General features: G+C 36.2%; 2 protein-coding genes and 1 pseudogene across 3 annotated transcripts; 2 read left to right on the top strand and 1 right to left on the bottom strand.

Moving 5' to 3' along the window:
* Positions 1 to 22,582: 22,582 nt before the first annotated feature.
* LOC132142589 (regulator of G-protein signaling 12-like) lies at positions 22,583 to 35,682 on the top strand. 2 transcript variants are annotated; one of them, XM_059552563.1, is made up of 13 exons: positions 22,583 to 22,750; positions 26,643 to 26,812; positions 27,204 to 27,296; positions 27,555 to 27,698; positions 29,164 to 29,343; positions 30,019 to 30,163; positions 30,389 to 30,483; positions 30,793 to 30,987; positions 31,259 to 31,332; positions 31,526 to 31,652; positions 32,074 to 32,920; positions 33,569 to 33,665; positions 33,937 to 35,682. In XM_059552563.1, the coding sequence occupies exons 1-11, from the start codon at positions 22,633 to 22,635 to the stop codon at positions 32,230 to 32,232; spliced, it is 1,500 nt and encodes a 499-aa protein (XP_059408546.1). In that variant the 5' UTR covers positions 22,583 to 22,632; the 3' UTR covers positions 32,233 to 32,920; positions 33,569 to 33,665; positions 33,937 to 35,682. The 2 variants fall into 2 exon arrangements, with proteins under 2 accessions (XP_059408546.1, XP_059408547.1); XM_059552564.1 differs by lacking the exon at positions 33,569 to 33,665.
* Positions 33,539 to 60,131, top strand: LOC132141684 (uncharacterized; annotated as a pseudogene).
* A 3,884-nt stretch (positions 60,132 to 64,015) lies between these two features.
* Positions 64,016 to 67,150, bottom strand: LOC132141961 (alpha-2-macroglobulin receptor-associated protein-like). The gene is made up of 8 exons (XM_059551606.1): positions 66,885 to 67,150; positions 66,556 to 66,700; positions 66,220 to 66,350; positions 65,998 to 66,118; positions 64,921 to 65,076; positions 64,742 to 64,824; positions 64,406 to 64,582; positions 64,016 to 64,224 (listed from the first exon to the last, which is right to left on the bottom strand). The coding sequence occupies exons 1-8, from the start codon at positions 67,044 to 67,046 to the stop codon at positions 64,156 to 64,158; spliced, it is 1,044 nt and encodes a 347-aa protein (XP_059407589.1). The 5' UTR covers positions 67,047 to 67,150; the 3' UTR covers positions 64,016 to 64,155.
* Positions 67,151 to 72,089: the final 4,939 nt, after the last annotated feature.

Here is a 72,089-nt window from a genome sequence, read left to right as displayed (position 1 = left end):
TTACAGGAGTCTTAAAACAAAATGTGAATTGTGTCATAGGCATATGTGTCAATTGTGTCATCAACATTTAACAAAAAAAAAAAACTTTAACAATTGTACTCTGAATTCTATATGCGTTGTAAACGTTAGTTTTCTCGCTATACTGTCTTTCTTAGTGATTTGGTCGCTCGAATACACGAAAGGTTATGGATAAAAAATGTATCTCAACAAGAGTGTGGAAACTTTAACACGCTCAAACTTAAACGAGTGTACCGTTTGATTTGTTTAGGTTGTAATAGTTTTAAGTGTAAAACAGCTAGACTTCATTTTTGCGTCGATGCTTCATGCGATCACACTTTTTGGACAGACACAAAGTTGCACTAAAAGAAATATCTCGAAGAGAAAAACTAACTTAATTTCTTAATTTTCATTTATTTCTATTACGATGACGGCGCACAAAGATCGCCTAAAAACGTACGGCCATCGAAAATCTTGATACGGCTCAATCTTGAGGTGTAAGAAAAATGTCATTTACAAAACATTGTGATTCTTAGATGTGAAACACCCTTGACATGATCTGCTGGCCTGCAAAATAGTCATAAATGTTTTAGCACGGCTATTTACACCAATAGTCATAAATGTTTAGCACGGCTATTTACACCAATAGTCATACATTTTTAGCACGGCTATTTACACCAATAGTCATAAATGTTTAGCACGGCTATTTACACCAATAGTCATAAATGTTTAGCACGGCTATTTACACCAATAGTCATAAATGTTTAGCACAGCTATTTACACCAATAGTCATAAATGTTTAGCACGGCTATTTACACCAATAGTCATAAATGTTTAGCACGGCTATTTACACCAATAGTCATAAATGTTTAGCACGGCTATTTACACCAATAGTCATACATTTTTAGCACGGCTATTTACACCAATAGTCATACATTTTTAGCACGGCTATTTACACATATAGTATGAGAACTGTATATTGTGTCACTCGCATAGAAAATTAATTACCGGTTTATCCGGGCTCAAAAGGAAATGATGATAATAGTTGACACATCCTTAGCTCATACATTTCTTTCATTTTGAAAATTACAGCTGCCGGCGCTTTAATTTTTTTAGTAAACCATTTAACATTACACGATGCCTACAAAATAATCAAAGCGTATGCTTTCTGCTCTAGGTAAGAACATTTCTGTCGAATGAGAAAAGTTCAGTCGTACATTAAAAAAATGTTTCTGATGTAGAAATTATGTTTCTGCCAAACACATCCAAAGAAACAAAGTTTTCTACTCGTGTGAGAAAAGCACTCGGGTGCATAAATTATATGAAGAGATGATGCCGGTCATCAGGTTATTTAAAAAATAAGACGATAGACGGTGTGCCTTGCTTTAGTGACACACAATGTGTTTAAACTCGTTTCAAATTGTAGGTGTAATTATTTTACTGACTTTAAGCAAAATGTATATTTGTTATTTTACAGTACACATACAATCTACAGGATAGAAGGATGCGGATACAGTAAAATACAACTATAAACTTTAAGAAAAGTTAACTTTCATTACACTAGTGTAAAGCGATCTTACAGTAACTGAAAAGCACTACGTAAAAAGCCCCGAAGGTCATTTTTATATTTTAATTTAGCTTTTAAATGGAGGTATTTAGTGATTAATGCATAACGCATCTAATATATATATATATAATCATATATATCATATATATAATCATATATATATATATATATATATATGTATATATATATATATATATATATATATATATATATATATATATATATGATATGATATAAATAATTATAATATAAAAATATAAATATTTTAGGTAATATATATCATCATTTTGTTGAATTAAGAAACATTTAAACAGATGTAATGAATTACATCAGATGTAGTGAGGGTACGGATTATTCAAACATTACATTAATGTTAGCTTTGAAATAATGTACCCATTGACTTAGATCATACGGTCTGGAACTCCACCCTCGCCGCGCGGGGTGTGTGTGAAGCACCACTTCATGTCTCACATACAGAAGAATACCCGGACTAGGACCTGTGAGATCCTGTTTTAACTTTAAACATTTTATTGTATTTTTTTAAGTCGTATTATTTTACTTTGGGGATATTTCATTCATGTTTGGACATCTCTTACCGGTCTAAAAAAAATGGAAGGGATATTTTTTTTATATGTATCATCAGAAATGTTTATTTTATATACTATGCTATATATAAAATCAGATTTAAAATAAGAAAAATGCTCTTCTTCTTTTTTTAAAAGAAGAGAATGGTGTGTTTTATAAGTTTGATTAACTTAAATGTTGAATACTTTTTTTTGTTGTTTAATGAATTGCTTTAGTAGCCTGATGTCATTATATAATTATTTATTTCCATATTCTTTAACCCCTGGAGTCTGAGTGGGTTTTGGGGTGACTGGAGGTATTTTGGCCTCCCCCAGACATTGGTGTTATAAGTATATGTTGAATACATGATTAAAAATGTATGATAAATGATTTGGTTTGGTTTAGTAACATGTCTGTTACTGCGATGTGTTTTATAAACATGATGAATACTTGTTTAAAACGTGTGTTCTGGTTTAGTAACACGTTGTCATATATAATTTTATTTATTTATTTTTTCATATTTTTTAAAATAGAGATAAGTCTCTTTTTAACTTGATATGTTCATGCGTATGTCCGCTTGTTTATATGGTTTATCAGAATACAAAATTGTATAGTGGAGTGGATATTATAGTGATATAGTGTACGTGTGGTTTATGATTAAATGTATAGGGTAGTCATAATTCAGATCGCTTAGAAACTAAATTTAATTAAAAATGTACGTGCATGCAGCATTTTAGTGTGTGGTGGTACTGTAGGTGTACGGTTAAAATAAATAATTAAACAGCTTTTTGAAAAAGATATGATATAAAGATGGATATAAAAGGTTTTAAATATAATATAGAAAATGTTTTGCAACGATTAATGTGAAATGAATTTAACTGAATTGTGTCAATGACACATCCGGGTTCCTCAATAGACCATATTCTTCATTGTGTTCAATTATAGATTTTTTCCCCGATCCTGGTAAAATGTATATTTTTAGTGATGACTAAAACTAATGTAAATGTTTTGTTTTATATTGTTTGCGAATGTATAATGTGTTTATATTCATTAAAAGAAGAAAATAAGACTTGGAGACGAATGAATGTATGAGAGGGAGAGAGAGAGAGAGAGAGAGAGAGAGAGAGAGAGGGGTACAAGAGATGCTAGCCGCGCACCAACCGTAATTCATAGGTGAACCGTCAGAAAACTGTCAAAACACGGTACTCCTGCGTGAGATACGTTAGTTTTAATTGGCAATGGCTTTGAAGATATTGTGATTTTGTAGTAAATTCGGACGAGTGTGCACTGTAGCGTGTAGACGTAGACAGTGGGACACAGAGGGTCAGGATCAAAGCTGATGTGAAAACAGCTTCTTCTGCCCCCTAAAAAATGGATCTTGTTTTATCTGAAACAGTCGGTTTTAGTATATTTTTTATAAACGTTTCATTTATAACCTTTTTAAAAGAACACAATGTTTTTCAACCTTAGTTAAATTGCTTTTAGATTATGTATATTATATAAAAGATAGAATATAAAGAACGGCATGTTTTTCAACTTTAGCATGATAATTAATTATATTATATAAATTATATAAATATTATATAAATTATAGAATGTTTTATATATAAATGTGAAATAACTAAAATGTTTTCAACTTTAGCATGATAATTATTATATTATATAAATTATAGGCTGTTTTATATATAAATGTGAGATAACTGAATGTCACATATATGAAATAACTCAAATGTTTTTTAAACCTTTAATTAATTATATTCTATAAATTATAGAATGTTTTATATATAAATGTGAAATAACTGAATGTCTCATATATGAAATAACTAAAATGTGTTTTAAACCTTTAATTGTTTTAGTAAATTATATAATGTTTTATATATATATATTTTTTATATATATTATTTATATATATAAATAACTAAAATGTTTTCAACTTTAGCATGATAATTACTATATTATATAAATGATATAAATTATATAACTGAAATGTTTTTAAACCTTTAATTGTTTTAGATTAAATAAATTCTAGGATGTTTTATATATAAACGTTGAACACACCGATCCCATTTATACACCGCTCAGGAATGTAATGGGGGTGGGAGACACACACACACACACATACACACACACACACACACACACACACACACATACACACACACATAACCGTATAACTGGGATAAAGTTCAAACAAGCTAACTGACACAAAGTTCAAACAGCGTAGGGGAGGGTTTCCTAAAACCATGATTTAGAACTAACTAGGTCAATAGGGTAAAAGCTTCTGTCAAAACCACATGATCGATGAGTGGAAAGGGTCATAGGTTAACCCCTGAACTCATTACGGAAGTTCAGCCCATCCATCATAAGGTCACCGGAAGTTCAACCTGTCAAAAGGTCCAAGGTCAAAGTCATAAATCATCTTGACACAAAGTATATCATAATTACTACTGACAGGTGTTCGTACATAACTTTCGACATTTATTGCACGTCAACAGACAGCAAGAGTTTTTTTATCCTGCACTCTTTGTAAGAAAAGTGTTTTTGGCCACTAGCTTTGTAGATGTGTGTGTCACACATTACATGTACACATTACTTGCACGTTCTTGCCTTTGACTACAATGAATTTGAAGTAGTGCTTATATCTCCACCTTGAAAATGCCAACTTTTCATCGGATTGCTCCTGACTTGCCATTTCTGCTGCTGCTGCGAATCTCTGTGTAACGTTAGCTGTTGCGTGTGTGACTGTGTGTGTGTTTGGCGCCGCTGGCGCGTGTGTGTAAAAACACTGGCTCTGATTGGCTACCATGAAACACATGACTCTGCCTTAGCCAATCATAATCGCTTATCTCGTTATTAACCCACCTGCTCACTCGCTGTGTGAGCCAGGGGTGCGTTCGGATTGCATATTAAATCAATGCATAGTAACGCACCGCATTTAACGTTCAGTAACGTTAACGGCGTTGTAACGACGGGAAAAGTAATTAGTTAGATTACCCCGTTACTGAGTATGTGTAGAGACACTGAGGAGACGGTTGACAAAGGAATTGTTGAATAAAGTTGTTATTTTTTATTTATTTGCGTACAAAAAGTATTCTCGTTGCTTCATAACATTACGGTTGATCCACTGATGACAGATGGACTATTCTGAAGATGCTGTTCATACTTTTCTGGACCTTGACAGTGTATTGTACTTGGCAGTCAATGGGACAGTCTCAAGCCTCCCAGTTTTGATCCAAAATATCTTAAATTTTGTTCTGAAGATGAACAAAGCTTTTTTGGGTTTGGAACAACATGGGGGTAAGTGATTAATGACAAAATTTTCGTTCTGGGGTGGAGTATCCCTAGAATAAGAAAATTCAATCGGTTCACTCCGAGCAGAATCGATATTTTAACATTTCTGTTCTGCGTTTCTCTGATATTATTACCGTTCCGAAACCGGTTCGGGTGGAAGAAAAACCATTTAATAACGTTATTTAAAAAAAAAAAACTATAACGATAAAGGCATAGAGAAACGGTATCGTTGGAATCATTTTCAGAATGATTTTTTTCCAGCTGATGAACGATATAAACATTGACATCCAATCAGAATCCATCCTGCTGTAACGAGCTCGAGGATTTAAAGCAGCAGACGCACGTGCACTCAGAATAAACAGACGATATCGTTCGCTGGTGTGGACGCTAATATCGCTATCTTTATAGTTATCTTTATAGTTATCGTTCTTGGTGTGAACGGGGCTTAAGATTGCGTTTTGAGAGTGAAAAAAAAAAACTTAAGTCACGGCTCACATCGCATTTTATTAGCCCTATTACTTCCGAAATAATGAAGACTAAAATGCCTGTAACTACAACCCGAATTCCGGAAAAGTTGGGACGTTTTTTAAATTTTAATAAAATGAAAACTAAAGGAATTTCAAATCACATGAGCCAATATTTTATTCACAATAGAACATAGATAACGTAGCAAATGTTTAAACTGAGAAATTTTACACTTTTATCCACTTAACTAGCTCATTTAAAATTTAATGCCTGCTACAGGTCTCAAAAAAGTTGGCACGGGGCAACAAATAGCTAAAAAAGCAAGCAGTTTTGAAAAGATTCAGCTGGGAGAACATCTAGTGATTAATTAAGTTAATTGATATCAGGTCTGTAACATGATTAGCTATAAAAGCTTTGTCTTAGAGAAGCAGAGTCTCTCAGAAGTAAAGATGGGCAGAGGCTCTCCAATCTGTGAAAGACTGCGTAAAAATTTTTTGGAAAACTTTAAAAACAATGTTCCTCAACGTCAAATTGCAAAGGCTTTGCAAATCTCATCATCTACAGTGCATAACATCATCAAAAGATTCAGAGAAACTGGAGAAATCTCTGTGCGTAAGGGACAAGGCCGGAGACCTTTATTGGATGCCCGTGGTCTTCGGGCTCTCAGACGACACTGCATCACTCATCGGCATGATTGTGTCAATGACATTACTAAATGGGCCCAGGAATACTTTCAGAAACCACTGTTGGTAAACACAATCCGCCGTGCCATCAGCAGATGCCAACTAAAGCTCTATCATGCAAAAAGGAAGCCATATGTGAACATGGTCCAGAAGCGCCGTCGTGTCCTGTGGGCCAAGGCTCATTTAAAATGGACTTTTTCAAAGTGGAATAGTGTTTTATGGTCAGACGAATCCAAATTTGACATTCTTGTTGGAAATCACGGATGCCGTGTCCTCCGGGCTAAAGAGGAGGGAGACCTTCCAGCATGTTATCAGCGTTCAGTTCAAAAGCCAGCATCTCTGATGGTATGGGGGTGCATAAGTGCATACGGTATGGGCAGCTTGCATGTTTTGGAAGGCTCTGTGAATGCTGAAAGGTATATAAAGGTTTCAGAGCAACATATGCTTCCCTCCAAACAATGTCTATTTCAGGGAAGGCCTTGTTTATTTCAGCAGGACAATGCAAAACCACATACTGCAGCTATAACAACAGCATGGCTTCGTCGTAGAAGAGTCTGGGTGCTAACCTGGCCTGCCTGCAGTCCAGATCTTTCACCTATAGAGAACATTTGGCGCATCATTAAACGAAAAATACGTCAAAGACGACCACGAACTCTTCAGCAGCTGGAAATCTATATAAGGCAAGAATGGGACCAAATTCCAACAGCAAAACTCCAGCAACTCATAGCCTCAATGCCCAGACGTCTTCAAACTGTTTTGAAAAGAAAAGGAGATGCTACACCATGGTAAACATGCCCCGTCCCAACTATTTTGAGACCTGTAGCAGAAATCAAAATTGAAATGAGCTCATTTTGTGCATAAAATTGTAAACTTTCTCAGTTTAAACATTTGCTATGTTATCTATGTTCTATTGTGAATAAAATATTGGCTCATGTGATTTGAAAGTCTTTTAGTTTTTATTTTATTCAAATTTAAAAAACGTCCCAACTTTTCCGGGATTCGGGTTGTAGTCTAAACTAAAATGTTTAAAACATTATAAAAAGTTATTAGTTTATCTCCAAAGCAAATCCTCTAAAGTTATAGGCTATAAAAACGTCAATCCAAAAACAAATTAAAGGTGAAGCTGATGCCTACCTCTCTCATTCGGCAGGAATCCAAATGTTTCCATGTTCCCGACATATCTGGATGCTAAAATGTTATTTATTATATAGCGTTTGTACTTTCAGTTATTATTATTTAACGGTTGTTGGTTAGGAAAAATAACGAAATTAACATCCCTAGTCAGTAATGTCACAGTGCAAAGAATATAGAATTATAGTTACTGTATAATATGTAACGCTGTATTTGCGTCCGAAAGACGGACTCCAAATTTAATTCTAAGAATTACTTTGAGGTTAATACAGCAAATGAAAATTGTTCAGCTTACGGTAAATTTGAGAAGCTCCGCTAGGCTATTTTCCCCTCACTCCACAACAAATCATTTCAATTAACCGTATTTAGAAAAGAACAGGAATTAAAATTATAAGAAGCTATAGCATATTAACGACAAACCAAAATTAATTAATTTATGCCAAAACGAAACTCAAACCAACATTGGGTCTCATTCAACACAAAATCAAATGTTTCAGTATTTGCGATGTATTTGAATGCCAAATGATTATAAAAAATAGCCTATAACAGTGTTTATTATAGTTTGTTAATTTTAAATTAATAGTTTGTAATGTTTGTAAACATTTTGTGTCTGCATTAACTCTATTTCTGAATGAAATAATATTTTTTTAAGTATATATATATATATATATACTTTTTTTATTAAACTTATACTTTTAAAGTATATATATATATATATATATATATATATATATATATATATATATATATATATATATATATATATATATATATATATATATATAAACTTATACCTTTTTTAGAGAGAAAAAAAGATTATTTAATTCAGAAATAGACATTATATATATATATATACATACGCGTAGCGTATATTAACCATGCAGCAAACCTTTTTAAATATTTTGATAATTTACTGAAAATAAATAAATGACATTTAAACCGTTTAACTGATTATTAATCGGTCAAAATTAGCTGATACAGTTTTCCGCATTCATGCACTCAGAAACCGGTGACTGTGAATGAATCAGCAGAGCTTGTACAAGCTTTTGTCATCGTTAAATCTTTCTCGGACGTTTCGAAATGTTGAAATTGGGTTGCGCATCTATCTGTGCATGATGATGTCCAATGCCATCGGCGAGCAGAGCTTCTCAGAGTTGGGAATAATCAGATGTGAGCCGCGGTCCTCAGTTGGGCAGGAAGGTTAAGCATGCTGGTGCTTGAGTGTCGAATGCACATGCACCAACGTCGAGAAAAAATAGGCCGTTTTTGCGCTGCGTCATCAGGCCTAATTTGGTCTTAATCCGGCCCTGAAGGCAGTGCATTGCCATTGTGATTTACCTATGATGAGTTGACAGCTGAGCATACATTTCACTCGTTGGCTTCAGCACATTTGCGTATGCTGTACTGCTGGAATTGGTGAATTGGTTGACAGCAAATTTTAAATATTAAATGGAATGATAAAATAACGTTATTAACTGGTTAATGGCCATTTCAATTTTTCGATTCTGTTCGAAACTATCAAATTAGATTTTGTTTCTGTTTCTGGTTCTGTTCCTGTCAAAATTTAGTTCGTTTCCAGTTTCCGAATATAAATAAAAAAAAACGTCCAAAATCGTAGAAAACTTAGATAAATGGTAAAAGTCTATAGGCTTTTCAAAATCAAAAATATTACCAAATTGGCACTTTTGCATTTCGTTTCGAAGCTAAATCTTCCGCCATCGTTTTGTGTTGCGACTGTCCTTCAGCATGCTGCGTTTAGCGGATGCGTTCAGTTTTTAATTGTTGTGTCTGTTGTCTAACTGAACTAAATAATTTTTTTATTTAATTTTTTTATTGCCGCGGTGGGAAAGTGATGTAAGTGGTGTTGCAACTTAACACCGGTATCTCCATCAACACCGACTATCACAGCAAGCCTACTTTCTATCCATAAAGTTGTTGTTGGAACCATGAGTTTAACCCCTAAGTATTTTACTTATTTCACTCCACTCCTAAATCATGGAGGTTGATGTGTAGAAATGGCCAACAATAAAACAGCCAAAACAAAACACATTGACTTAAACAATTTAGGAGGGGCCATTTCTATGTCATTGCCTAAATCCTGGGTTCAGTTTCCATGAAAAGATACATGCACCTTTATGCAATTGCAAGATGCTTTTGTGCAAAACCACTGATATTGCATTCAAAATTATATTTAATTAGTTAATGTATTCCCTGGGAAATATACCCATGAATCATGTCATTGCCAACTCTTTTTAAATACTAGGTTTAATGTGGCCCCTCCTACTCTTATACCTTTGTCCATTATTATAAATGATCAGTCAATAATAAGTAACTGATCCCAGAAATCTTTTACTCTTTTGGACTTGTTTTGTGTTCATTTCATGATCAAAACTTTGCTCTTTTAAAGAGCAGGAATCCCTCAGCTGAGTTACATAGCATGAAAATGAGCCTCCGTGCCTCTCTGACGGGACGGTCACACTGTGATCAGGCATGATAAGATAAAAGAATGAAATGTTTCCTCTAGTTAGTGGCTAAAACAAACACTCGTCTACTTGCATGAAGTGGGTTGTTTTGAGTGAAGAAGAAAGAAAACAACTGTCTTAAGCAAATAGAAGCAGGAAGTTAGTCATCTGCGTTGCACAAATGCTAAGAAAAGCCTTGATAGTTAGTACAGAAACTGAGATAATGCAATAGATTGAAAAGAAGGTTAAATGTGACTGTTTTGTATGTTTCCCTCCTGCTTGCATCATTTTCTTGTAGTCTCTCTCTTTTCTGTTTCCTCTCATCTCTTTGCCTTTTCCTCTGGTAGCTTCATCTCTTTTCTCAGAACTGCACATATGCAGGGTGGCTGCACTTGTGTGTGAACAGAGCTCACTTTGTGAAGCAGCACAGTAATTAGTGTGTGTGTGTGTGTGTGTGTGTGTGTGTGTGCTAATGAGTATTGCAGCATTCTTCTCGTTAGGAGGGATTCTGCTACAAACTCACACACTCTCTGCAGTGAGGCATGAACGTACATACACACTCTTAAATTACACGCTAATTGAATACTGTCCTTAAATGCTGTGACACACACTCTCAAGCTCTGAGATGAACATGCACAAACAACATCAGGAAAGGCACTAATTACCGGCTTCTCCAGAACACACACATATCTCCTCTGGCTGGCCTATCATGTAAGAGAAAGCGAGCTATGCAGTTATCTTGTCAGTGAGTGTTTACCCGGTTAGATGTAATTTCCCTTCATGCCCACAAACACTGTGTGACATTATGCCAGCCTTTGGAATCTTCAGTTTGCTCACTGAGCCATCAGATTCCACCCCCCCCCCCCATTCAAAACTGACCTTAACTATTGTTGAAAGTCACGAATACAAATTATTTTTAAATGCAAACTCATTTCACATGGATAATTTAAACTGAATGGCACTCCGGAGACTGAATTCTTCATAAACACAGACTGTGGAAGTAAACTTGAAATACACATATTTGGTCCTATGGTGAAAGATTAGAAAATAACTTCCTGTAGTTGAAAAGCTTGATTAGAAAACAAGGTAGAAACCTAATAATTATGCAACCCAGAAGAAACATGTCTTAACTCTCGGTCTTGTGACTGCCTGATTTAGAATAGTTTCTCAGAATCACGTTTGTTTCTGTCTTTCTATAGGCATGCATTTTTTCTCACTTATAATGTTTATATTATCTTTGTGTCTAGGTGGATGTATTAGCTAATGGACATTTAATAATCAAATGTAGGAGCAATACAATGCATTTTTAACTCTCTGAGGCTACTGGCTACAGGAGGCACATATGTTCATCTGCACGTAGCTTCATTTCAAACACAAATTCGGACTGATTTATTACAGTGATGATTCAACTTTGCTCCCGGGTTTAAAAAACAGACCCCATGGAATCTTGAACACAGCTTATGGAGAGAACAGAGTTTTGACTTGTTGAAGAATGTGCCCTTCATACCAGGTTTAGGTTTTAATAGTGCCTGTCAAACAAGGAAAATCCACACACAAACACTCTGAGAAGGACAATTCGATGTTCCTGCTACTTTTTATCGTACACATTGACTGCAATTATACACACACTGAAATAAACACATGCCAGGAAGCTGAACCCCATTAATTGTTCACACACACACACACACACACACACACACACACATTCATTCTGATTCTTTCACGCTCCCTTTTTTAAGAAGATGCTGTGCTCCAGGCATACTAATAAGATGGCACAACACATTGTGTAAATAACATGAAGAATCCCACTGTGAAGCACTTAAATTTCAGTGCGTGTTTGTGCGGCTGTTTCTCACGCCTCTGTGAAGTATATGAGTGTGAATGCACAAGCATGCACACTCACTCACTCCCACTTGCGAGCGTGTCTCTGCATCTCTGTCTGTGAGCCCTAGGCTCTGTGGGTGGAATAGGAATTACATCAGAGTGGGTGGAAAGACGGAGAGAGGGAGAGAGAGAGAGAGAGACAGAGAGAGAGAATCAAACAACACGAGACGCAGACATAGTGACAGGGAGAGACTGTGAATACGGACTCAAACACGCCGTACTGGACGCAGCCAGTGGATGGATGTGTTTACAGAGCGTGGAGTCATTTAACGGCCGGCTGTGGAGTCTAACACTGCCATACATGGAGCCAACTTTGAGCGTCAGAACTGATGGAGTGAGTACCTTTACTCACACATTTATATTGGCTAGTGTGCTTATTTGATCTGTCGAGTCGTGTTGTGTTTAGATGCAGGGTGTTTAAGTTGAGGTGGGGGGTTGTGGATGGACAGTTTTCTGTCGCAGGAGTCTGTGTCTGCTGTTAATATTTATGAGTGTGGTTGTGATTACAAAGCACTGTTTGGATTTTAACACTGCTTGCACAAGTACTTGTGCGATCTTGCTTTGGAATGCAGGTTCATGTCTGTTGAAACCTCCAATTAGTTTAAAAACTGTATTGATGGACGGGTTATAAAGTGAATTTGCATCTTGAATGCTCATTTGATTCCATTCATTGATTTATGCTTTAAATATATATTTTAATCATCTAATTTAATGCTAAAAGTAGTAAGAGTAAATATGTTAGTACCTGTAATTATATAATTTACCTTTTATGGTTTGATCACGAATCATATTGCATAGCCTAATCATGTGACCTGATTTGTCCAATCAAGTGTAATTGTAATCTTATGAGCTCCTGATGAAAGATTTCTGTATTTGTCATTCTTTTTCTTCTTCTTCTTTTTTTTTTTCTTATAGCTTCATTTTTTGTGTGTGGTTATTCGAGTGTCAGCTATGAATTTAAAGCAGCTTTGTCTTCAGACTCGAGTGTCTCGTGATTTGTATGAGTGTGTTAGAATTTTTTGTTGTTGAAAATGTGTAGGCTTTATAGATAACAAGCATTTCATTAAAGTAAAGCTGTACTTCCTTTTAATAAAGAGGAACACAAGTTGAAAAGTTAAAGTGAAACATTGCGAAACAAATACTTTGTGAGTGAACTAATTCGGTATTGCAATGAAGTCTTTTATGTTAATGCTAATTAGTAGATCTGAGTTTGAAGAAAATTGCTTTTTTTTTTTTTTTTAGAAAAACATTTTGCCTGAAAGTTAGAATAAATTTATTCATCCTTTTTTCTCTCTTTACTATTTCCAAGACAGATTAACTTCTAAATTACACTAAATATCAATCAGATGTATCTTGGAGCCCTTGTGAAGAATATGCAAACATTGTGTAATATGTTGTTTTAAAGTAGTTTTATTTATATATGCATTTGTTTAATTTTTAATTCATAGACATTTAATTAACACATTCTGTAAGTCAGTGTGTTTGTTCCTGTGTTGGAAGAAACAGCAGATGGCAGTATTGAGACTTTTTGGTCTTTTCTTGAAAAAAATAAATAAATAAAAATCAGCTAGGAGAAATAGAGGAACTGACATGCTATGCTCGTTCTTTCTTTCTGTTAACTTGCAATATATAAAGCTATTTACATAATTTATTGTTAAACTGTGTCATTATATATACTATCCACATAAAAACAACCCATGCTAATGTTGATCTATTTATCTCTATATATCTCTCAATTTTAATTTTCATGTTTTGTAGTGTGGATCAGACTTGTCATACAATTTTATATTGTGCTGGCAGATCTTTTTGTAGTGGTTTGTAAGACTGTGTTGCACTTGGTTAGAGAACAAGGTCAATATGACATTATATATATTATTGTAATATATATCTTATCTTAATCCTCTTCTTCCCACGTAGGACATAATGCCATGTAATATTTATATAATAGTATTACAGTATTACATTATATCCTTGGTTTCTTATTATTGGTTTTAATAGGCCATTAAAATTCTGAGATTAGATGTCTTTCTGTATAGTTACGTCTGTTTGCCAGCCCGCTTAATTCACATAAGCTCCATTGCTCTTGGTTCGAGAGGAAAAAGAGAACCACTTTTAATGCCTTCATGCCCACTGGGAACAGGCTGAGAGGACAGTCATGAGAACCAACAGGAATGTTGATCTGCATTCGAATGACTTCAGATTTGACTCAGTATTATGTATTGTATTGTACGTGATGCATTTGAATATGAGCTTAATTTGCCGTCAAAGGTGATCTGAAACACTGTCATACTTAGATTTACAAAGGGCTATATTTTTGGGGGGGGGCTTTTGTGATGGCTGATTTAAAAATAAAAATGAAAAATAAAACCGCCCCAATACTAAAAATAAAGCTTCCTAACCTCCCTTTAAGATCTTTCCCCTCCAGCCAAAAGCTTTCCCCTAAACTCTTTGTTCTCTGTGATATGTCTGGCAAGCATTTTTAAGATGTTTCTTTTTCACCGTTCTACTCAGGAAATAGCCAATTGCTACGCTCATATTTTGAATCGAGTTCATGAGGTTTATATCAAACACTTCTTTTGTAACTCCAGGTCTTGGATATTTTTATTATTTTCTCTCTGTACTGATATGACCTGCTCTAGAACAGTATTTCATTAACGTCCACTCCCATGGCATGGTCATTCACCTTACATCATTCTCCAACTTCCCCGAGCCTCACTCTCTTCCAAAAACATGCCTTTCAGCAGGACGATCCAGAGGCCTGTCCCCCCTCTTGGATTTTTACTGCTCTAAGAAACTCAGTGGAGCTTTCCTGTGGAGTTCCCCGGCTGTGATTTTAGACGTTGGGTAATTAAGACGGATGCTTATTTGAAGTGGCAGCACAGGGCTGTGCCGTTGGAGGCCCAGGGCGACTGCTTTCTTTTGTCTTGAATGGAGGATTTATTAGAGTTGTGGCAGAGCCATGGATGGTGAAACGGTTGAGTAAGCATTTCTTGATTTCTCTTAGTGAGAGAGAGAGAGAGAGGCGCTGGTCGGTGCTGAAAAAGATCACCAAGGGAAAAGTCTGACATCTGTTTTTTTAGTTACTACACAGGTCAAGCAAAGAGAGAAATGAGATAATCCCTTCGTGTTCTTCTCCTTCTGAATTTCTCACTCACATCCCAAGCACTTTCTGCGGAAATCCGAGGTTGCTGTAGTAACAGCATAGAATCAGAATGGAACTTCCTGGTCAGTAAGACTGCCTTGCACTCAGAGAGCATGTCAGCTCTTGCTGTGGAGGAATGAAATGAGCGCAGTCTAGGTGTAAGAGCAGTATGGATTCGCCAGTCAGAGCGTTGGGTCTCTACATGTTAGGAGCTGCGCTATATGAATGGACACACATCGCAAAAACAGCATGAGTCTGAAAAAGAGACTGTCGTTTAAAAGGGTCTGCTACTTTCATACGGTAAGTTGGATCTTTGAGTAATGATAAGTTGTTCACTTTTTTATAGTTTTTCATTTCTTTCTGTTTTTTATGTTTCTCTTTATCTGTCTACTGTCTCTTATGTGTCTAGACTGTGAGTTCTTTCTCCGTGAGTCGTTGTAAGATGTTAGCGATGTCTCTTTTGTAAGTCCCCATTCAATAGCTCTATAAGCATCCTCCTGGTGTCTGAAATTAGACCAAACACACCTGAATTACTAGCACTGTTTGTTCCACTAAAACTGTGTCTTCTTGACAAACGTGTGTCAGATAATACACCTCGTCTGTCTGTCCTAAAAAGATTGAGCGTTAAGTTAGCTTCAGCACTTGTTTTGCCAAATCAAATAGGCTAGTATTGGAATTGAATTCTTACCGCTTCACAGTTTGCAGCCGCACAACTTACTCTTTCTATCCTCGGGAATTTAGCACTCAACGCGAGGGACTATTCATTTCAGATTCAAATCTAAACACTGGAATCTGTTCGTCCGTTAGCTGTTTCCTGTTTCTTCTCAAACCACAGTGTGTAAGGTTTGGAAAAATCTTGTGTGTTACTTTTCAAACACCTCACTGGAATGTGTTTATGTGGGAAGGAGGAACGGTCATCAAATCCTTAATCCCTCATTTCCTTTCATTTTTCCTTCTCTATCTGTGAGCACACACTTATTTTATGCTTTTTTTCTCTTATTCTTTCACTTTTTTCCAGTTACGTTTCTGCCCTCTCTTTTATTGTATAATTTGGACTTTGCATTTGATATGAAAGCACTTGATATGATTTTATGGTAAAGTATTTTCTTTTGTTATAAACTATTATTGATATTTCTTAATATATATTTTTATATATATTTTAAAATAAAAAAATTCCTGTTATGGCGAAGCTGAATTTTCAGCATTATTACTCCAGTTCTTCAGAAATCATTCTAATATGCTGATTTGACACTCAAGAAAACATTTTTATTATTGACATCAGTGATGAAAATAGCTGCTAAATATTTTTGTGGACACAATGATACATTTTTTGGTATTATTGGATATTGGTATCTTGGGATAAAAAGTAAAAAAGAACCACTTTTATTTCAATTTAAATATTAATAAACTCCAAACTTTGAAAACAGTAGTGTAAATGTTCCAGGTAATAGAACCATTGCATGAGTTGTACAACGTGTGCATCCGCACCTTCACCCTTGCTGAATGTCCTGATTCACTCACATACATCACATTATTGCAAATACTGTAAAATCATTTGTGATTGCTGTTTCATATTGACTTTTAATAATTATCCCAATCCTTATTAAATACAGGACTTGCTTTGTGAGGTTATATGTATATGAACATCCTGGCTTTGTGAGTGTGTGCTAGCTGTGCTTTCACTCTGTCATGAAGTTGTCCCTGTGTCAGGTAACACATTTTAATGTTTTACCCATTCAAACACAACACAGAGGTGTTGTGTGTGTAATGTCCATAGCCTTGTGTAAACAAACACACTTGGACGTACAACAAGTGATGTTTTGTATGTATGTATTTCGTTCTGCACCTTGTGGCATTTGTTTTGAAAGGAATTATTACTTAATGATAATGCTCTCTGCTGAAACTCAGCAGTAACATCAGAAATGTGCCTCATACAGCACGAAACGCATACATCCACACATCTGGTTCTATGTGAGATCATAGGCCATACAGCTGCTTGCAACTGAAAGTATATGTAAACCCTGTGGTATGTATGCTCTGTTAGAGAATGCACAGCAGAGGGGAAGAGAAGGAAAACACTTTAAGTAACAGCAGGGTCATCCGACTGGGAGAGATGTGGAGATGAAAGCAAGTTGTGACCGAACGTGTGTGTTCCTGATGCTTTGATAACTCATCTAAAAAAAAAAAAAAAAAAAAAAAATTTTATATATATATATATATATATATATATATATATATATATATACACACACATATTTTTTCTTAAAATATATGATATATAACTAGGTTGTTAGACTGCTGTGCATAGCTCAGTTATTGGTTCTCTATTTATTTATTTATTTATTTTTGCCTCAGGACCCAGATTTGACCTTGGACATCAAGTGGTGACCTAACATGAATTATTTATCAGTATTTCCAGCCCTGCAAAATATTGAAGTTGGTATGAACTGAAAATCATTGAACCAATCCCTTTTCATTACGACTTTCACATGACATGGGCAGAATAAGAAAATGAACAATTATGTAAATTTGTTCTTTTTGTTCTTTGTGTCAAACGTTTGAATCACTTTTATTGCTTTATTATTTGTTTGGTTTTTATTTTATTTTGTCTTTTGTTTAAACATTTTGGTTGATAAATGTTGCAGGCTTGAGCCTTACAAGGGCCACGTACACCCTGTAAAGTTTCAGGAGTAAGAACTGCATTTATTTCAAGAGTGACAACCGGGAGTGAATCCTTTAAAAATTATGGTTGATGTGTACGTTTTACGTAACAGAACTCACTCTCAAAATTGTGATGATTGACACTGTCAAAACCATAGCAATGTTCACACATTTGATATTTGCTATTTTTGAACAGCAGTGTTAAAGACTTTTTTTAAACTAAACCACCATTGACCAATCAATCGTATTTCATGTTTGAAAGACTGTTTGGCAGAGTGTGCTCTAGATGTCTTGCCATGTCCACTTATTGTAAGCGTTGATGTTTATTAAGTGTGTTTGAGCTTGTTGTCTGGACATGGCTCATATTGATAATTTACGCACATGCTGCATGGAATTTTTTTAAATGCATTTGTCACCACCTGAATTTTCTGAGACTTAATTTGATTGCAGAATGCGGTTGCCATTCCTTTTTGACTTTCTTAGAGTAGTTACTTTCTGTGCATACATCATCTGAAAGTCATAGAAAAAAACTCAGTCATGTGGTGATAAATATATTTTAATCTTACACAACAGATTTTGTTTCGGATCAACCTCATAAGTAGTATTCATTTCGGATCAACCTCATCAATAGTAAACAAAGAGCGCCATCATCCCTGTCATTAAGCAGCACGCCACAGTCTTGTTACACTAAGAAGACAGAAAGAGATTTGGTGTAAAAAGAGTCAGGAATGTGAGGGGTGGAGAAGTTAGAATATAGGGGCTTGGAAAAGGCCACTTATATTTCAATATGTGGTTACAAGCAGCTCCACTGCCAAAAAATGCAGGGAACCCACTGGAATGAGAAGAGGAAGGAGGGGAACAGAAGGGGTTAGAGGGGGCAAGATGATGAGAGAACTTAAGAGAGAAGAGTATGTCTAAGTGCTTTGCTCTCTGAGTGTCATATAATGTTTTCAAGACATTTAATGTGGAGGGGTTTTGAAGAATGATCAATATCTAGGACGTTCAGCATCACTCTGACTTGATCTGCAGTCATGGTGTCCCTAGTGCTACACTTATAACCTACTTTTTTGGTTTTATATGGTGTTTCCAGATGGCTGCCATGATCTTTTGTCAGTGGTGTTTTTCCTTTTTGGAGATAATGGGAACCAGAAGCACCACTGACAGAAACATCACTGATAGATTTTCAATTGAATGCAGTTGAAGGAAGGTATAACAAAATCATAAATACCACCATTGGTCCTAGTTATAATACTTTTTTTTTTATTAGGAAATATTTATTTATTTATTTTTAATAATCCTGGTCATTTGAATGATTTTCAGAAAATTAACCACATATAAATGTTTGGTCAGTGGCTTTGGGTTATTCAAATGCAAATGCATTTTTTTATGGTTTTAAAATGTTGACTTGTGTATGGCTTGTGTAGTCCTTGTCAAAAACATGCTAAAAACAGCTCAACCATTAACAGGCTTAATTTTACAGTGAATTTAAAGGTGCCATAGAATGCATTGACGCAATATTTTAAATTGTTCTCTGATGTTCCCAGAGTGTGTATGTGAAGTTTTATCTCAAAATACCCCAGAGATATTTTTTTTATAGCTTCTTAAATTTGCCACTTTTAGGGTGTGAGCAAAATTGTTCTGCTTATGTGTATGTCACCTTTAAATGAAAATGAGCTGGTGCTCCTGCCTCCCTTCCAGTGTTGCCAAGTCCATGGTTTTCCCGTGGAACTGGGCTACTTTAACACAGTTGCTGCGGGTTGCTTTTCATGTCCGCGGGAGTGCGGAGCTTCAAGAGCTCATGCTCGCGGGCAAACCGGTGTTATGGTGACCATGTTACTGACCTCACATATTGCTTCCAAACGCAATTTTTAACTACCACATTCATATTCCTAATTTTTCTGGTAGCACGTGAAGGCAGCATCAGGCAGCATCAGTGAAAACAGTCTTTAGGAAACAAAATATGACGTGTGCTGCTTCCTTTGTCTGGAGTCTGGAAGTTTGCTTTGGAAGCGTTGGTATCGATCTCTCTTCAAAAGTAATCTTTGCCAACTCCAGCGCTGAACTGACTCTTGTTTGTGAAGCAGTCAAGCCCAGTGTAAAATGTTAGTACGAAGTATAGGACTTTTCTATTTTTTTCCCGGGACATTCCCTTCAGAAATGAAATGTAACCACCGTGTCCTCAGCGGTCTATGGAAACTCCTATGTTCGTTGTTACATCCCAACACATGTCACGTTTAATGGCTCTTTGGTGCTGACATTGTACCTCCAGCAGCTACAGCAAGAGAACAGTAATGGCAGACCACAGCTTCTCACTCAGGGCTGTGTATATGCTAATAGTGCAGAGAGCATTACAAATGGGCGAGACTTTCAACTACTATGTCATCATAGTCTGGAACAGCTCGTGTGGAGAGACTATTTATGATTTTTTGGAATTATAAAACAATGAGTGAGTGGATTTTTACCATTGTAGGCTGGTTGTTGTTACACACTGCAGCCACACAACTGTGTTCTAGCACCATATAAAAGTGATTTTTGCATTCTATGGCGCCTTTAAATACTGAACTGAATGAGGTATAAAGGATCTTGATGTGAAAGATGGATCATGGATTGACATTGATGTAAAAGAAGATTAAGCGATAGTAAAGGTATCTAGCCTTCAGCAAGCCTCAGCAGTCCATGATTTACACCTCCCAGTCATTGGTGATTGACTGGTAATATAGTTGATCTAGGACAGTGTAAAGTGTGTCCTTGATGTGGACTGATAGAATGAAGTCATAGGCTATGCTGACGTCATCTCAAACAAGGACAGAGTCAGCTTTTGAGCCAAATTATCATTATAAAGATGCTCCACATGCTCTGGGAATTTTTTTTTTTTCAGTTAACTGCAGTATTGAATAACATCAGGGTCAGTTTAAGCTTAAAAACAAGCTCATGTTAGGAAAGAAATCATTGTAGTTCTAGCATGTTTATTTATATAGACTTTTCAGTGGAAACTCCATCCGTCTTTTTGTTTATCCGTGCTGGTACCAGCCGCCTGACATGTGGTTAAAGAAGACAATCTGCAGATTATTGCAGAAGTGAAATCATTTCAAAAAATGAAAGTATAAACAAGTTATAGAAGTTTAAATTTACTGTAAATAAATTTATTATTTTATTTTTATTATATTTTATATAAAATAAATATTTTATAAAATATGTTTAAATCCAAAATTGCTATAAAATTAAAGCCATATGTCTAAATAAGTTGTGTTCCAAATTTGAAGTTGATATAAAAAAAAATGTAGGTTCATATGCAATTTTGTTTAGGCGTTATACCACAAAAAGCCACCGGGTGCCATTGAAACTCCATTGAATTTTTTGGATGCATTTTTCTGTCACAAATGTATCAATTTCTCTCTCAATATTATGTCTATGACAAAATAACCACCAAATATGGAATCTTGAGACTCAGACCTTTCCAACGATATGTATTTTGTCAAGATTATGAAAAGTTTTGATTCTAAAAGACCGTAATATATTTGGAATATGACCCCTCCCACTAAGGGGGGGGGGGGCACGCTAAAAGATTTTAAAGTACGATTTCCATGGTAACGCAGTGTCCGATTTCAAAATGGTTTTCATAGGATGAATTTGGAGTATTTAAGCTTTCAAATGATATATAATTTATGATGATTACTAAAACATGTGATAGGGAAAAAGGAAGCGGAATAGATTTTTTGTGACAAAGGTCAGAACTCCTGTTATGATGTATATGTTTTGAGGTTCACTCTTTTTATAAATTAATATTTTACTGTTCCTTCATAATTTTTAACAACAAAAAGGGGTCAAATATCTATTAAGGAGTCTTAGACCTTTCCAACGATATATAGTTTGTCATGATTAGATTAGGATATAATTGTAATATATTGAAGTAAATTTAGGCGTCCCGTATACGGGACGGTGACAGTTAACAGGTTAATTGCTTGTAATAACCATGTCTAGGCCTGCATCGAATCAGCAATCTTGTTGCAAGAATAAAGCATTTCCTTTGAGAAGGCTTAGGTCAGTTTTGTTTAAACAAACTGTGTGATTCAGTTCTTTTGGAAATCAGTTTTTTTATACAGTCAGCATTCTTATGAATGAGTAAAAATACTTACAGATTCATAGTTTTTTTTATTTAATCATTATTCTTTTATGGATTCCCTCTAAGAAAGTTTAATACATGTAATATAAAACATACATATACACACACACACACACATATACACACACACACACACACACACACACATATACACACACACATACACACACACACACACTAGCATTCAAAAGTTTGAGGTTGTTTTCAAAGAAAGTCTCTAATTTTTTAGAAATCTTTTAAAACATTCTAAATGTCTTTACTGTCACTAGTGATTAATAAGAATTCATCCTTATAATGCAATATTAATTTCTTTCCATGGTTATGACTGTAGTACGTATCATTTGACCCTGCATAAATGGGTCTTCACTCTGAATATATTACTGATGAAACTGTAATAAAAATGAAATGCACTGTACACTATCTAAATTTTTTCCAATTTAGTAGAAATTCTATGACTCATCATTTGTCATGTGGGATCAAAAGGTTTCAGTCTCTTGCTAAACTGCAAAATGACATGCTCAGGCAAATCAAAAACTGGGCGGTACTAATTTCACAATGGGCGGAGTCTGAAATATCAAGATATTTCTCATTATCTTAGAGTGAGTTAGGAAGAGTGTGTGAAGGACTGTACCAGTAAAACAGGAAGAGCCGGTGTGTGTATCATGCCACCAGAGTACCCTGCTGTGTTGCAGACTTCAGTGTGTGTTTGTGTTGGTGAAGAGAGTGACTTACACATGTCTTTCTGTGTTTTCTTGCAGTCTGCGGCTGTCGCCGATGGTGGTGAGTAATTAATACATTTTTCAATGTCAAAACCTGCAACCGCATCTGATCCTCTTATTTAAAGTATGTCTTACTTTTGATCCACCCTGATGTTTTTTTTTGGTCACACTTTCATCCTTGAGTGTCACTTCTTTTGTACTCTTGTGATCTAATTACTTCTACATTTCTCATGTATACATTACTTTCACCTTATTGTGTTCTTTTGCTATTCTGCTCTTTTTTCACTCCAGTTTCATTTTTGATGACTTGTATCAGGCTCTGTGTTGTTTTCTATACCGTGTTTTCAATGTTAATGTAGTTTATAGATGTACGCAAATTAGGGTGAAAGCAAACACAATTTTGGCTGCTTTTTTTTATTTGCCTGATCTCTTAATAAAATTATCTTTCTATTCCCAATGCCATCCATCCATCCTCTTATACAGCTGTTTTTGCTCTATAAGTGCTTGTTAGAAGAATATAGACTATCATTTTAAAGTCTCTGGGTCATTTTGTTGGTGTAAACAATGTCATTTAAGTTCATTTGGTTTTTTGAGGTCAGTTGCAACATTATTTGTGATCCGATTTCCTCTGAAATCACAAATTTACTATTGCATAATGTTAAAATGAGACCAAACTAATTTTGATGTTTTATTACGTGCCACTTTAAACATTCAGCCCAACTTCCTATTTTTATACAAAACTATTCGCAAGGAACAGCACCAATGATTGTAAAGTAAGTTATATGTTGTCTGATTCATCAGGCCAGAGCAAGTTAAATCTCTGTATTTCAAGTCTGACTGCACTAGGAGTGAACAAGCCCTAACTACCTCCCCTCTCCCTCTCAATGCCTCAATTAACATGTGTGAATGTGTCAGGGATTCTGGGAATGTTTGCTTAACGTTGCCGGTCAGAGCCGTAGATCTTTTAGCCTTATGCATAACAAAAGGCACAAAGGGACAAATGTATGCATGCAAAACTATGAGGAACTTACGGTTACACTATTTCGTCCACTTTAGATGTTCTACTACCTATAAGTAACTACATGTGAAACGAACTATCATTAATTTGCCACTGCATGTCACCTAACTCACAACAAGATTATTAGTAGACTGTTAGGTTATGGTTAGGGTTAGTAGAATAATTTGATGAGCTTGGAAAGTACTTATAGTCAGTAAAATGTCTGTTGAGGAACCATCAAAATGATGATTTAGCAGATACTTCCACTAATACTCTAATGACTAGAAGTTGACATTTAGTTACAAAGTTACATATTGTTAGGAGTATTTTTGAGGGCTATTGAAATAAAGTTTTATCAACTTACTTCAGTGGGCTGTTTCTTTTACGATCCAGTAGTAAAGTTTTTAATGTTTGTGTTGTGAATGGGGACACAATAGTTTGTGGCTTTATCAAGCTGCCCTTCAAACACAAGGATCATGAGAGGATCTGAATTGAGTTTAGCCCGGCTGGATGAGTGTTCAGGTGCCGGGGCCAGTTTTTTTATCCCTAGAAACTGCTCCAGGATCAATTAACGGCATGGCAGGATGTCGTATATCTGCCTCTGAAAGCAGAGAGATTGAGTTAAGGACCACGAGTAACGTCAGTAACACCCATCCATCTTGAGATCAAAGTACAAATCTCAGCAACCTTTCGTTTTCTTCATTATTCTTCTGTCTTTAGACTTGAGCTGTGTTCTTGTAGAGTGTGGGTTTTACAGTGTGGACCTCTCATTGTGTCAGATTATTCAGTGTAAAAGATGTCTGGTTCTAGAGATCAGTGACACGATGCTTATTTTTTTCCGGTCAAGATCTCTTAATTTATCTAAAGTGCAATTCATAAATACAATCACTTGAACTATGACGAATGTTTTTAATTTCTCGTATTTGACATTTTTGAATTGAAATTCATTTCGATAATTTTGGGGAGCAAATAGACATAACATAGACATAGCAAATAGATAATAGACATAATGAATAATAATAATAATAATAAAAAAATTGATGTTTGAAAAAAAAACCTTTAAGTAGTATTATAGTGGCAAATAGTGCAATTATCTTAATCTTAGAGAAAAAAAGTAAAACACCTTGAACAAATTTGAGAGAAAAATTAATACAAAATCAAAATCATGTGGTGCAGCCAACTATCATGTTGAAAAAAAATAACCCCACATAAAACAGGAAGTGATATCATAGGACATATGCAGACCCTCATGACTGTGTGTCAAGGCCTGTAAGTCTCATATAATTAGTATAATCATATAATTTGACATTTTTATCACAAGACAATGTTACATCAGGTTGTGAAATGTCATGTGGTTTGACTCCCCCCAATATATATATATATATATATATATATATAATTTCCATATAATTATATTAATAAAAATATAATTACTTAATTTATTAATACATAACATAGATTTATTTTTATGAATTAATCATATTTGTACAAAAAATACATTACCTTAGAAAAACATTTGTTAGAAAATTATTAGGATGCATATGTTCTTATCATGGATACTCTTATTTGTAATTGACCCCTATTACAACTGGGCAGGTGGACATTATGCAACATAGTCAAGATGAAATGTGTATATGTGTGCAGTTTGTCTTGGGTTTTGGTGCTGCTGTGTGGCTGTGCTGGTCCAGCATTAATATTGCAGGTTCTTGTTACCTCTACCGTCTAAGTTTCCCTCCCCTCTCTACTTTCAATAATTTAGCATCTTCCCGTTCAGAGCTTTGTGCACAGGCCACTCTATCTGTTTACTTCTGTGCATGCATGTCGTCTCGTCGCTGTGTCCGTTTTGTGTCGTAGTGTAGTTATTTACTAGATGCTTATGATGTCTGCAGTCAGCATGTACATTAGCTGTATGGACAAGTGATAGCTGTTCATCCTCTGCACCGTGGTAGTGTGTGTTTGTAATGTGGGTTGATGGATGTCAAAGCCTGGCGTCCAATTGGCATGAAATACCTAGTAAAGTGGCACCACACAGGCTCGTACCAGCTTTACCCAGGTAAGAGCTTGTGCTGATAGTGACCCACGGTCTGCTGAGATTCTTTCGGAGGTGGTCTATCTGAACCTTAACATTTGGATTATTCTGAGTCCTTTTTTTTGGCATATGTTTTATATTCAGCTATGCTAAAGCCTTTGCTGTAAAACTGTCTTCTGTTCATTTGAGTGGTTTTGAGGATCACTTTAAGGAATAGTTCACCTTAGTCATTATTTCTCACCCTTATGTTGTCCCAGACCACACAGAACACAAAAGTAAATCTGTTTATAGTAACATGGAATACAGTCATATGAACCACTTTTATGTTTGTTTTTTTCTTTTTTTTTAATGTTTGATGCTCCGATAAAATAACAGCATATGAGTTTTTTTGGTAAACTGTGTATTTAAAGAAGGATTCGTTTTGTAACTTTAATGTTTAGTATTTAATTACAAGAACTCACCAACCAATCAGAATCACCCAGAAACTAAAAAGAGAGTTTCTGACAGCAGAAGCAGCGGTAAAAAGTATCAGGTGGTTTGAAGAAATCAGGTTAAGGGCTGATGAAGGCCTTTAGATAAGTGGAGAAACATCTTGAATGTGTCGTATGTCACGTGTTGTTCTAGCTCTGATGTTTTTGTTGTTTATTTGCAAATGCAAAATGCTATTTTTAGAAAATGGTATTAGTTTAGAGCACCCTCGCCCTTATTCAGGAATCAGGATTACATAATTCAGGTCACGTTGGGCATCTGCTGATTTGAAAGAGTTTATATTTTTTGGAGGGTTACTGTGTCTGTCATATGCAATATTTCAAATTGAATGAAGAAAAAGCTTCATGATACTATATATTTCTTCTTTAACAAAAATAATTGTGCCACTGTGTTTGGTATGAATAATAGTAACATTGTTATCTCTTTGTTTGTGCACAGAGCTGAACAGTGTGGACCTGAAAGGCTGCGGCAGTGATAACAGTCTGAACAGCAATGCCAGCCTACCTAGCGTGCAATGCCATAGACGCCACACTGAACGGCGCGTTGCATCATGGGCCGTCTGCTTCGAGCGGCTGCTACAGGATCCCGTCGGTGTCCGATACTTCTCGGTATGTTGGATCGGTCCGAGTCATCCTTTTGCACAGCAGCTGCAATTCTACATAATAGAGAGTAAATGTCAAGCTTAATGCATTTTTCTTAAAATGTGAGGTCCTTAGATACTTTCTTATTAGAAGTTGTAAAGGCTTTCTCAGTGAGTTTGTATGAGGAACTCGATGAATTCAAGGTCTCAAACAAAACCACCAGGAAGTGTTTGAAAGGGATTTTTTTTTTTTGAAAAGCAAAGAATGCTTAGAGAATTTAGTTCAGCCAGTGAGTAGTAAGTAAGTTGAATTTTTTAGTTTAAAGGTAAAAAACAAAATGTGCGTAGGACTTTATTTTGTATGTTTTGCAGTATAATCAATGATCTTTAATTTATTTCCTTTTCTCTTAATCCTGCAGGAGTTTCTGAAGAAGGAGTTCAGTGAGGAGAATATTTTATTTTGGCAAGCATGTGAATATTTCAGTCATGTTCCTGGAACAGACAAGAAACAGGTATAAAGCCCACATATTTACCAGTTGAATTTAAATAATGTAAATTCAGATTAATTAATTTATTTACTTATTTTACTTAAGTAAAATTACTTAATCACAAAAAATATCCCATGAATTTTTGAGACTGTTTATTAGATCTTTTTTGTCTATAGCAGTTTATTTAGTGTAGTAAATACAGCCTTTGCGTGGACAGGATGAAATAAACAATGTTTTCATTTGCTGTTTGATTGTGACCTTGTCGTAACTTTTGGCCCCCAGCTGTCCCAGAGGGCCCGAGAGATCTACAACAGCTTCCTGTCGAGTAAGGCCACCACACCCGTCAACATTGATAGTCAGGCTCAGTTGGCTGATGACATCCTCAACGCTCCGAGGCCAGACATGTTCAAAGAGCAGCAGCTACAGGTAAAACAGGAAATGCTCAAATTTGGATTCTTTACTGTAACCTTGGGGGTACAGCACTGTATTTTTAAATAAAAAGCTTTAGCACATAATTAACAGAACCTAAAAATTTCCCAAAGCACGTCAGGCTGCGTCGGTGTCAGGCACATCCTAGAGATTTTGAAATGTTGGAAAATCCATGCCCTTACCTGCCTTAACCTGTCTTTTTATGTGGTTCTGCTTGACGCCTTTCCCAGACCAGTTAATATACAGCAGAACAATCAAATGATTTCAGTTATTGTTTATATCATGACAACGCTTGTTATTTTTTAAATGACTGTGTACCCTCCTCTGCATGTCTGTAAGGCATTACCATCACAACACTGTTCTTGAGTACTGTAGGCAAGATGTGATATAATAAAGTATTTTGAATTCAGCTCTGTGATATCATAAGATCATGAATGGAGCATCCTGTAGACTCCAACCGCATGATACCATGAGGAACCTGCGGGCAACCTTTGTGCTTGTAGCAGCAGAGAATGTGTTCTTATAAAGTGTCTTTTAAGGCGGAGAATCACGTAGCAACATTTAGAGGCTCCTGTCTGGCTGTCACCTCCTTATCCAAGATCTCTGTAAATCACAAACTCACATCACAATTATGCTGGCCACGTTTTGCAATGTCAGGTAACTTTAGCTGTTCTGTGGTGTAATGCACAACCCCCGCAATCCAGGCCCTTCCTTTTTTCCACCCCATTTTAAAATTTTTCTGGATTTGTCATTTAAAAAAAGGTGAATCTGGTGCCATAAAAACGGTGCCGTTTTTAATTAAGCTTGCATTTTGTTCAGGAAGATATTTTAATGTTTTTGAAACGAGCCTCTTATGATGAACAAGGCTGCATTTATTTGATTAATAATATTATTCAATATTATAACTGCTTTCTATTTTATTGTTAGATGTAGGTTATTCATGTGGTTGCAAAGCTAAATTTTTAGCAGCCATTATTCCAGTCTTCAGTATCACATGACCCTTCAGAAATACTTGTTGAAAGCAGATTTTTGTTTACTTTTTTTTTTTAATATAAATTAAAAGTTTAAAAGAACAGCATTTATTTGAAATAGAAATCTTTTGTTACACTGTATATGTTTTCACTGTCATTTTAGATTAATACATCCTTGCTGAACAGAAGTATTAATTTCTTTTAAAAAAAGAAAAAAAGACTGATCTCCTTTCAACTTGACCGGAAGTGTGAATTATCGCAGCTGATAAGACCCACACTGGTGGTCGTCAGCATATGTTGTTGATAAGGATGCTGGTGACCCCACTGGTTTGCCAAAGCAGCTCCACCAGCAAGACTAGAAAAGCTATGCTACTGTAGTTGACAAACATAATAAATATTGATATGCTAGACCAGTATCGAGATTTGTGTCATGTTTTGTGTCTTGTAAGAAGCTGGTTTTACAGTGCAACTCTTCTTTTTTCCCTCAATAGATCTTTAACCTGATGAAGTTTGACAGTTACACTCGCTTCCTAAAGTCCAACCTGTATCAAGAATGTATGCTTGCAGAGGTGGAGGGCCGTCCTCTTCCAGACCCCTACCAGGTCCCCAGTAGTCCCACGTCCAAACACAGCACAAGCTCTGACCGCTCCAACCTCTCTACACCTAAAAAGGTACACACACATACTTGTGTTTACTTTATATCTTACGCCCTTCATTTGAATGATGACAGCCAGTTGACACATTGACTTCCTTTGAAACATAATCACAAAATCAAAGATACCCCCAATTATCTCTCAGTGGAAAGTTTAATAATACCTTCAGTAGTTTATGTTCATGAACATTTATCAGTTATGAATTTATGACCTTTGTAACTATTGAAATATGATCTGTTCAGCATTGCAGAATGTAATAATATTTATAGATGTAATTTGAAGGTTTTACCATCATTTGGCTAAAATGTCTCACATTTATATTGTCCTTTAAAGTAATTTGTGACCTATGTATATGGGAATGGCTTCACACTTAAAAGTATTTAAATGCAATTATCTAGTTGCATTTAAGGTGTGAGACTGAACCTATTGTCAGCATTCTATTATTCTTTACGTAGTCAAGTGTTAATATAGTTATCACAGAAGTCATCTCAGTTAATATCCCACCATGCCTTCCAGTCAGATTTAATTTAACTCTGTAAATTCCTGACCGGTTATGCATCTCATTTTTATTCTGCATTTCAGTGGTTCATTGGTCACCAGAGAGTTTTTTTTTATTGTCTGTTGCATTGGATCCTTGTATAACACCTTTGTGTTTGAGTGTGGAAAATAATAGAACATTTTTTGAACGTGCAGGATGACAAAAAGAGTAAATCGGGAAGGTCACTAAATGAAGACAGCAGAGATGAACATAGCGATAAAAAGAAAAGTGTTTTCTTCTCCTGGTCCAGAAATAGAAGTTTCGGAAAAGGATCTAAGAAGAAGGACCTTGGAGACTACAGTGAGTGGGGGACATCAATACTGATTCTGTTAAATTATTGTTCTGCAGTTTAGCTTTATTAAGTTTCTTTGTATTAACTGTGCACTTAAAATGCTCAAACATACTTTTCATGTCTGCATTTTGTTTCTGTGCTTCTTTTCTCTATTTGAATATTTCCTCCAGTGTCTCCAATTCCCTGCATTTTCCAGTATGTTGGTTACAAATGATATTTCTCTTGCACCACAGGCTTTACTGGTAATAACGGACGGAGAGAATCACAGGGCTCTTTGTCGTCTGGTGCGAGTTTGGAACTTGCAACCTCTGGGTCTGGAAAAAACGAGGTGAGTCAAATGTGTCTGACTTTATGGTAATCTGTCTAGGATTATTAGGATTTTGTCATAATTATCAAATATAATGTATTGTATTAAGTCAACCCAGTAAGTTAATAATGATGATTATGATGATGGTCATATTATTATTATTATTTAAATATTTATATGTGGTAGAATTGTTTTATAATAGTTATTTGTTTTTCAGAATACATCCTCCAATTATGAGTATCAGCTCCAATTTAATATAGATTAATATTTTTGTGTTCAATTAATTTGTTTGTATTGCTTATTATTCCTTTGTTATCCTTTGTCTGACAGGGTGAGGTGTCGCGTAACTCCATGTCGTTGTCTGAGCGTGCCGTGCGTCACTGTAACATTAACCTTCCGGATGGTTCATGCAGCTCGGTACCCATCAGGCCTGGCGTCTCCATCAGAGAGCTGCTCTTAGGCTTGTGTGAGAAGCTCAGTATTAATCTGGCTGCTGTGGATCTGTTCTTAGTAGGAGGAGAAAAGGTAACATGCCTATCATAGTGCACTTCAGATCACCATCGCAGAGTGTTATTTGTTTTGTTGATAAAACTATACTATAATAGTAACCATTAATTAAGGTACCTTCAGTTTTGCTTTTGATTTTGGCCTGTCCACCTTGAAAGGTTACAGGATGGTTTCAGCATGTGTGTGTTTGTGCTGAGTGTTGCATTTATGTGCGTGTGCGCGCATTTGCATCATTTGATACTGCAGTGCTGTAATGGACTATAATAGCATGTATTGTCCTTGTGTAAAGCCTTTAGTGTTGGACCAGGACTGCATGACACTGTGCTCCAGAGATCTGCGGCTGGAGAAACGTACGCTATTCCGGTACACAGCTGTTTATGTTTTTTATCTCGCTATCAATTCATTCAGCTTTTCATCTATCATTTTTGTCTGTCTTTATAATTCATCAGGCCTCTTTTTCTTTTATACTTTTTAAACTTAACTGAAGTCTTTCATTATCATTTTGTTAAGTTTATTTTTCTTAACTTCTCTCTCTTTCTTCATCTCCCCCTCATAGACTGGATCTGGTGCCTATAAACCGTTCTGTTGGGCTGAAAGCAAAACCCACCAAGCCAGTTACAGAAGTGCTGAGGCCGGTGGTGGCCAAATATGGCCTGAACTTAGGAGACCTGGTGGCCAGGATAGTGAGTCAGCATTTGCTTATTTTAATTTATTTATTTATTTTTCTTAGAAAAGAGAGAGGTTTTACGAGTGGATAATATAGTATCTTGCATCTTGGATGTATCTCATTTATTGGATATATTGGCATGCATCTTAGAAAATGTTTTAAGCACAATATTGAATTCCAAAATTCTCACCAGAAAACATGATGACAGTGTGTTTGTGGGTTAAAAATCATGTTGGGTTATCAGGTTTCACATCAGGTTTTCACAGGTTTCACAGTATGTTTCCATCATCTTGCTTGTTTAGCTGGTTTGGTTTTGTAGCACATAGCTATATGGAGATGGAGGAATATGAGCTACTGTACCATAAAATGTGAAATATATGCATTTTGTGATTTTGTGAAAAGGCTACTAATTAGATATGTTGTTTTTGTGTGGGTAGAGTGGAGAGAAAGAGCCGCTGGATCTTGGGCTTCCTATATCTAATCTAGATGGACTGAGGGTGGTTCTGGAAGCAGGAGACCATGTTCCAGGAAAAGGCAAGATGCACATACACATAACAGGACAGACATCCTTCGCATCATCCAGTCTGACTCTTTGATTTTACACACTGTGAAAAAAATATCATGAAGGTCAGAGAATTTTATTTCCTACATATGTATTTTATAGTTATCTAGATCTGTAATTCCTCTTGATAGCTGTATAAACAATTAGGCATCTGTAAGGTCCCTTTTGAAATAGAAATGCACTTTAGTTTACTTTTAAAAAGAAATAATACACTTTAAAAGAATATACTTAAGTGCAAACTAAATGGAATGGTTTAGACATTTAATTGTGTGTTAATTTCAATTAAATGAAAATATATTATTGTTGAATTTTATTATTCTATTGTTTTTGAAATATGGTTGTAAGAGTGCTGCCAAATATTCTGATGAGCATTCATGGTAAACTAAAATATACTTTAATGTGATTTGTTTTATTTACATATATTTGTAATGATGAAGGTGCAATTGCGTACATTTAAAATGTATTAATGTAATGTAATACAGAATCACATACTACAGTAAAAATTATAGTCAAGTTCATATGCGTTAGTATGTGTCAACACATCAAAGTAAGTGTACTCATTCACTTTGCATTATGAAAGTAAAATGGGTTATGTATGCCTTGCTTGCTCTTAAGCTTGAACAGAATAAGTTAACTTTCTCCCTCTCTAAACAGACAAACAAAAGCTGGTCTCATCTAAAAGTCTTGGTCCACCTCTGTCTACGCGAAGCCAGTCTGCCACAGTAAGACCTCGATCTCCAAGATCATACATTTTCATCTCCTTGTCTTTCTTTCTTTGTGTTTTTTGGCCTGTGTGTGGGGAGTCTGTGCATGGATGGCTTCCCTGTTTTTTTCTCTGGTCTGAAGGCTGTGTGTTTCTCTGCATTTCTGGGCCTGTGGATGATCTAACCCCACTTCTCGGATCACAGCAACTCACCTCTTGGCCACTTCCTTTCCTTCAACACACCACAATGTTGTGAGGGGATAGCAGGCTCTGTCCGCCAAGAGTTCCTTGGTTCAAGGGTTCTTCCCTTGTACAGACTCTTTCATCTTAATAGTTGCTGGTAGCTGTGTGATATGTTGAGAGAAATGGTGGAAAAACAAGAAAGTGGAGCGTAGATGTTTATTGATTTTGGGCTTGTGGTGGCATGCTGTGCTGGTGGTGTTTTTTTCTGCAGTGACATGCTGTGCTGTATGGAGATTGACTTTAGTATGCTTGCACAAGTAGAGTGAGTATGTACCCTAGCTTTAGTGATAGTGACTAGAGGCCCACCCGGTACCACTATTAGGCCCCAGTAGTTTTAGCCCTGCGCCCCAGAGAAAGCCTTGTAGAAAAGGCGGCTCTCATCCACGCACCCTTAATGTGCCCCATTCTCATTGTCGCTACCCAGGGGGAGGACAAAGCGGCAGGAAAGGCTTCGGCTGTGAAAACCAGGGCCCAGGTGGAAAAGCGCAAACAGAAAAAGCTTAATATAGATGAAGCTGAAGGTAAAATACTATTCCCCTTTCACTTTCTTGAATAATCTCTCTTTCTTTCACCTGGTTAGGTGGTGAAGTTGTTCTTGGCTACATCTTATGCTAACCAATCTCTGTAGCAACACTGGCTGATGTAGCTAATGCTAACACAAACACACTGTGCAGCTGCGGTTAATCTGTTTCTAACGTCTTGCAAGAATGCTTTCTATCTCATGCTCTCTCTAAGATGTGCTTTTTAGTTTCCAACATAAAAAAATACAGTTTGTGTTTGTTGTTCAACTAGAATTCTTCGAGCTCATATCCAAAGCACAGAGCAACAGAGCTGACGACCAGCGGGGTTTGCTGAACAAATCCGACCTTGTCCTTCCGGACTTCCTGCGCCTCGACACGGAAGCAGACAGCAACAACCTCAGCTCCACCCCTGTCTCCCACAAGAGCCGGCCCCGATCCAAGGAGAACGGCTCCGCACTCAGTGCCAGTCACCAATCGCAGAGCTTAGATTTAACGGTGGATGGCACAGTGCCTAGACGTGCCCTGCTTCCTTCCAATAACGCTCTCAGAAACGCAGCAGGCCGAAATCTACCACCATTTAGTTCCTCACTATCCCCAGTACCACACTCGCAAAGAGGGGGCTCGTCCGGGATCACAGACTGGAGGAGTGATGGAGGGTTCCAGGCACTGGAGGAAGATGAGAGCAGCACGGACCTGACATTTGTCGCAGAAGGCGACATCACAAGCCCTAACAGCTCTCTCCTTCACCATTCCCCTATGCCTCTCCTTCCCTCCCCAGACCGACTGCACCTTCTGAGGGAGGACACTTTCCAGGACAGCTGGGCTCGATCAGGTACCTCTCCTGTGTGAACAAACTACGCTCGCATGTGTTATCCTCACCTCTCTCTGGTCCCTCCTGAAGATGTGTGTGATTTCTGAGTGCTGTGGATTTGCTGTGTTCCTCATCATAAGCCCTATGCCAAACCCTGGCAAAACCACCTCCATCCCATGTACATTTGACACCCTTTAAGCACTTTAATGAAGAATCGAAAAAGAGACTTCTACCTACAATGCATTTGACAGTTTATTTTCCCCTGAAAGTATTTTAAAACAACTAGCCACACACAATCTTGACAATCATTGACTTTACCCAGCTTTTATTCCACTGAGAGAAACAATAGAATTACTGTAGCCAGTCGGACTGATTTAAGGTTAGTAGTGAACTGTCTTCCTTGCTTTCTGCATAAATCTGCCCTCTGGCTGATCACATGATGGCCTTAACAGGAGCCACGACTGACTGAACTAAACATGTGATAGTTCTTCGACATTAAATATAAACTACACATCAGACTTGGAGTGTTTGAAGTGACAAACACCCTCGTTTATGCATGATTATATTTATCTGTTCAAAAGAGTTGTTCAAATGATGTGAATACACAAAATGGACTAAAACTTAAATGGCCTCAATCAGTTTTAGTACGACAAAGGCCTCACCTTACCTCTCAATGGTTACCAGTAGCGTGCCTTCCATGAACCTATCCATGAAACCTAAATATATACAAAGAGTCTTCAATAACTTCTCATGACCTCACATTTCTATATTTCAATCTTAAATTGAGACCTCAGAGCTTTTATTTTTTTCATTTGTCCATCGTATTCTTACGTACATGCAATTCAACAATGTGTAGTTACGCAGATCGCTTCCTGTTTATCACCATGACATCACTTCCATGTTTTTTTTAAGCTACGGTATCATATGTTACTTATGTAATATAATCCTAAAAAAGGATTAATTTATCCAGGATGAAACTTCAGTATATCTTGATAAAATACTAAATGTGTACATAGTTTCTGTTACATATGTGTGATTTATTGCTATGTTGAGTTGCCGACATTGTTAAATTGTTCTCCATTCAGTTCCTTCCTGTAGCAGTCTTTTTTGTAGACAACCAATATCTCTACTTGGAATGATATTTCTGCAAACCTGTAAATAGAGTTAAATAAATGTTAGGGGTGAGATCTTTCTCCCTTCCTCTTATGTCTGTGTCTTGTTCCGATCTCTTTCCAGTTTTCAATTTCTACTATTTCTTAGGCCTGAAACATACTCTTAAGTACATAAATACACATGCTTCCAACTATGCAAGTTTGAGTTCAAGCATTGTTGTACTCCAAAATGTGTTGGCAAAATTCAAAATGCACAAGTGTATTCTCAGTCTCATGTTTAATGCCAAAAAAATTAAAAGGTAACCATTTTAATTTACTGTACTCATGTACAGTAAAGAGGAGTCTGCAATTGGAATGTGATGGCCATGTATTGTTTAGTAAGATCATGTTTCTGGCCTTAGGGTCTTTCTGGCATGTTATGGTGTTGATAAATGAAACTGCACCTCAAGAATTTGGAGGACTGAATTTATTTTATTTTATTTTTTTAAACCAGAATTTCCCTAAACAAACCAAGTTCAGTACTTACTCTTGAAAAAGTAATCTTGACAAAGCTATTTGAAACCAAACCATGAGTTGTCAAACATTTGTAATGTTACAAAGTTTTTTTTTCTTTTAATTTTGTTCTTTTGAATTATTTATCAGAGTTTAAAAAAAAAAAAAAATTATCACGGCTTCCAATACTTAACAGCACTGTTTTTTTTTTATTTTTTACTGATAATAATAATAATAATAATAATTCTTTAAGCAGCAAATCAGCATATTAAAATGATTTTACTGAAGGAAAATTTATTCTTTGCCATCACAAGAATAAATTACTTTTTAAGAATAAATTACTTTTTTCTTTTTACATTTATTTTTTAATTATTTTATTATATATATATACATATATATATAGAACATAAGAACATAAACTTCTTTCAAAAGCTTAAAAATTCCCATCAACCCCACACTTTTAACACAGCAGTGTTTAGTATAATATGAGTGAAAACAGCCCCACTTTCTTGAGCGTTCAATTAAAGACAGAAGCCCAAATAATTCTCAGATAATATAGTTTATTATTTCCTTTTCCCTTTTATGAAATAAATAATTCAAGGTTGACATGAAGCATTCACCGCACAGCTGATCACATGATGAAATGTTCTCCTCTCAGAAGCGTTTTTAATAACTCCTTCACATTCTCATCCACTTCCCCCACCGTCTGTTTAAGCGAGGCTGTTCTCAGTGCATTAGCTATGCACAGAGGCCTAGTTAAAGTGAATGGCTGGTTAGGCAGGCTTTATGTTGTTTTGGGCTCAGACAAAACCAGCCTCTGTTTCTCTTCAGTGCTCCCTCTCTCGTCCTCCACCGGAGGAAGTGTCCTAATTCTGCATTGTCTCACTCAGTACATTTTCACGCTCCAAAAGAAGGGAAACCCTCCACAGACAGAAATCAAAATGCTGTCGTAATTTTACCTTTAAGCCACATTGTTGCGTGACTACCCCCGACGCTCCCTTCTTCTGTAGATTTCGATGCCTGTACATACATATCACTTATAATAGCTAAACTACTGTCATGTTACTCCAAAATATTATTAGCGTTGTTACTTTTAGTTCTATATTTACAGTACAAACACCTGCAAATTCATGTAAAAATTACAAAATCTTTTGGAATGTCCGATTCTTTGGAATATTAGAATTATGACTACATTTCTAGATCAAATTCTAATGACTAACATTTCAGTTTGGGGACGTTTTAATGGGATTAAAGAGTTTAAATCATCCTACTGAAATTGATTTTTGTAACAAAGGCCATAAAGCTTGAACTCGTTGAATTTACTTCAGTTAATAACTCCAAAGAGACATTTGCTATTTTATTTGTTGGACAAGAATCCCATCTGGATGCTCATCTCCACCAAATACTCACGAAGCACTGAAGCATGTGAAGGACCCAATAAATACACGGGACATGTCCAAGTGTTTGTGGTAAGACATGTCCCCATGAAGAAGAGTCAGAAAGAAAATCACCTCAAAGTCACTGCTGACACAAAACCCTATGTTTTCCCCCACAGTTATACAAACAGTTACAGCGTGTTTACAATGAGCAAATGCATTACAATGTTTGCTAAGTGAGAAAGTACAGTCTTAGGAGGCTTGTAAACTTCAGAAAATACAGAATTTATCGGACATTCATCATCAGCACTGGCATACTCTGAAAAGATATGGCGCTCCATCTAGTGGCCATGGCAGATAAGTGATTATTGGATTACTGACTGTAAAACCTTGACTGTAATGTGCCAATAGCTTTTTTTTTTGTCATTAGAGTTTAGACATGGACTATTTATAGTTTCCTGTCAGTTAATCATGTCAGGAGAGACTAATGGCCGATACAGGCTTTACAAACAAAAATCGCTTCTGTTCAGGCAAGTAGTTTTATTTGGAGCCACAAGGGGGCAGTGTGTCTGTAAATAATTATTCTACGACACAAAACAGCTAAATTCAATAGACCATGATGTGCACACACAGTCGAACTCAGTTCTGCCTTTATAGTCTTACCTTTTCTCTTGCATTTACCTCTAGCACATATATTTAACACTTAGCACTGTGTAGATAACCAATAGCCTGTCCAATTGGTTATAATCATGCTAATAAGTTTGCATCTGCTCTGAATGAGTCTTCTTAGGGGCATTAGTAGCTTTAAATCAAGCTAACAAGTCACAAGCCACTAATCTCATCACGTGCTGCAACGTCTTCTAGTCCAATTCAATGGCATGTTGTTAAGCAACCTGATGATGAGCTATAAATGTGTTTTGTAACTATCCTGCTGAAGAAAAAAAAATTAAAACAGGTTTTAGACACTTTTCAAGTGGTTAGGCTGGGAGACTGGGTGTGATAATGTGTGTAGAAGAGCAAAAGCCAACACATCAGTCTTGAACCAGTTTTGATTGGTGAAACATACAAGATAAATTCAATTAGGACAATCAAAAGAACATGGGGGAACATTCAAGGGTTGCTTTTATGTCCCTAAAGAGCTACCATCTGCACTGACCTCCAAAAAACATAGATCCAAACCAAGCCTAATATTGAGTATATATGTCAAATTGATTTAGATGGACAAAATAAACGTTTTATTACATTAACATTGACAGAAATTCAAGTTTTATTACAACCTGTGTAGCTCAGTAGCTTTATGTGCCAGTAGAAGACATTGTTCAGCCTTAATTTTGCAAGACAGGGATGTCTTAAACATGACTGCTGCTCTTATTAATCAAGTCTAGTGCTGGATGTGCTGTTTCATGTTTCTAAGTCTCTAATATCTATTACACATTCACTACCATTCAGTAATAAATTAATACTTTTAATGTGCAAGAATGCATTCATTTGATCAAAAAATGAAAGCAAAGATGTTTAGAATGTTACAGATTTCAGTTTCATATAAAATCTTTCATTAAAAGAATCATGAAATTTTTTTTTTATCAAGGTTTCCATAAACATTAAGATGCATAACTGTTTTGAGCATTGATTATAGTAAGTAATGTTTCTTGAGTACAAAATCATCATATTAAAATAATTTCTAAATGGATCATGTGATACCGAAGACAGGAGTAATGACTGCTGAAAATGTTTTACTGTATTTTTGATCAAATAATACAGCCTTGGTGAGCATAAAAGATTTGTTTAATTTGAAAAATCGTACTTAGTTACGTATAAATCAGATACGAAATCTAAAATCTCAGCACTCTCATGCTGCACCACCAAAACACATCGCCCTTGTGACATTCAGTTTTGAGGATTCTGTTAATGTCTTTAAATACTGGCATGTCTTTGAATAATGCAACACATGGATGTGGGTGTAAAGCCACATTCATTTAATTGGAAATGACAAAGATAGCACCATAAAAGAAGCCCATATGACTCCATATGGCACTGTTTTACAATTTTTATCTGCTGAACAGGGCAAAATGTGTTTGATAAAAAAAAACCAAAAAACATACTGTCTGCCATGGCTAGGAAATTATTTGCAAAGGACACATCAATAATTCTTTGTATCTGGTCACAAGACATGGAGATCTGGCATTTGACATAATTGATGTCAGATCTGCGCATAGATTCATGCTAAATAAGTCAAATCTATGTAGAACATGACCTTGCTTTTTCCAATATATTTTCATGTTTTTTATTCATCAACATTCCTGCAAAAAAAGTGCACTTTTAATTAAAATCGTAATATTTGCCCCTCTCTCCTTTTGACTATCCTTCCTTAGTGAAAAATGAAAGACGTCAGAGAGAGAGGACCAGTGTTTCCAAAGATTCCCACAGGAGGACGCCCTCCGCCCCACCTCCCCCTCCCCCACCCAGGGTCAGAGGGGGCAGCAAGCGGGCTCCTCTCCGTGTGCGAGGTGCTCTTGACGTGGATGGGATCCGATGTGATGACTGGAATGGAGAACTTGGAGGCTTAGAGAGGGTGGTTGGTGATCTGAAAACCAGCAAAGGAAGAATGAGAGCAGGAGTTTACCAGACCTCAGGCCAAGCTGAAAGGTTGCCCGTGAAAAAGCGTATTGATCCAACCCCCAAAACAGCAATTAAACCTTCAGTTAAACCTTCAAGCAAGAAGAATAACCACAGCAAGAACAATGCAACTTTTGTCTGATCAGACAGTAATTTACAATCTACTACTAATAATACCATGATAGATTTCCCAATGCAACAGAAAATGCATGATTCTAGACCTTCACCTGCAACAATTGAAATAACTTTCAACATGGAGATTGTAGTAAATTTTCAAGTTTTTTTTGCTCTCACTTACTGGGCTGCTATATTGTGCTTATACAGCACATTAACCTGTATAAATGTGAACTGTGAGGAGCTGTTTGGGACTGAGCTGGACAGGCACGCTGTGGATTGCTATTGGACTTCAGCTGTTTTACTTATGAATACATTAATGTCAGGTCCAATGTAACAGCACTCATAATAAAGAATAATAATGTGTCATACTCCTACTTGTCTCTTGCTTAATGTTTCCTCCTTGTTCTACTACTAATAAAGTCTTCTGTGCTGCTGTCTCGTTGGACAAGGTAACACTTTCTTGCGTCTCTAAACTTCACACAGGTAATTTTAATGGCTATTGTTCAGTGCTGAAGATGGCTGATTGACCAGAGGATGTGAAGGCACTGCTTTTTGCCAAGATGTATTTCAGGGATAATTGCAAAGAGGAAGGAGATGCTGAAAGGAGAAGACTGATGGAAGGAAAAGATCAATAGAAAATGCCACAGGTATTCTAAGGACAAGCAGTGTTTTCATTTGCTTAACCACAAGCTAATGCACTGATGATTCCTGCACTCTGACACAGCAACTGTCTTCAAGAAATCTGAATGAATTTTCTGTCCCTGGTCTGTTATTTGAATATCTGAATGTTTGTTGATTTCATTAGTATCAGCGTGCATTGAAGAATTTAAATATTATTCATAAAAGCAGATCCTGAGTGCTGAGTGGCTATGTCTGATTGGCATTGGTTTTCCTTTGTGGCCATTGTGTCCTTGAGTAAAACCAGATGAAACCCAAGTTCCCCCAGGGATGCTAAACACTGCACTTCTGTCAACCCCCCAGCACTTCAAACAGTTCAATAAACAACAATAACTATTTTACATTTTGGCAAATTGGTGGCTAATTTGAATGAATTTGTACAATCTCTTTTATACATTTTTATTCGATCTGCTTGCTCCCCGTAGATGGTTAGGTTTAGGGGTAGAACTTCATGTTTAAGTTACCTTTCTAAAAACTGAATAACATTGCACAAATTCATATGAAACCTTGTAAATAGTTATGATTTCTCATCAGATCTGCTTGCCAATTATGTAACTTGTAAGTTACTCTATGACCTTGTTGTTTATTGAACTGTTGTATAAAATCAATATCACAAAGTTACTTATATTATTATGCTGCTTTGTCTATTTACTCCACAAATGAAACCGTTCCAAACAAAGCCACAATTTAATTACCTTCTGCTTGTCTCCAAGCAATAGATGGTATGCTGACATTCCCAAATGTCTTGTGTGCTTGAACAAACCAGTTGAGTGAATAATTCAGTGACTCATTCAAGCCTCTGTCCAGATATGCTTACTTTCCTTCCATAAAGTAACTGAAAACACTAAGTGATTAAGTAGTGTATCCAACTAGTATTCATGAAACAGTAGGTTAAAAGTACCAAGATGATCTGCGGACACTTTACTTTCCTATGAGGCCACAGGAGAGGAGTTGTGAATGGTAGTGAAGCAACACAACTGATGGTGTAAGTTAAAGATGAATTCATACTATGTAGTGCATTTTTAAACGGTTTTGAAGTAATTTATTCAAAATAAGTACCCACTTAGAGAGTATGTAATTTTGGACATTTCATTTCCTGAATGAATGTGTTTTTGAACAAATTAGTTTGTGTGAATGATCCAGTGACTAAGCCATAAAACCAGTTACTTTTCTTTTGTTCATTGAATCAGTGTATTTTAACAAATCAGTTGAATAATGATTAAATAACTTTTTTTTTAATCTACTCATAACCTGCTGGCATATCATACATGCAGGAAAAACTGTTGCAAAAGTCCAATGTTTACCTAGATTAATAAATATAAATTATTGTTCATTGTTACATTCATGATACTGAATGCATTAACTATGAATTATTGGAACCTTATTGTAAAGTGTTACCCATATACAAATTTAATTTAGGATTGTTGCACAATTGTGTCCTATAGGGGTGTAAAATGCTTGACATCCCAGCTTTCAACTGGTCCTACAGCTTCATGCTTCACAAAGGACAATAAGACTCTTTCTCAACCACTAGTCTTCTCAGCTCCTTACACAAACTACCTACACTCCTTCTACTAGCATCTGCTATTTGTACATATCCTCTGGAGTGCTTTCAAAATGCTTCAGCTTGACTTGTCTTTAACCTCTGGAATTCTCTCATGTTATGCCTCTGCTGCCTGCCAATACGATGCCATTTCTGACTTTTACACTGCTGCCAATAGCCTGACACCCACTACCTTCAATCTTTCATCTAAACTTCACCCCAGCCTAGCCCTGTCAGGCAGCTGTGCTCGCTCAGCTCCCCCATCTCTCCATATGAAAGGTTACTGCTTGTCTAGGAGCAGACATTTCTCCATTTGTTGATCTCTCCATGGTGGAACAAAATACAAAAAGATGTCAAAACAGCAGAATTTTCAATACAAAGCCACAAAGGAACACACACACACACACACACATACACACATATACCTTTTACAGTTATATTCTCCTACATCCACATTCACCTTTCATAAATCAAAACATATTTAAATACAGTGGGGTCTGAAACTCAGAGACCCCTGGAAATGCTTGTATTTAGCATTTTTCTAGTTTAACACATCTCTTTCAATCAAGTTCAAATACATAAAACCTCAAGATTCATGTTATAACGAGAATCCATCTTGAGAAGAGCATCTTGTGCTTCAATGGAAGCAGGAACATCTGACATTTTGTACAAATATGCACTAATATGGTCATGTCGTTTGCTTGTTTGATTAGGGCCCTAAAATACCACAGCTTTTACCTGTCTTTTTCAGTAATTGCCATTTTCATGATACATGCACTTTGTGATCACTTTAGAAAGAAAGCATCTATTATGGACATGCATATATAAATGTAATTTCATGAATATTGTGTTTTGCTATCAGGTTATTTCAAGTAAATACATTTTAAATGACACAGGCATAAGGAAAGCCTCTATTCAGTCACATCATTTGCAGGGATATTAGGCTACACAAAAATGCTCTCTGTGGGAAACCAAATGGAATCTTTTTTTACATTTACTGTATGGCTCATTATTATTCAAAAACTCGTATCTTTGTTTGTTTGCATATACGAACAGTATTTATGTTTATTGTTTTGTTTCCCCGCGTTAACAGTGGAAAAACAGATGGGTGATTCTTCGGAAACCTTCGCCGGTAGCAGGTAAAATTCTCGGAAAACTTTTACGCTGTTGTTTAACAGTATTCAGATGATAAAAATGAATAAAATGGTTGTTTTGTTCCATTAACGTACTTTCTACTTAGCAAAGACCTGATAAAGCGCTGTCACGGTTGTTTTTCTTCTTCTCGTGACGCTATGTGAGGTATTGGCACGGTCGTTATGAACGAGATTGTAATGACACTCTCGATGCACGTGTCACGATGTCACAATATACTCTCTCTCTGGCTCGAGCTGTTTTTGCACCAACAGTAACAATGCAGCCTTCACTTCAAAAGTGTGCTACTGTAGTACAATAAAGAGTGAGCTGTCACAAGAGCGTTCACAGACGTTTTTCCCGTTACACAAATGCAGTAGACAAATCTGTATTTTTGTATGTTGCTTTCAAACTTTTTTGGTGAATTATCTACAATCCAACAAACCAATACTATTATATTTTTGCTATAGTGTATTTTGACCCATGCATTTTAAATGCTACACATATAGGCTATTAATGCCATTATTGGACAGTGAAATCAATAACTTCATATCTGCTCCACAATAAAACACCTTACTTATTTTTTTGTACTTTCATTCATTATTTTGTGTTTCATAATTGTTTTACTTTTTATACTTGTTTTTCAATTTTTTTTTAATTCAGTGTATTGTACTTTAGTGGCAGTTTCCATTTAGACAGTTTTTGTTGTTAGTATAGATCGAAGGTGTTGTTCAGTCAATGTTTATCTTGGTTAATAATGTTAATAATGTTTGAAATCTTTTTGGTAACCCACTCAGAACCTGAAGGTATGTGACTACATTTAAAATAAACTTATTTTTTTTATTTTCATATTCAAGTCTGGAATTAAAACATAGCCTTGGTCTCTCCTATGATAGTCATACACTTACATAACTTCTTTAGCTGAACTTGGTTAGTGGATAGTTCAGTTTTGGCTCTCTGCGGTCTGAAGCTGTCATTGTTTAATAGGTTAGTCTCCAGTTGCTTTCATGGATCTTTGTGTCTTTTGATGTGTGTTGTGACAGCTGCTTGACTCCCCGCATACTGTTTTAGAAGTCTGGTGATGTAGGGGTCTGTTCTCTTTCACAGAAGCACAAGAACTAAACATCACATTTTCAAAACAGACAACAAGTAGGTGTTGTAGAGATGATTGTTTAATGCTGTCACACAATCAACACTAGTTTATGGAAAGAGACCAGTTTAGTTTATATTTCATTGCTCAGTAATTGCGTCCCAGACATTTTGTCAGTTGTAATTCCTGATAATTATGCAAATCATATCAACTGTTGTAACTTTAGTGCAACACAGTAGTGAAATGAAAAGAAAAAGTACAAAAATACTTTTTATTTCCTTAAAGGGCTAGTGTCTGAATGATTTTATTTAACATGAATGGTGGTACATGTATAGGAACTCCAAAGAGCTTTGATGATATTGTGACAGTAAACATCCAGAAAACATGGTAATATCATTGTACATTTTGATAGTAGTCATTAGTGTAAGATGCATTTCTGATGTTTTATGAATTTGTATTCTTGACTCTGTCTCAGACTGCCTGTCCTTGCTGGTGTATAAGGAGCGTGGAGAGAAGAGTATTTCATCTGATCAGATGAAAATGGGTATTAGTTAAAATTCTGTCATCATTTACTCACCCTCATGCCATTACAAGTCGGCATGCTGTTAGTTTATTGTGGATCACAAAATAAGAGTTTATTTGAAAAATCGTATCATAGCCATCCAATGACTTTTCAAAGTGACTGAGGGCAATCAAGCTCCCTAAAGGACAAAACCAACACCGCAACATTATATGTGTGTGTGTATACACACACACACTTATCACAGACAGTTATTTAAATGATTCATCAATATAATTATTGCATATTCTTACACATTTATTACACTTACATGTACAGACATACACCTACACCCAGACGGCTGACTCTTTTGCTCTCACACTTACACATATGCTCTCAAGTCGTGCCCTTTGAGAAAGCAGTGCAGTTATAACTGGGACCCTGTGATGTGTGATACTCCATAAGATTGCTCACAACATGCACTTGACAGAGTAACACATACTCAAAAACATAAAATGTAGTTTCATGGCAATGAAATAGTCTTGTTTATGACTGATGTTTCTCTCTTTAACTTTAAAAGAAACAAACTGTGCTCTGCTCGTTTGGCAGCTGTTATGCTCATGATTCTGAATGCATGGGTGGTTTCTGCTCTGATACCTCCTTGATTTGCAGGTCCCATGTTTGTTTGTTTATTCGTTTTGCTTCAAGCCAGTCAGAACGATGATAGATGGTGCTGATGTTTCATTCTGCTCTGTTGCTCTTATCAGTTTCCTTCTAAACTATCTGAACACACTGTTCTGTAGCAAGTGACCTCACATTGCTCATGACTGATGCATCAGTGACTTTACACTGCCTAGCTTTGGTTGATCGTGGATAGAGATGTGAGAGTGTGTATAGAATTGCTAAATTCTGTAATATAAAACGTATGAATGTGTGTATTACGTGTGACAAAGTATGCAGTGGAATAGGAGTGAAAATTACATTATTCCCACTCCTGATGCAAGACATATACACACATACTGTATCATTAATTATGCCTGCTTGCAATGTATTGATTACCTGTCTCTATTGTAATAAATTGTGGTATTTCTTTCTAATGATTTGGACACCATATTCATAAATTATGACCAATAAATTATGTATTGAACTCAAAATAAATGTACACCAAAGGTGTAGTTTAAATGTAGTTTCCAATTTGACTGATATTGTGAACTCTTGGTACAAAGAAAATGTGATGAGAAGAATATTGGAATACGAGGCATATAACCAAATGCCAGAATATGCTCATTTAAAAAAGATATTATTCTACTACTCTTATTTGAAATACAGAAATTTACTAAAACTGTAGAAAAATAATAATATTTTTATGTACAGTACAATACATTTTGGGATTTTTTTTAACATACTTTCTCCTTATAGCCAGAACAGCTGTTTTGCTTTAACTGCAGTTGACATGCGCACATTTTAAGACCCTGCACTGTGATAATAAGCTCATCTTAAAGTTGTCTTTCTTTCAGTCCACAGGTTCAACGTCAATGTCCAGCCTGGTACCAGACTAGAAAGTGGCCCCGCCTCGCTGCATTTGTGCAACAACTTACTTGTCATCGCCAGAGACCTCCCTCCAACTGTCATCGGCCAATGGAAAATGTCAGACTTGAGGCGTTATGGTGACGTTCCTAATGGATTTGTCTTTGAGGGAGGGACAAGATGTGGCTACTGTAAGTTCAAGTTATTTTTCTTTATTCAGTGCTGTTCTATTTTTTTTTTTTTTTTTGCTCTTTTCTTTGTTAAATCTCTTATTTGACACTTGATCTTTCTCAAATGCAAAGGGATTCTCAGAAATTATTCACTGAGAAGAAACCCATGATGATTGAGTTGAATGTGCAGCTTGTTCTTGAACAACGTTATCTCCTTTTCTGACTCTTTTTCACTTGGTTTTAGTGATATTCAACTGTGGTGGAAGTAGCTCAGAGGTGTTTGCCAATAAATGATATGTGTACTGATTTTGTGCACCCACACACAGATTGTGGTAATTTGTGATGTGCTCCAGTATAAGATGGTGCGTTAGCACCAGTGAAACCCACCAGCTGCCTCTCTGGCAAATCCATCTGCAGCTGTTCTGTAGCTCCAGCAGCTTTAACACTCTGTCTTATATGAAACTTCCTTACAGTGACAGCTGTGTCACAACAGAAAAAGTGTGTTTTATTGCAGTTATAATCAGGGTAATTAATCTGTCACTCCTAATGGTATTCAGGATGTTTGTTAGATGCTGTTTGAATGCATTGTGCAGGGAAGTCTGGGCAGTTTTATGTGTTTAGACAGTGAGGCGGCATGTGAAAGGTCTCCTGCCAAGTGGAGAATCTTGAGTGGGCGGGATGCTTATATCGGAGACCAGACTCCAAACGTACCTCTCATTGCTGTAGAAGAACATTAGTACAACATAAGTCACATCTTGTTCTGCACAAAACTGCACCTGTAGAACTTCACTAAAAGCTGAAAATCACAAAATTAACTGTTATCATTTAGAAAAGTTACACATTCCATGGATGTTCGTACTAATATTTCAATAATTTAAACAGTAATATTTAGTAATAATTTTATTTAAATATTTTGATATGCATCTTTAAAAATTATTATAGTTATAAATATGATGTTTTTAAATATATTTGCATATTATATTTAAATATTGCTAGATTTTATATATAAATCTAACAATATTTAAATAATAATATTTGAATATTTTTATAAAATTAAATTAAAAAAATACACCTACTAAATATTTATTTGAAAATTATTATTAATAATGAATTAATTTATATAAATTCATATGTAAAATATGTTCAAAAAATAGAATTAAAATCTGCTTTAAAACCACTACTTACACCTTATATGTTTTGAAAATGTATGAAAATCCATAAAAAATAAATAAATGGAAATCCACAAAAAACAGACAAGGAAATGCATACTAAGACTGCCAACTTCCCATAATTATCTTGTCTGGGGCATGTATTTGTTAGCCAGTGCTTCACTTCATTATAGTTTGGCAACCATGGACTCTGATTGGTCTCTACCACACAGAGGTCGTGTTCCTCCCACTGCCATTAGAGTAATTCAGCAGTTGGTTGATCTGGGACAGAGTGAATTAAATAGAAAATATGGCCTTGTTGCTGTTTCTAGCAAGATTCAATGTCACAGGCCACACGCGGACAAAACACATTCTGGTATTGCAATTAGTGAGCGTGTCAGCTGTCTCACTTGATTCCAGAGAGTGAACGTGTGTGAGTATGTTCACTGGCTTAGTTTGTCAACAGACTTGGACAGATTGTAGATCACGGTTGTCCCTGCTGTCAGGAAGGGCATTTGTGGAACAATTTGGCTGGCATCAACAATGAAAAAACATGTCATGAGATTTAAAACAAGTTTAAACTGACAATGCAATTCTATATACAAGCTTCTGCAAGTGTTTGATCTTAACCTGATTAGAAATGTTGAACATGAGCCATACTTTTAGTTGTACAACTTATATACTGAATAAAAAAATCCTTAAAAACAGTGAAGTGTACAGTTTTAGAAAATTCACGTTTTGGACTGGGATACAGGCTTCTTTTATTGAATAATGTTAGTATATGGATAACTGTTAATATATATGATATTATATATATATATATATATATATATATATGTTTGTGTGTGTGTGTGTGAAACAGAATGCATTTATGCAATGATGAATGTTTAAAACAGAAGTTGCGTCAAGTTTGTGTAAAAACATCTGGCACTTTATAAATGCAGGAAAATTATAAAAATAGTGCTGATAGTAATGATTAATTTCTAATGCTGGAAATGGAAGGTCAAACTCTTTGCATTGTGGGACATGTCATCTCATGCTGTGCTCTCTATTCAGTCCCACTATAATCTTTTTCTTATACGTCATAAACAATAAAATGTAAAATATATATTGGAACTATAGGTTTACTATAAAAAGGCCTTTTTTATTCTCTTAACATGGTTAATAGCCACAGTCATGGCCACATGTCTCAAGTATTAATAGCCTGCCAGTGTGTTTATGAATTATGGAACCAAGAGCTAAGGGTGTTATGGTTAATTTTATAATGGACTGTCACTCCTATACTGCTTACCATCTCCACAGTGACGCTAAGGGATTTGACAGGACTATATTTACCTCCATGTCTAAGTTTCTTTCCTTATCATGTCGTACAAAGAAAAATAGTCATAATCTGACGGTGTATGAATCATTAAAGGGATAATTCACCCAAAAAGGAAGATTTTGATGTTTATCTGCTTACCCACAGGGCATCCAAGATGTAGGTGACTTTGTTTCTTCATCAGAACACAAATTATGATTTTTAGCTTAACATCGTTGCAGTCTCTGTCGTACAATGCATGGCAAATGGTAACAGAATCTATGAGAGTAAAAGAAAACATGCACAGACAAATCCAAATTAAACCCTGCAGCTCAATGACGATACATTGATGTGTAAAGACAGAAGTTTAATCAGATTCCTCAGTTTGCAGAGGAAGTAGAGACGCTGTTGTGATTTCTTCGCCAGTGCTGCAGAGTTGTCGGTCCAGGAGAGGTCCTCTGTGATGTGCACACCCAGCAGTAACGTGTGGTGAAATCTTGTCATGGGTAGGCTGTGACCTATCAATGTGTGGAATATATGTTCATATATTCATTCAGTTAATTTAGCAACCCAAGTTCATATCAGGCATCATCAGATCGCTGCCTGCATTCAGCAAAGTCAGTCATGTGAGGCTAATGCACAATCAAATATAATAATCAAATTAATGGACACATCTATCTTATGACTTATAAAACAAACAAATGTTTTGTGCGGGACACAGAGAAGGAGGCGGCGCGGCAGCCTAGTCACTCCATCAAAATGCGCAAACGCGCACAGACAGCCACGGCGCGCACACACACACACACACACACACACTTTTGGTCTGGTGACGGCGCACCAGGCTACAGTCAGAAAACATTGCGTCAGCAGTACAGCTTTAAAGTACAAAAACAGCTTATTCGCTCCTACAAACTGCTAGGCGCACACACCGACACGCAATGAGCGTCTGGCGACGGCACACAAGGATTAAAAAAGAGAACTACAAAACAGCATTTTAACCCTTAGACATAAAGTACAAATGTGGCTGAGGTGACGTGACGGCGCGCAGGGTATGGAAGATAACATTTTGGTGTCAGCGCACAGCAGGGGTGCTAGATGCTAGTATTCGGAGTGAGAGCGAGTAGATCACGTGACATGAAGCAAGCTCGGTCTCTGCCTCAATGTTGATAATTCAAGACAGCATGAGAACTGACTGCGCATGCGCAAATCTATATAAACTACGTTCTATGGACCAAAGAGGCACCGCTCACCTCTGCCTCAATGGCCATGGCTTTTGAATTTCCTGCATGAAACAACGGTTTTTAGGAGCAAACAATGGCAAAATGAGTATATTATGTGTATTCCTGAAAATTTATGGTACAAAAAATAATATTTGGAATAAAATTAATGCAATTAATAATGTGGTGAATTAATAAAGCTCTTGGAATTAATAAATGTAATGTCAACATTTCCTTTGGTGAGGCACTGCCTACCCTGCCTACCCTGACCGCACGTCCCTGACACCCAGGAACTTGGTGCTGCTCACTCTCTCCACAGTCGCACCATTGATGGTCAGAGGAACGTGCTGAGTGTGCACTCTCCTGAAGTCAACAACAATCTCCACGTTCAGAGAGAGATTGTTGTCACTGCACCATCCGGCCAGGCGGCTCACCTCGCTCCTGTAGTTGGTCTCATCTTTGTTGCTAATGAGACCCACCACAGTCGTGTCATCTGCAAACTTAATAAAGAGGTTGGAGTTGTGTGATGGTGTGCAGTCATGGGTCAGCAGAGTGAAGAGGAGGGGGCTCAGCACACATCCTTGGGGGGCCCCAGTGTTCAGTGTGATGGTTCTGGATGTGTTGCTGCTGACCCGCACTGCCTGGGGTCTTCCAGTCAGAAAGTCCAACAGCCAGTTGCACAGTGAAGTGTTGAGCCCTAGTTTTGGGCACCAAAGCAGATTTTTATGCTCAATTAAATGTGCAAAAATAAACTTTGCCCCCTCCCCACCCCTTGTTTCAAAGGGTGTAATTCTATTTAATATTTAACTTCCATTCATCTGGATAATATAATATAAAAACCTACAGTTCTACAACACACATAAACAAAAATAATCTGTATTGTTCAGAAAAAAACATATCATTCATTCTTTAGTGGTAACCTACCACTGTCTTCTATTACCCTTTACAATAAACTTGAAATGTCTGATGTATTTGTTTGTATGACTTATGAACTCATACAGTTTTTATTGGTTCCATTGTCTTGAATTGGTCTATATAATTAATTTATTTTAAATCAGTGAAATGTTGAATAGCTTGATGTTCCCACATTTGTAATAATCTTGTGATCATTACTGAAACCAATCTTCTATTCAGTGCTATGGACAATTAATATCAATCTGAATTCGGAATGGTGCATAATGTGGTTTGATTAAAACAGGCTCAAGACATTAAGGAGCTATTTCTCTTCTCTCTGTCTCTATAGGGGCTGGTGTTTTCTTCCTAGCATGTGCAGAAGGAGAACAGATCCAGTTTTTTGTTTGATTGCATCGTTCGTGGCATATCGCCAAGCAGGGGCCCGTTTGGACTGCATCCAGTCCTGCCTGGTGAGTTCATATTTTTTGGAGGTATGTGATGTAAGATCTCAGTTCAGAGATTTCGAAGTTGCCATGTCCTCACTGTTGGCCTCATTAGCTTGATGTGCGTGAGCTGTCAGCTGTGTGTAAGCTCTATGATTGATATGTGGTGTCAAGTTTCCCCCTCTCTTGTTATCTCTTCCAGAACACTCATGTTCTGCTCAGATAGATTGTACTGGTTTTCTGACTTCTGGTTTTATATTTGGTTTCCCAGAGACTCTAATTATGTTCATATAAAAATGAGAATATGAATTGTTAAATTAGTTAATTTAATAGATTCCTCTGATCTAATCAATTTATATTTAATGCTTAAATTGGATTAGCAAAAGTAATGTAACATTTTAACAAGACGAGGCAGTTGAAACGTTTATCTATTTTGTTCTGAAAAGGCCCTTGCAGATTTTTATATCTAGCTGTAGTTGTAGCAGGATGCTGCAGTCAGACATATTCATTAAGTTAAGTGAATTAACAAGTCTTTCTTTGTAATGGCAGTCGCTTTTTGAATCTAGGAACTCAATGTCTCCATCGTGACAGAGGATAGTAATATCTATGACAGTGCATATCTTTTTAATGGAACCCAACATGACTTCCCGAATACTGAATTATTGTCCTGAAAATCAATGTAAGATTCACATTTAGTTTATTGATTGGTCCTAGATAGATTTACCATGTAAGCATAATAGTATATTAAACCTTAATGGGTTTGACATATCATTTTATAGATCAGCCCGCTACGTTGGAACACAGAGAATCATTTAGTTGAGCTGCTGAGACACTGATATTGAGCTAAAATGTTACAGTCTAGCTGGAAGGTTGTGTGCTGTCATGATTCGTGTGAACAGAAACCTGTGTAGAGCTGACATACTACAGTAACATGAAAGAAGGATATGGATATGAAGTGGCTTAAAGCTTTTCTGTGGTTCATAGCTAAAATTAGCACAGCTGTGGTTAAAATGAATTTCTACATAGTCAGAGAGCATGCAGGATAGTTCAAACCTTACAAAGATTAAAAACAAAGACAACACAATCATTTTATGCACAATTTAGATGATGGTGATAATAGCTTGCCTTGTAATCATGTTGAAAACTTTTCCCTCAGTACTTTCTTCCTCAATGAATTCTCCCGATTTCTGTGATTGCTGTAAGAAAGTATAAATATATTAATTAAAAGCCTTAAAGTTTGTTTACTTCTGTGTTTATGACAACACATTCTCTGAATTCTCAGATTGATGTAATGCCACATTACAGTAATTCTTGTCTTTCCATCATACTGAGATGTCAGGGCAGTTGTTCTGGGTGTCATGAAGTGTCATTATTTAAGTGCATTTAATGTGTTTTAACTTTTGATATTCAGTGAAGTTTGTGCAAGAGTTTGCCAGTAATAACTTGTACAAGTCACTCTTCTGTTTCAGCTTCTCACTTTATTCGGTATCTGCGGATGAATTTCACAGATCAGATCGATTGTACAATGCCTCTTTAAATATGCAAAAAGAAAATGCTCTTTCAGCTTTTTTTCTTCACACTCTTAGGATTGTTCTTCAGCTGTACATATGAAGCTGTTTCAGCTTGCAATTTTTGTTTTGCTTGTGAAATATTGATTTTTTTTTCAGTCTATTTGCTTCCCATAGCATTACATGTTTGTTGCACTATGTTAGACCAGCTTGAAATTGACTTTTCATGCTAATAAGATTCCAAAAGTATCTACCACTAAAACTGCAAAGTCTGTGAGTCTTTATGCCTCCATATTAACTTTTCTATGCTATATTCTGCTGTTCCTTTCCTTTTGTTTTGTTCCAGTTGTGTTTTTGAGACTCTTTATTTATTTGTTCTCCCCTGACAGATTTATTGTTTCATTCGAGCACTTTGTGTTCAGTGTCCTGATAAATTCTATTGTGAGAGGGAATGATTACCAGCCTTCTGCCTTATTCAGAAGGAGGCCTCAAAGCTTCCCGGGTGTGATTGTGGATGTACTTGTGCATGAGTGCTTGTGTGAGAGATTATTGCTGTGAGGCAGTGTCTGTGATGTACCAGTGGAAACTGATAAATGTGGCCAGTGGCTCCAGTAATTCTGCCATCAGAGACAGTGATACAATGGTGATGGATTATATATCTGCTCAGAGACAAATCAGTGCTGTCTGGTACATGTTTCTGTTTCGTTTGTATGTTCATGAGGATATATGATGGTGCATGAGTGTATGAATGATGAATGTTCATTGTATTGGTTTAATTAAAATTGAATGAGATTCTGTTTCCATAGACCCCAGTGCTAACCCGTCATCTATAGAAGACAGGAGGCCAGTGAGCTAGAGAGACGACTCAGTATGCTGTCCATTTGTATTCACCACAGCAGTGCAAGTAACACACCAAAATATACATAAAATATAAACACAGGGGAGGGTGTTTTATTTAATATATATATATATATATATATATATATATATATATATATATATATATATATATATATATATATATATATAAAATTTTGTTTTTTAAATAATGGTTCATATAAAAATAAATTCTGTAATGAAATAACATCCTCCTGTCATTCTATTTTTAGTGGATCTCAAAAGAGTAATTTTTGAAGAATCTTTACATATTTCATTCCATACAGCAGCAGTTCTGTCTGTCAAGCGCCAAAGGGACCATAAAAGCACTATAAAATGATCATAAAAGCATTCACATAAAAGCCACTCAAATGCTTTGTGTGGGAAAAAAGATGGAAATTAAGGTTGTTATTTGTTATTATCATTATATGTCAGACGGCAAGGTTTTGTAAGGGATAATGTAGTCAAAGTAAAGCCTGAAACTTCATCCTGAAGGGATTTATTTGATGACTGAATGGCTTTATACTACCATTTTTATCTCTTTACCAGATAATTAAATAAGCATGCAAGAAATACCAATTTGAGTTTGAATTATTTTATCATGTAAAAATAAAGGGAGCACAAAATGGTATAAAAGACATGAAACTTACCATGGTCCAACGTATTGTTTATTCAAAAATACTTGTCCACAGAATGCTGCTATTGGCTAATCAGACAAAAGATTTCCAGAAAAACATGTAATAATAGATGTAAAAGTCTGAACTCTCACAAGTCATGTGGCTTTAAAGGGGTGGTCTAATGCTACTATATTTCATGCATTGTGACTTTTAATTTACACTACTAAAGAGTTGGATCAAATACAGCCCTTCTGGGTTGGAATAAGTTTTGGAAAGTATTTTTTTTTTCTCGAGTATGGTCCTATAAGACATCTTAAAGGATGGAATTCCTTGTATGGGCACTTCTCCCGGAAGAGTGCGTGCACACAAATCAACCAGAGCAAGGGCAGCCCAACAACATGCTTTATTCGGATTACGGAAGTCGTCGGCAGCGCTGAACAGGACTTTTTAGACCACAAAATCAACAGTGTCACCAAAGTAGTGTGTTAATGGTTGTGAGGGAAAGATAATCTCGTTCAGCTTCCCAAAGAACCCAGCATTAAGATAACAGTGGATGCAGTTTGTTTCTCCAGAACACCAACGGAGTTGTGCAAGTATGTTTGTTTGTTCATGGCATTTCGGTGACAAATGTTTTATAAAAAAAAAAAAATTAAGTCAATAAAGTTTTTGTTCCTGTTTTTTTTTTTTTTTTTTTTTTGTCGATGTCACAGCTTTGCAGATGATTGCAAAAAAAAATGTTTGTTCGTCTTGAAGCGGCACTCTGCAGATCGATCAGTGTTCGACATCAAAGTACCGCGAGAGTTATTCGAAGGCATTGCGGAGCGGTCTTTTCTCTATAGCTCTCACAGTACTTTGATGCCATACACGAGCTGTATCTGTCTTTTATAAATCTGATTAAACTAAAGACTCTTCAGAGATATGAAGGATGCAATACTACTCTATAGGTATGCAAGACTAACACGAGGTTGGCAGAAACTGTGTTTGTTATGTCCCCTTTAAAAGACTTTATGCACAGAAATGTGGTGCAAAGACTTAAAAAATTCTCCTTTGTGTTCCACCAAAAAATAATTGAACATTTTCATATAGCTCAAAATGTAATAGTTTTTTATCTAACTCATTTTTTAAATGGATGTATAGCACTAACATTTGGTAATCCCATCCTCTCTTTTTCATAATTGGTCAGCCTCCACCTTCAGTTATGGCTCCTCCTTGACAGGAGATGATCGGAGCATCTCCAGCTCCTCCCCTGAGACCAGCCATTCTGATAACAGCCTGGGAAGCCGCCTGGCGATATGGCCTGAGCCGGTCAGACACCCCACCCCTGTCGAACCGTCATTATCATCATCCATGTTAGGGGTTGTGGGATCTAAGAGTACAGCCTGTTCTGTCAGCACGTCCAGTGATGACCGTCTATATGGAGTGATGATGGGAGGGCTTCGTCCACCATCCAAGCATCCTCACCCTAGAGGCCTTCAAGAGGTGGGACGCCAGAGCTCAACAGACAGCGGTATTGCCACTGGAAGCCACTCTTCGTATTCTGGAAGCTTCTCCTCCTACACTGGTACACAGTATGGATATTGGGCATGGAGAGACTGATGAGTTTGGATCCTTAACAAGCCTTTCTCAAAACTCCAATTCAAACTCTAATTCCCTTATAAACACTCCAGTACCAACAATTCCACTAATTCCTGTTAGAGAGGCTGCTCAAATGCAGGGCACCATGTACCAGGTACCAAACCCACCTCTGCAGCATTATGACATCCCCCGCAAGCTCCTACAACGCCAATTATCCAATCAGGAACAGTTTTTGACTGCCAGAAGCCATGGAGAGAGGCCTGAATGTGGAGCCTTGGGACCAGAGGGCATCCCTGCACATGTCCAAACTGTGAAAGAGCAACTGTGGTGAAGGAACAGCGCCTCCTGAAGGTTCCACCATCTGTCCCGACTGTGGGGGAAGAAAGGTAACAAGATTTGTTTTTCATTGTTTTTTGTTGTTGTTGTTGTTGTTCTTTGTGTCTGATCTATTTTACATTTTTCACCTGATTCGGATGAAACACTATACTAAAATGTTTTTTTCAGAGTTTCTTGTATTACTTATTCAGAGGTGCTGCAAGACCCCCACAGAATCAACTGCATGAAATATTCCAGTGTAGTTCAGTTTCAGGAAGAACAACTCGTATGAGTGTTTTTTTTTTTGTGTGTGTGTGACTTAGAAAACATACAGTGCAAAATATGAAATATTATATAATATTTTCAGCATCATCACTCTAGTCTTCAGTCACATGAGCCTTCAGAAAGCATTGTAATATGCTGATTTTGTGCTCAAAACACATTTCTTCTTATTATTTTCAATGTCTGAAACAGTTGTGCTACTTTATAGTTTTGTGGATTATTGTGAAATAGATTTATTTTTTAAAGATTCTTTGATGAAAAGAAAGTTCAAAAGAGCACCGTTTATTTGAAATAGAAATTTGAACAGACATTTGATCACAAGCGTGTTTCCACATTTTTGTTAGTTATGTAGAGTTGTTCAGTATGTAAAGACAATCATAGGATTGCGTTAATGTCACCTCTTAAAGGACTGTAAACACACCTTTTCCAAAATACAGTGGCTTTTCTTTTGTCCATTTATTCTTTAACACTAAAACTTTACCAACAAATTCAGGGCCGGGTTTCCTGATAATGATTGATCTTAGTGCTTAAGAACGTTTTCTACGAGTAATTTTATGATCGTTTGTTATTGTTTCACATGCGTTTCCCAACTATGCACGTAAAGCAATCGCACGTAGCTGTGCTTTAAGTGCTACTTAGGAGTCGCTATCCGTTAGTCAAGTGCTGAAATGTCACCTTATAGAATGGCTCATAATTGTAGTACACGATTGTTTATTGATGTTATCCTAATGCTGCATTCCAGACAGACAACTTGGATATAATAATTATAATACCATATTATATTATATTATAGTGTACAATATTATACTTTACATAATAATATATAATATACTTTATATACTTATATATTATGTTAGGTAATATATGTTAGCCTGAATGCACTGTAAGTCACTTTGAATAAAAGCATCTGCTAAATGCATACATTTATTTAAATTAATTTATTTATATACAGTATAGATAGAGAGAGTGCGACGTTATTTCCGGGTCCAATACATAGCTGGTTTTTGTGCACTTCAGCAAGTCATTGACATATTTTACCTCCAGTCTTTGAAGCATTTCCTACATTACTTCTTTTATTATTTTTTTATAAAAATTTTTTCAGTCATTTAATTTAAATGTGTATTTCCAATTTTTCCTGCCCTTTTTAATTAATTAATTTATAAATTAATAAAAAAAATAAAGAAAACAAGTTGTAAAGTGCACAATAAAGCACAATCAAATCCTTATATTTTAGTCACATTGCACTTGAATCAAGTTAAAGGTGTAATCTGGCGATTGTCCTTCAGGTGATCACATAAATCTGTCTTTTACGATGCACTTAGGGCTTAATAATTACTCCAGAGCACTCGTAGATCTACGATGATTTTCAAGTGGTACTTAAGTTACGATGCTTTTGGGAAACAGACAGTAATATTAAGATCAGTCGTACAATCGTTTTTACGAATTTCTTAGGCTTACAAAACTTTTGGGAAACTCAGCCCAGGGCTGTGTTGAATGAGCAGTTTTCAGTTTTTATTTTTTGTTATGCACTCCTCTAATCACCGAATCCAGCGTTCCAGCGCAAATCCAAAGACTGTTCCAGCCGTCTGTGTCTCTGGATCATGCTCAGCCATCACGTTGATGCATCAGTAGGGAGGCACAACCAGTTTGCAGAATGAATTTAAATGTGTTTGTCATCTCACCACATGCTCCGGGTTGAGCTACAAAACAGCCTGCTTTGACCAAACAGCAAACAAAAAATCCTACCGTTTTCCTATTCAGGGCAATCAATATTTTGCACTGAAAAACATTCCACTCTCAGTACTGTGGCTTACAGCATTTTTTTTTACAGTAGTGGTAAAATGTAATTTGCTTAGTGTGGTCGGAAGCATGCCTTTAGGCTTGTATTGGGTGTTGGTGTAGTCAGTCAATGCTAGCTGTAAAATGTAATTTAAAGAAGTAAAAACAGCAACAGCTGAAGTGGTGAGAAATATGCTGGAGAAAAATGTTTCTTATATATTTCCACAAATTGTTGGTTCAACAGCGACTTTGAAATATTTTTGTCATGTACAGAAGAAGCAGAAATGGCTGGCTTGGCCAATTAAAGAAAATAAATAATGCATTAAACAAGTTTGCTGCTGCTGCTTTGGGATTTCCACATTTCTTTCGTGTTGGTTGTAGGTGGAGGAGAGGAGCAGGTGTGAGATGAGAAGCAGCTCTGAAGAGCAAACTGATGGTGAGCATTATACATTTATCTGGTTTTAAAATAATAATGACGTTAAAGGCCTCCGAGGACACTGTCCTTCAGTCAGGTAACAATACATGGATGTCATTTCATGCCTCTCTCATCCCTGAGTACATAAAGCTTTCAACCAGACCTCTGTGTCTGTATCGACTGATAAAGTGATTCTAGTCTCAGCATTGTCATGTTCTAAACATAGTAACCTTTAAGGAGAAATTGTGATGCTTTGTTGTCACTGGATATCTTATGTTTGTGTGTGCAATATGCCAAGTCAGATTGTTTTTCTGCTGATTAAGAATTTAATGATTTGGAGCGTATATGAAGCTCTTCATTAATTTTTTTGTTTGTCCTGCTCAGCTGAACCAAAAGGCAAATATGTGCAGAGGGCATACATGACTGATGCATCCAGGTGGCCACAGTACAGAGCTGGAGAGTATACGGTAATAGATATGCCCCTACTTATACAGTATATTACCATCTGATGGCTGCATTTCATTCACTCAGTTTCATTGGTAACTGCGCATAAATTGGGTTTGTGTTGTGGTCTTGCAGGAGACTGGACTGACAGTTATTGACAAACTTCAAGGTGATTCTGTTAACTATGTAAATAACCCCATCAGTCCTATGTCTAAAGGTCAGCTGCACTACATGGAGTTGGATCTGCAGGACCTTCCAGAGTCAAGCCACACTGTCAAGAGGTACACTGTGTTCCTCTCATATACAGACAAACCAAAACTTATTCAGACACCAGATATCATTTTTGATATTTTTTTTTACTAGTGGGGGCAGGACACTGCAGTTCATTTATGTAAGTGAGGATAGCAAAATAAAGTAAACTGTAACATATTATACCCAAATATTCTTCATACAGGGGACAAACATTTGGCACCACAAATTACACTTTGACCTGACCATGTTTTATGTGCAAGGACTTGTCATTCTGATGGCACTGATATGTTCATTGACATAAATACAAGGCCATCCTTAAGAGAAGGACCCTGCGGCAAATGAATGGAGATTGCACATTTGAAAAAATTATTTGTTAATACAACCCGAATTCCGGAAAAGTTGGGACGTTTTTTAAATTTTAATAAAATGAAAACTAAAAGACTTTCAAATCACATGAGCCAATATTTTATTCACAATAGAACATAGATAACATAGCAAATGTTTAAACTGAGAAAGTTTACAATTTTATGCACAAAATGAGCTCATTTCAATTTTAATTTCTGCTACAGGTCTCAAAATAGTTGGGACGGGGCATGTTTACCATGGTGTAGCATCTCCTTTTCTTTTCAAAACAGTTTGAAGACGTCTGGGCATTGAGGCTATGAGTTGCTGGAGTTTTGCTGTTGGAATTTGGTCCCTTTCTTGCCTTATATAGATTTCCAGCTGCTGAAGAGTTCGTGATCGTCTTTGACGTATTTTTCGTTTAATGATGCGCCAAATGTTCTCTATAGGTGAAAGATCTGGACTGCAGGCAGGCCAGGTTAGCACCCGGACTCTTCTACGACGAAGCCATGCTGTTGTTATAGCTGCAGTATGTGGTTTTGCATTGTCCTGCTGAAATAAACAAGGCCTTCCCTGAAATAGACATTGTTTGGAGGGAAGCATATGTTGCTCTAAAACCTTTATATACCTTTCAGCATTCACAGAGCCTTCCAAAACATGCAAGCTGCCCATACCGTATGCACTTATGCACCCCCATACCATCAGAGATGCTGGCTTTTGAACTGAACGCTGATAACATGCTGGAAGGTCTCCCTCCTCTTTAGCCCGGAGGACACGGCGTCCGTGATTTCCAACAAGAATGTCAAATTTGGACTCGTCTGACCATAAAACACTATTCCACTTTGAAATAGTCCATTTTAAATGAGCCTTGGCCCACAGGACACGACGGCGCTTCTGGACCATGTTCACATATGGCTTCCTTTTTGCATGATAGAGCTTTAGTTGGCATCTGCTGATGGCACGGCGGATTGTGTTTACCGACAGTGGTTTCTGAAAGTATTCCTGGGCCCATTTAGTAATGTCATTGACACAATCATGCCGATGAGTGATGCAGTGTCGTCTGAGAGCCCGAAGACCACGGGCATCCAATAAAGGTCTCCGGCCTTGTCCCTTACGCACAGAGATTTCTCCAGTTTCTCTGAATCTTTTGATGATGTTATGCACTGTAGATGATGAGATTTGCAAAGCCTTTGCAATTTGACGTTGAGGAACATTGTTTTTAAAGTTTTCCACAATTTTTTTACGCAGTCTTTCACAGATTGGAGAGCCTCTGCCCATCTTTACTTCTGAGAGACTCTGCTTCTCTAAGACAAAGCTTTTATAGCTAATCATGTTACAGACCTGATATCAATTAACTTAATTAATCACTAGATGTTCTCCCAGCTGAATCTTTTCAAAACTGCTTGCTTTTTTAGCTATTTGTTGCCCCCGTGCCAACTTTTTTGAGACCTGTAGCAGGCATTAAATTTTAAATGAGCTAATTAAGTGGATAAAAGTGTAAAATTTCTCAGTTTAAACATTTGCTACGTTATCTATGTTCTATTGTGAATAAAATATTGGCTCATGTGATTTGAAATTCCTTTAGTTTTCATTTTATTAAAATTTAAAAAACGTCCCAACTTTTCCGGAATTCGGGTTGTATTTATATATATATTTTTTATTATTTGTAAACAGCGGTCGGCTCCTGTACTAAATATGCCCACATTGACATCACTGCAACGGAGACAGCACAGAGGGTGGGAGCCCAGCATGCACAGGGCCGAGAGGAGAGAGTATACAGAACCCAGAACACAAGAGGAGAGAAACACTCACCTGAACATTTAACATGGAGACAAAACGTCTGAGACAACATAAAAAAAAAATCTTTTAAACCTAGTTCTTGCATTTTATTTTATTTTTTTTAAGAAAAATGTATATATTTAATATAAAATATTTTGAGATGCGGTCATATTTTTAGGTCACTTTTGTGAATCATGAGCAGAATTTTAAAGAATTATTCCATATTTTTTTCATTTCCTTGCGTCCACTGAAGTACAAAATGTGGATCATCAGGTTTTTACACAAACTTTCATACAAGTTCATGCAACTCCATGCCATTTGTCCTTTTTAAATCAACAAAGAAGATACCAAATATTAAGAAATTATTAAATTCATATGCATTTTTCAGTTCAATGTTTTTTTCAAATTATGCTGAAAAAAATGCAAAGTAGAATTATTTTTGGTAGGTGTCTCGGACAGCACTGTATATCAGTGGTTCTCAACCTGGGGCCCAGGGCCCACTAGGGGGCCTCAGTATGAGTCAAATATATTGAAATTAAAATTGATAAAACTTTAAATTTTAATGTTAAAAAGAATATTAATGTAAAAAAAAACCCTAATCTAATCTAAAATATAAAATGAGGAATGGGAAAAGTACACATACAACCAAGATATAAACTGAGAAATATAGGAGGGCCTTATTTGGTTGGACAGTGGCCTTCAGTTGAGAACTGCTGTCCAGTATATGCTAATTGTATTTCTGCATTGTAATCTATGTACAACTTTGTGGATGACTGTATTATTTTCCATGATTAAAATTAGAAAGGATATAAATATGAAAGCATACCCTAGATGCATCAACTTTGACTGGTGACTGTAGATATATACTTTCTTTTGTGACCAATTTTGTTCTGTACATTTACACATTTAAATATTTAATAAGAATCATACTTTTTTTCAAATATTTTCAGAAAATGTATATATTCACTACAGCAGTATTAATAAAAATTATACTTCAGTGACTAGTGCTGCTCATCCTTGAAATGCTTGATGCAACCATTTATCACTCTATGGGAGCTCAGCAAAGCAACCATTTGATATGTCAGAAAAAAAAACAGGTTTTGGGCAGTTTGCTTTTTTATGAAATGTGTAAAATGAAATGAGTAGAATGTGTACAAAAGCGATCCCATTATTTTCACATTCCTGATAATTCATTACAATGCTGGATTTTTATCAATATGAAGATTAAATCACAAACTGGTTATGAGTAACAGTGCCAAAGATTTAAGAATGAGTGCGTAGTTAATATTAGAATTGTTTGTGACAAATGTCTAAATGGTGGAACTGTTTAAACTGAGGATGCTGATTCAAGTCTACCTCGGGACAACACTGTCAATCATGGTAATGAACTTTATATTCAATGCTGTTTAGAGATTCAGTCAATATAATGGTTGACTCGAGGTCTGCCTTGCCAAATCCAGCTAATTAAGTGCTTGAGCTTGGCTTTATTTTTTCTTTCTCCATTACATTTTAGACTTTTCAGTCTGTTCCACTGAAGCACATCTTTTTCCTGAATCTGTCATGTTATCAAAATAATAAATCACGCCTGTTCAAGGGTGGTACCATTGTTCATGAATGGCCATTATTGAGCTTAAATCTTAGGATGCTCAGGACTGGGGTACAAAAAAAAAAAACAAAAAAAAACAGGAGGATTATTAAAATGGAAGCTTTGATAGCTTACACTGAAAACTTTGAGCTTTTTTCATGTCGGTATGCAAATGTTGTGAAGGAATGTTAAATTCTTTTCTACACATATTTCAGTGTGCTTTTGTTTGTTTATCAACTATTATTAAATATAAATAATTGAGCCACAAACAAATTTGGCCAAAATTAATAGAACGTTTCTTTCCATTAACTATAGAAGCAGGAAAGGAACAACAAAAGCAGAACTCATCACTACTCAGTACCATTTAAAAATAATTTACCCCATAGCCTATAGCTTCCCAATGACAATGTTCAATTCATGTTCAATGTGCCCTACCTTTATAAGCCTGGGCCATCTGTGTTGGATAACATTTTAGAATACAGCATATGTGACCTCTGAATGATTATAGCTAACAGTTGTCCTGTTACGGTAAAAAAACAAACAAAAAAAAAACATGGTATTCAGAGTTCATTGTGTTGCAGTCCATTTTGGGAAATCTTATTCGTCAAGTCCTGCAAGTGTTTCTTCATCTAAAAAAAAAAACACAAAAAGTGTGACAGCATTATTACAGACTCGCACTCCATAACCCTTACTTTGTTCTTAATGACTATGCCAAAAGAAATTATACGTTTATGATATGCCTGAAAAAGTCCACAAAGTACAACCACCAAAAAATTAAATGTCTTTCTAAAACCCATTTCGCAGCTCTACCTTGTATCCCATTTCTCGTGCTTTCTCAGCAAGAGCATTGTATTTCTCTTTGTTTCTCATTATGTGTTCTTTGTCTCCCAAGGCCTCCACATGCTTCAGTTTCTGATGAGACAGTTCCAGCTGCTCCTGATAATGCTGGTGCTTCTCAACCTTTGTTTCAAAGTGTCTAAGTTCCTCCTAAATGAGAGAAGAAGGGAAAACACAAGACTGCAGATAAGCAAATAGCATCAAATATTTTGGAAAAAAGGCAGTGCATATTAAAACTAAACTGAAATGCAATATTTAGCAGTAGCTGTGCAGTAATAATCTGAATGTTCTGACACAAGTAAAGCTTACTTTAAGAGAGTCAAGTTCGACTTCAGTGAGATTAGATCTTTTTGCCATCTCCCAAAGTTCTATGACTCTTGGCTCCTTAAATTCTGCAACAGACAAAGATATGAGAGATAGAGAGCATTAGAAAGCCATGAGGCAATTCAATTATTAAACACGGATTCAACCTTAGCAAGGGTCCCCACCACTGTCAGCACTGTAACCCTCATGGGTGATCTTACGGAGTCGTTCAAAGCCCTGGTTAAGGTCCCTCATTCTCTGCTTCAGATCTGAATGTTTCTGATGGAGAACATGTTCCTTCGTGTCACCCTCCAGAGGACTGATTACGTTCTTATGGATCTCTTATGGAAAGAAGTGCAAGAGACATTTATTGACCAGGTTCTGAAAGACTGAGAATCTGCACAGGAGGTTACAATTTAAACAGTGCAATTATTAAACTACTGGGGTGCATTTCCAAAAAGCATATTTAGCCAACTATGTCACAAGTTCCAGTATTACAACATAGGTAATAATGAACTTTCAAAAACAAAATCGCAAACAAGTGTGGTTGAAACTCCTGTTCTCAAACTGTGGTTAGAAATATAGTTTATGACGTGGAGATTCATTCTATTAAACAAAATAAAATGAAACACACACACATATACTGTATATATATATACACTGTATATATGAACACACACACGTGCATAAATGTGTAAAGGAATTCTGAAGACACAACTGTAGCTAGAAAAACAACTGAAGTGTGACTGAACAATGACTATGGTTTCGGGAAACATGTGACTTGCTAGCTCCAATGATACGTCCCACTACAGCATACAATCAAACCTTGGAAATTCTCATGAAGAAATGAGTTAATCAACACTGGCAGAAAGAGTTATTAGGAATTCTGCCTTGCATAGCCTTTTAAGGATTTTGTATATTCATAGAACTGAATGCTAGATAAAACTTTAGAATAGGGAACACCTATTTACTATAAATTAACAGTTTTCCATTAATAAACTCTTAATTTGCTGCTTATTAATAAGATTTTTGTTAAGTTTAGGTAAGGGGTAGGATTAAGGGATCTAAAATATGGTCATGCAGAATAAGGCATTAATATGTGCTTTATGAAGTACTAATTAACAGTCAATATGCTAGTAATATGCATGATAATAAGCAGCTAGTTAAAATTGAGAATTGGTCCTTAAAATAAAGTGTTACAAATACTATTAGAGATCCTATGTTATGAAATCTTGGCACTAAAAACACGACCAAACTCTAACCTTCGGTCCGGCTTACAGTGTCCATGACAATGTTATACTCATTGAGTTTGTCTTTGTGGTGATGGAATTCTCTCTGCAAGGTCTGGAGCTCCTCGTCAGAGAACTTTCCAGAAGTCTTGGCCTGAGGATCAAAAGTTGAAGTCAGTAATAAGTGAACAAGCCAGTAAGCCTAAAATGAGTAACACATTCAGACTCCAGTAGTTGTTCTGCCCCATCAGTTACCTTGTTCCACAGCTTGTCCAGCCTCGGGTCATCAAATGTATCTCCATCTTTAACATCATGATCTTTAAGTCTGTTGCTGTCCAATGCCCTGGTGTCTTTTTTCCCATCCATTCCATACTTTGCTAGAATAACTGTGCAAAGAAATATATTTATTATATTAAAGTTATAGGCATTTTAGTTAACAGTTTGCTATATATATCATAAAAATAATAACATTTTCTATTCAATATGTCCCATCTCAATTTCCAGTAGCAATAGGAAATGAGATTTTTGTTTTGTTTTGTCAAGTCTTGAGGTCTTAATGCCATAACCCATGAAAAAACTGTCAAATCCTACTATTAAAATTGCGTCTGAGCTTGGCTTCTCTTTCTCCATCCTCATCCAACCCTTCTGCTTTCAGTTTTTTCCACTGAAGTTCATCTTTCTCCTGGATCTTCAAGTCACTGTGCAGTTCTGAGAGCCGCACCGGTGCAAGCTGCATCTGAAGCAAGAGGTGGTGATGAACAGTTACAGTGAGGAACATGCAATTATAATCTGAGCAGTCATTAAATAATATAGAGAAAGATTTAAACACAAAGATAAAAGAAGGACAATCAGAAGAGGCCAAAGTTAAGTATTGTATATTTTTAATATACTGAATATTTTGAATCTGTCAAATGACTTACTCTTATCGCCTTTTGCCAAACCTGGTTTAGTTTGGCAATCCTGAATTCCACCTGATTGTTGTTTTTATCAGATGCCTTTTGTTCATTCATTTCTTTGGAGTACTTCCCCGCCATTGCTCCGATAACAAACAAAGAAATCAAAATGATGAGCTGCATTTTCATTCTGACACACAAGAAGCGAATTAGTTAATAAGGTATGAAAGTATGCAATGTTTTCTAGAGCATCTGCAGCGCTATTCAGGAAGAGCTTCGAGAATCACATGGAGTTCACATGATTGAAGGTCCAGCTGCGCATTGCATCATGGGTCTTGTAGTTTTATATTTCTTAGACGTTCGCGCTTCGGAGCGAGTGACTCGACGTAAAAAGACTGCAAATCCCACACAGCGCTGTTTGCTCGTTACCTAGTAACAACGTGTAAAGAGGCTTTGAGCAAATGAGATCGATCCACGCACTGGGAATGAAGGGATGCCCACTTGCTGCCATCTACTTATGCTTATTAAAACTGCCTACAAGATTAGATTTTAAATCTGATTAAATCACAAACTCAGACATCCCAAAAGTCTAATATTAATTTTTAATTCTTGAGTGTTCATCCATCTGTTAGATTTTAAATAAAATAAATAAAATCCAATGCCTGGGAAGCTAAACTGACCCAATATTAATGTCAGTTATCTAACAGGGTTACTAGAGGTGTGAACACTTGCAATCTGGCTTGCTCAAGCCTGCTACCTGTACTGAAACTTGTCTTTGATAAATTTCCAAATTAGAAAGCTAGTAGTAGTACTAACTGCTTTCTAATATTGGAGATAATACTATTGATATAGCAAACAAGATGAGACCAGTGGAGATTCCTCATAAAAGCCATAAAATCCATGAATTATCAGGATACTACATGTTTATATTTGTGCCAAATTGTGCCACCAGCGCTATCTCTATTGTAGGATTAAACCTCAAAAATGAAACCCAATATAGGCTAAAGAGTATTAAATTAAATTAAATTAATGCATTTTGCAAACTTACAGTGCATTCACGCTATCAGTCTTTACCTATCATGTGTTCCCGGGGAATTGAACCCCCAACCTTGCGCTTGTTAACGCAATCTACCAATTGAGCTACAGGAACATTATTGCACATCTTTATAGCTTACAGTAGCAAAGAAAGAACACTAGCCTATTTAATCCTCATTGCTTGGTTAACCCATTTGCTTTGATGATAAATAATTGGATACATTTATGAAACGCTGATTGTTATATATTTGTGGAACAGTAACTTCAAGTGAAAGAGAGCTTGGGACTTTTTCAGTTTTTCTAAACTTTGTGCTTATGCAACATACTTGCATCAGTCCTTATCCGTCATTCTTGTTATCCGTATTACATTAGAAAACATTACATTATCTAAACAAATTGACATAAAATCCATAATGCCTGTAATATCTTTAATATATTTTACCTTTATAACACCAGCTCTCTGGGGAACCTTTTGTACACAAATTCATATTGATTGAATCCTCTCTCTTTTACAGTCTATCCTGTTCTATGTTGACGTTGCAAACGCTCGCTTACACACACACACACACACACACACACACACACACACACACACACACACACACACACACACTTTGAACATATATGATACAGAAAACATCAGAGGTAATTATATTATATAAATACAGTACGCAAAATTCAGTATATTTGGTTTATATAATAATATGTTGTGACCACCCTACATATAGTTTAGGTCAGGGGTTTTCAAACTGTGGGTCGCGACCCACTTGTGGGTCACAGAATGGAACAAGGTGGGTCACACAAAGTCACTTGGCTGCAGCTAAATTTGCGTTTCAATAAAAACACACACACACACTCACACAGTTCAGTCTAGGGCTGCACGAATGTGACGAGTGGGGCGGGGCCGAGAGCCGTGGAGTGATTGGGAAATGAGCGACACCTGCAACACTCACCGGTCTCGAGAACCCCGGAGGAGATAGGAAGTATACAAAAGAGGAGCGACGACAGTGAAGGACGAGAGAGGCCACTGGGTGGCGTCTGTACTTCCCGGTCAGAGAGCACCTGTCCATCAAAAGCTCACTATCCAATCAGAGTAGATCACTGTTAACACCACCCCCATGAGATGTTTGTGTCAAAACACCAAACGAAAAACTGCGAAACGTAAGCGAAATCTGTAGCAATGAATTCAGAATCCACGATTAGCGAAAACGAATCTTTGAAAAACATTAACAAAGAATGAAGCATATTTGAAGAGCCTGTTAAATTTGTGCGACTGAGTTAATTTTTTTTCATTTTCATAGTGTTTTTCTTCTTTTGTAATGGCATATTTTTGATAGTTTCTGAAAAAGTTACGTTCAGTTTTATAAAGTTTCGTTCATTATTATTGAAACAAATGTAATTCCATAAGCAGGGCACAAATGCAGGATTAATTGTAACACTACAAGATTTAAACATTTCCACATAACAAAATGTACAAAAGTTTGCAATATTTCCTTGATGTATCATCTCTGTTTAGAGAAAAATTTGCCAAAGTTCAGAAGTCTTTTGAAGATATTGCTGAACATTTATTTAACCATCACAAAAATAAATATATTTTTTTTATTATTATTTAAAATGAGACACATCTGTTTATTATAATTTTTTACCAATTTCACAATTATTTTAATCTCAAAACTGTGTTAGATAGCTCTGCTTTGCTTCTCATGCTTTTCTAAATAAGTGTTGGATTGTGCTCCGTTCTCGCCGACACAAACGGAAGATCATGAATGTATTTTCTGCAACAAAACACAGCAGCGCAGATTACAGTTCACTAGAGTGAGCCTGCTTCACGTTTTTATGAACACTACATATTTTAACGTCTGTAAACAAAAATTAAAACTGAAATATTAGTAGTGAAAATTTGTTATTTTTATTAAATACTTAATTTCTGTCATCAAACTTTTAAGATTAGGCTTAAAGTAATGTCAATCGTTTTCTTATTTTTTTTATATATATATATTTTGGTGGGTCGTGAAATAGATTACACTTGTCTAGGTGGGTCGTAGAATGGAAAAGTTTGGGAACCACTGGTTTAGGTCACAAATTAAATTATTTATATATATTTCATTTTTATTTTTACACATTACTTTCTATTTACATGTATGTATATAAGTCTTATTTTAATTACTTAAATTATTACTTTTTCTTAAATTACTTTTTCTGAACTCTGGGTGACAGTTGAGAGAGTAGAGTTACCATGACGATTGCAGCGCATCCTCAGACAACAAAGAGGACCGTTAAGGAAACAACTAATTCTTGTCTCTCTCTCTCATTTAATGTCAAGGTTAGTTAAATTAATTAATTGTCATACCAAACTGTAATTTACATGTTTTAATGTTCAAACAATTTGTTATTATTTATTTTATTAATAATTTTAAGACACTTACAGTATGTCATAGAAAAGTTTACTCATGTATCACTTACCTGAAATACTTAAGTTGTTTTCTTAAGATACTTACCTGAATTCAGGCCAGTTGTAAGAATTAGGGCATTTTTGTACATTCGGTTAAGGTTGCTATCATTTATTTATTGTTTATTTGATCTATACAGTGTGTATTATTTTTTACCAACATGTTTATGAATAATTTTGTGAATAATCTTACTGACTCTGAAATACAAATGTGTATGCGTATTAAAAGACAACAAAGAGGACCGTTAAGGAAACAACTAATTCTTGTCTCTCTCTCTCATTTAATGTCAAGTTGATTACTGCTTACAGTCTTCCCGACTGCCCGGGACCTGTAACATGTTTTGCTTGTAATATTTCATTTAGACATGATAAGTAATCACCAAGGATCAAGGATATTAACCACTTAAAAAACACTTACTCATGCAAACAATTACAGAGTGATTAAAAATGTAGCCTACTTCAAGATAATGTTAAGTACATTCACTTGTTTATAAAATTGCCGAAAATATATGAAGTGGATTTTGTAATGCTTTTCAGGGTACAGTATGAAAAGGCAGTTAAGTGAACAAGGTTGTACCATGTGTGCTCACTGTCACGAGTTTAGTCATTGACCTTTGATTCTACTCAAAAGACCTTTCCGAGGAGCATACAAAAATGTCCTTATAAAAGGTGCACAAGCTGCGTCAGTAAAAGCACTTAATATGTTAACACAATAAAGCCGCCTGTTGTCTACCCACTTTAAAATAAGACTAAAATAGCTATAGACAGGCTCTAAAAGTTGCCAGGGCTGAGCATATCTGCAAATTCATTGAAAATAAACAAAACAATCCAAGGTTTTATTTAAGCACAGTGGCCAGATTAACAAATAATCAGACATCACCCAAACTAAATATTCCCTCACAGTTTAGTATTAATGACTTTATGCATTTATTGCACCCAAAGAAATATTGCAATGCTTCACAACTATAGTTCTAAATAATCTTATCACTGCATCTAAACCAATAAAATGCGTATTATATCTTGTACACACTAAATTACAGAAATAGTTGTTACCTGTAGCAGAAGAACCACTTCTCAATATTGTTAACTCGTCGTTATCTGTAGGTCATGTCCCAAAACCGTTCAAACTGGCGGTTATTAAGCCTCTTATTAAGAAACCACAAATAGATCCAAGAGAACTGGCAAATTTTATCTCTAAAATTTTAGAAAAAGTTGTGTCTGCTCAATTGTGCTCCTTCATGCAAGAAAAAAAAGAAGATCTCTATGAAGAATTTCAGTCAGGTTTCAGGCCCCACCATAGCACAGAAACTGCACTTGATGAAATTATAAATGACTTGCTTCTTGCTTCTTGCATCAGACCAAGGCTGCATCTCTTTATTTGATCTTAATGCTACATTCGACACTGTATAGATCATGACATACACATAGATCAATTACAAAACTATACGGGTATTCAAGGGCAGGCTTTAATACCTGTCCGGCCATTATTACTTTTTTTATTTAAACAGGGAATCATCACAATTAACGGCAGTAAAATATGGAGTGCGGCAAGGATCTGTCTAAGGCCCTCTGCTACTTTAAATATATGTTACCCCTTGGTAATAATATTAGAAAATATGGGATTAGTTTCCATTGTTATGTGACTGATAATCAACTATATATTTTCAACAATAATGAACTATATATTTCAACATTTCAACTATATATTTCTTCTAAATTATCTAAGCTAACAGAGTGATTTGAAAATG

Source organism: Carassius carassius, chromosome 6 (genome assembly GCF_963082965.1).
Source record: "Carassius carassius chromosome 6, fCarCar2.1, whole genome shotgun sequence".
NCBI classification, from domain to species: domain Eukaryota; kingdom Metazoa; phylum Chordata; class Actinopteri; order Cypriniformes; family Cyprinidae; genus Carassius; species Carassius carassius.
This window is presented reverse-complemented; position numbering and strand designations above follow the sequence as displayed.

Coding starts and splice junctions, on each gene's coding strand:
- LOC132142589 (XM_059552564.1), top strand. CDS start 22,633: ATGCCACCAGAGTACCCTGCTGTGTTGCAGACTTCAGTGTGTGTTTGT. Junction 22,751..26,642: donor TGCGGCTGTCGCCGATGGTG/GTGAGTAATTAA, acceptor GTTTGTGCACAG/AGCTGAACAGTGTGGACCTG. Junction 29,344..30,018: donor ACCTCTCTACACCTAAAAAG/GTACACACACAT, acceptor TTGAACGTGCAG/GATGACAAAAAGAGTAAATC.
- LOC132141961 (XM_059551606.1), bottom strand. CDS start 67,046: ATGAAAATGCAGCTCATCATTTTGATTTCTTTGTTTGTTATCGGAGCA. Junction 64,825..64,920: donor GGGTTACAGTGCTGACAGTG/GTGGGGACCCTT, acceptor TGTCTGTTGCAG/AATTTAAGGAGCCAAGAGTC. Junction 64,583..64,741: donor TCGAACTTGACTCTCTTAAA/GTAAGCTTTACT, acceptor TCTCTCATTTAG/GAGGAACTTAGACACTTTGA.